Below are 72,089 nucleotides of genomic sequence, written 5' to 3'. Positions count from 1 at the left end.
ACACCATGCACCTGGCAACCTTGGTTAGCGTGCACTGCGCCCAGCCCGCCACAGGAGTTGCTGGTGCACGATATCCCTACCGGCCAACCCCTCCCTAACCCGGGCGACGCTAGGCCAATTGTGCGTCGCCTCACGGACCTCCCGGTCGAGGCTGGTTACGACAGAGCCTGGGCACGAACCTAGAGTCTCTGGTGGCACAGCTGGCGCTGCAGTACAGCGCCCTTAACCACTGCGCCACCCGTGAGGCCCTCAGTGACACATTCTGTTAAGATCTGAGTACAGTGTGACACATTCTGTTAAGATCTGAGTACAGTGACACATTCTGTTAAGATCTGAGTACAGAGTAACACATTCTGTTAAGATCTGAGTACAGTGACACATTCTGTTAAGATCTGAGTACAGAGTAACACATTCTGTTAAGATCTGAGTACAGTGACACATTCTGTTAAGATCTGAGTACAGAGTAACACATTCTGTTAAGATCTGAGTACAGTGACACATTCTGTTAAGATCTGAGTACAGAGTAACACATTCTGTTAAGATCTGAGTACAGTGACACATTCTGTTAAGATCTGAGTACAGAGTGACATTCTGTTAAGATCTGAGTATAGTGACACATTCTGTTAAGATCAGAGTACAGTGACACATTCTGTTAAGATCTGAGTACAGAGTGACACATTCTGTTAAGATCTGAGTACAGTGACACATTCTGTTAAGATCTGAGTACAGAGTGACACATTCTGTTAAGATCTGAGTACAGTGACACATTCTGTTAAGATCTGAGTACAGAGTGACATTCTGTTAAGATCTGAGTATAGTGACACATTCTGTTAAGATCAGAGTACAGTGACACATTCTGTTGAGATCTGAGTACAGCGTGACACATTCTTTTGAGATCTGAGTACAGTGTGACCTACTCTTGCAATTTCAGATTTAGATATGACAATTTTTCACAAAGTAGTTTGTATGTAGTGAACTACTTTTTCAAAGTAACTTTAGTTAAATAAACTATTTTTCTTAACAGTAGCTTTAGTGTAACTTAACTTCCAGTGTGAAGTAATTGGTAGCTTGGTAAACTATCTTTTTTTTCAGCATTGCCCCCACAAACAGACTCAACATGTATTACAAACACACGCATTCATACACACTAACCGGAACACATAGGCATGTAACAAAATAACACACATACATACATTTTATTTCAAAATAAAAGTATATTGTATAATGGAGACGATGTATTTTTGTTGTCAACGTACCCAACCCTATGACACACCAATCACAGAACAGGCTTGGAGCAGAACGAGGTCAGCATTGCTCTTGTAGTAGTTTAGGGTCAAAGTGGCTTTACTCATGGTCACTAAGGCAGTAGGAAATAGCCCCTGAAATGTGATGTGGGTGTGGTTAAACTTGTCTGAGACCTAAAGATTTGTGTAAGCTCCCTGTCTACGCTTAAGCTTAGCTTGGCCTGCAGGAACAGCCAAAATAAAGGGAACATTAGGAATCTGGTGGCTCTGTTATGGTATTGGGTGAATTTTCTTGGCATGGTTTAGGTCCACCCAATCCCATAGAGGGCAATGTAAACACCAATAAATACACAAGCATTCTGAGTGATCACCTTCTACCTATGGTGAAGCATTTCTATCCTGATGGGAGTGGTCTCATCCAAGATGACAATGCCCCCATCCACAGGGCAAGAGTGGTCACTGAATGGTTTGATGAGCATGCAAACGATGTAAACCATATTGCCATCTCAGTCACCAGATCTCACCCAAATGAACACTTATGGGAGATTCTGAAGCTGCGCCTGAGACAGCGTTTTCCACCACCATCAACCAAACACCAAATTATGGAATTCCTGGTGGAAGAATGGTATCGCATCCCTCCAATAGAGTTCCAGACACTTGTATAATTTATGCGGAGGTGCATTTAAGCTGTTCTGGCTGCACCCTAATAAGACACTTTATGTTGTGGTTTCCTTTATTTTGGCAGTTACCTGTAGGTTAAAAACCAGTTTGTCCCATTGGTGCGGTGACCTGGATAGGTATCTGTGAGGAGGTGAAATGGGTGGTGGAGTGTCACATAGGTGGTTCTGTAAGCCACGCTTGGGTGTTCAGAAACCTTTTTTGATACCTAAAGAGGTTAAAGTGGCAGGACAGTAACTGGATGGTTGCCGGTTTTAATTCCATTGTTGTCAGGGAAATATCTGGCTGGTGTGAGCCAGACAGTTGCTGGTGTTATCGACTTAGTTCAAACCTGGGTGACCTATAACCTTGCTGAACTATGGGGCACATGTAACCTAGATGGTAGAGGGGCAGGCCAACAACCGGAGAGTTGCTGGTATCTAATCCTAGATGCCATATCCTGTTGTTGTGCCCTCGAGCAAGGCACAACCACAAAACGGTTCCAAGGTGTAATGTTCTTCTTTATTTCAGGGGAGCTAAAAAAAAGTCTTCAGGTCTCACACAAGGTTACTTAACATGCAAGTTTGGTTCTAGACCCATCTGGGCAAAGACTAGATTCTAACCAAGGTCTCTATAACCCAGTCTACCACAAGGTCTCAAGCAAGGTTCCTCATCATGTAATCTACCTTAGCATGCGTAGAAAGGAGCCTGAGCGGAGTTCCCATCATTTCCCAGGCGAAACGGAAGTTAGGTTGAAAATACTGTATCCCTGAAAACGAGATGCTACAACACTTCCTGTTGTGTGTATGGTGTGTCAGGGGTTAGGTACTGCAAAAAGGGGTTAGGTACTGCAAAAAGGGGTTAGGTACTGCAAAAATTACAAGATCCAGTTGAACAGAAATTGGGACGGTGACATCTGCAGTGTTTTGCTTTGAGTGCGATCTTCACGGACAACAGTGCCTTTAAACGCTACATAACCGAAAAGAAGGAGATCGGTTTGAATCCGGGCCTGAGTAAAGATGTTTTATGTCTTTATGTGTGAGTATTCCTGTATGATGTGCATGAGTTTGTTTGTGTTGTAATTGTCAGTCAGTGGTGGCGTGTGCATCAAATTGAGGGGAGTTGAACATAAAAACGTAGATTTTGGTATGTTATTACATGATTGGTTGAAGTTATTCAATTATTAATACAAAAAGTTGTTACTTACCGGTTCATGTAATAACTACCAGTTAATGTAATAACTTATTACATTTAGCGGAAAAAGTTAACCGTTCAACATTTTATTACGTTACCCTGCAAGTTATTACACTAACCGGTTTTATTTAATCAAATAAAAAAAAACACGATTACATTTAGAAAAGTTATTACATTAACCAGTGTTATTACACTGACCAGTGTTATTACATTAACCATTGTTACAAGGTCCTAGACCAGCACTTTCTCTTTTCCACACACACATTTCTCTTCCTGCAAAGCTTTTGTGCTACTGTATATGAATCTCTTTCACAGTGTGTGAGAGAAGAAATGTTTCAGCAGACCCATTCCCTTCTGTAAATTCTCAATTTTCTTTATAGCCCTTTCCAACTACCTCTCCGGGCTGCTGGAAAGCCTTCTCCTCTCCACCACTATTGACGGTGCCTGTAAAACAGTGATGGTCTGGAATGTTTGCCGTTGATTGTTGAGCACTAGGTCAGTCACCTGTCTGATGGATGTGTTCTTTTGACAGCTGAAAACTCCCAAAAGAACACACGGTGAATACTCCCTCAAAACCTGGCCCGAGAGAGCTAAGAGGGAGAGTTTGGACGAGGATACACTGGGAGGTGACATGGTGGAGGGTGAAGGATGGGGATTCCACGGCTCTCCGTAGACAATGGCAGCAAGCTTTTCTCCCAATTTGTCATGCACATTATTGACAGGCCAACGTTTGGAAATGTTCTCCATTGACGGTTGGGACCAAGGCACCTTGCCATTTTCTTATGGACTTTAATCACATTACCGAAACAATGAAAGAGTTCAAAGCCTAACATTTAACAGTACTGGCAATATTTTCACTTCTAAATAGAAGCTTGAAAACACAAAGGAAGCACATCCTTAACTAAAGCAGCCTATCGAAGTAACTGCAATCTGCTAACAGGGTTTAACAAAATACTAATCAACACGGTTTGTTGTGTATCAAAAAAGGATGAGTCAAACATTTCAATCCGTTTTTTTTAAATGTTTCCTATGTCAGGGGTTGGCTGCTAGCAGACTTGCAATGTTGTTGTCCAAAATGAACTGATAAGGGCCTTTATATTTTGTTCAGTCCCCACACTGGCTGCTGCGCCAACTGATAAGACTGTCGCATACCACCTGTATTAATGATTGGTCAAGACCGCCTTTTACTCCAGCAGTTACCAGAGAACACGTCAGATTAGAAAAACAGTTGAACCCCTCTGTAATATCGTAATATTTGAACAACTACAAACAAAACAACTTGAATAGAACTCAACAATCACAAACAGCAACACCTGTCTTTCCTTCTGTTCTTTCAGACGATCCAACCAAACCCAACATCAAAAGGAGTTCAACCCAAACCCCTCAGAGTAGCTGCACTGGAGCCATAGCCTATGTTTAAAAGGGATCTTTTAACAGGACAGCGCACTCCAGCTCACAGTTACTCAGTCAGTATTTGTTTGAAATGTAAAATTCCCACCTAATTATTAGGCCTCCCTCTCATGTTTCACTTGCTAACCTATGTATCATCCATCCTCCCTCCTCAGATTACCCTATTTGTCATATTTCATTGGAAAGGGGTTCCAGGCAGGACCGGCTCACTTCTACACCATGTTCCCTGTGTCTCAGTTTCGCCCCCGGTCCTGGCATTTGCACTAGGCGCTGACCCAGGGGCCGTCAGTCTGTGGTGGATAAAATAAAGTCCTAGTTAATGAGTAGCCCGTGGCGCTGTGGCCTGCTGCTACAGGTGTAGGGGCCAAGGACAGTGACAGATAAGGCCAGCCCAGCAGAAATGGCCAGGGAGAAGAGGGAGGGGACCAACTGCAAAGGAGCTTGTGTTGGTGAAATTGGAAGCCACCTATTGGAAGGTATAGCTTTTATCCTAATCATCCAACCATGTGAATCCTTATTCCATCTAGAGCTAATAGTTATTATTCCTGACTGTTGAGATATACTGTATTATAAGGGCCAGCGTGTGTGAGGTATCCATTACTACTGAGGTCTGTGACCTCTGAACTCTCACCCAGTTGATCCAATTCGGTCTACTTCCTGTTATTTCCTCATTTTTAAAGTACAGTATATAATATAATCACTGTGAATTTACACAACAACAAAAAGTGAACAACTAACCGCCAATTCTCGGTTTGGCAAAAAACACAGAATCCCAAAACTCTCAAAAAGCTTTGCTGGCGTAGGTGTTATTATAAAGCTTTATGCAACAGAAACAGGCACTTCACACTAAACCCTTGTAAGTCAAAAGGGTATCCTTTGTAATTTTCTATAAAGATGCTTACGCAAACACCTTTTGTCCAGAAAAATAACTGCCCGGAAAGCTTGGAGCAACATCTATTGGGGCTTTGCATTAATTTGGATCGATATTTCAGATAGTCCTCTTTCACCACCTCTTCCCGCTCACCGTCCTTGTTCGACCAGATTGGCTAATGAGTTACCTTGGATTTCTGCCCCATCCCACTCACCCCTTTCTCCTCCCCTACCTCTCTCACCCCACCAGCTCCCAGTCACTCTACTCATCCCGTCCATCCCTCCCATCCTCCTCTCTGACCCCCACACCCCCATACCTTAGTCCATTATCTGCCAGCCTTCACCCGGGTGAACAAACTGTTCTATGATCCGCTCTCGTTACCCTGTCCCTTATACACGTCTCCAGGTCACCAGGTCCAAAAAAGAGAGGGCCAACAGAAAGTTAACCCTTTCCAGTGCAGGCTGCCAACCAGGTTATCTCTAGGGCCAAAGACTACTGTCCTCTTAGAGATAGATTGCTCTACCCTATTCTCAAGCATAGGAATTTAACTTTGTTCTGGACTTTTGGATGTCACTTTGACTATAACTGGCAATTGACAGTTATAAAACATTAGTGTTGGGTTGCTGAAAAACTGGTACCTATATATCCAAAATAAAGGATGAAAATAATATTGCATATAATTTACGCTGCAGTTGTGCAAGTTTTCATCCAAGAGCATCATTGTTATGGCCAGAGCATAAGACTAGGTGGGCCCAGAGCTTGTGTTTGAATAGGCGTGCCACCCAGTTTCACACTCTACCAAGCTACAGGATTAGATCTGCACCGTTTCTGCTCCAAATCCTTACAGCTTACAGCGTGCAAAGGGCTTTCTCAAGATCCGGGTAGCAGTAAATGTGTGTGTGTGTGTGTGTGTGTGTGTGTGTGTGTGTGTGTGTGTGTGTGTGTGTGTGTGTGTGTGTGTGTGTGTGTGTGTGTGTGTGTGTGTGTGTTAGAGAGAGAGAGAGAGAGTCAGGGTGAGTTGTTTCTAAAAGTCTCCCTTACATTGCCCTGTTGAACATATGTGTGCACACCTTCAGAAAGAAATATTAATGTACACGGAGAGCTAACATGAATAATATGCACATCAATCTCTCCTGGCTCAAAGTAGAGGAGAGATTGGCTTTATCACTACTTACAGTATTTGTGAGAAGTATTGTGAGAAGTATTGACATATTGAATTTACCGAGCTGTCTGTTTAAACTACTAGCACATAGCTCAAACACATAGCTTAGACACACCCACCCACAGGGACAGGCACAGACACACACACATAATAACATGTGCACTATACACACACGTACACATGTATTTTGTCTTGTAGATATGTGGTAGTGGAGTAGTGGCCTGTGGGCACAAACTTCATGTATTGTGAAATCTGTTGTGAAATGTAATGAAATTATTTTAATTGTATATAACTTGTTTTGTACCTTAATTTTGCTTTGGCAGCAGCTAATGGGGATCCATAATACACAGAAATACAAATGTTGAGTTTGAAAGGAGGCCAAAACAGAGAGGTCTTTTTAACATCACACGTCACCATAGTGTGTGTGTGTGTGTGTGTGTGTGTGCGCGCGTGTGCACGTGTGCGTGTGCGTGTGTGTGTGTGTGTGTGTGAGAGAGAGAGAGATCCTAATGATGATAAGAAAATATACCAGGTTGATGAAAAATAACAAATGAGTCAGTCGGTGTGAGTTGTTTCTGAAGTCTCCCCTACATTGTCCTGTAGAAAATATTGTATGTGTTATCAAAAAATGTATTGAGACAAACGATTACAGCTATGTTTGACTTGAATACATCCAGCAAAGTGTCCTAAATTACATCAACTACAACTTCAGGCACTGTCTGTACTCATTAACCAAAACAGGAACACTCACCAAAGGTATGAGTACCACAGCGAGTCTCTGGTCAGGTGGTCACTGTGAGTCTGACATGATCTGCTGCATCGCAGGCTAGCTAGGCAGTTCAAAACAGAGCCAGGTGTTTGGCACAGATAAAAACATAATAAGTTAAACAGGTAGTATATGACTTATTTATAATGATGTTTCATTATTATATTATATGACATATATATAATGATGTTTCATTATTACAGCATGGGAAGTGAGAGAGAGAGCGAGAGCGAAAAAGAGAGAGAGATGGGGGCAGAAAGAGGGAGAGAGATAGGGCCCCGGGCGAGAGAGAGGTTGCATCAACAGCAACCTTGGGGAAATCCTCTGCATTATCATTAACAGCAGACTCGTACATTTCCTAAGTGAAATCAATGTACTGAGCAAATGTCAAATTGGCATTTTACCAAATTACCGTACGACAGACCACATATTCACCCTGTGAACCCTAATTGACAAAGAAACAAACCAGAACAAAGGAAAAGTCTTCTCATGCTTTGTTGATTTCAAAAAAGCTTTTGACTCAATTTGGCATGAGGGTCTGCTATGCAAATGGATGGAAAGTGGTGTTGGGGAAAAACATACAACATTATAAAATGCATGTACACAAACAACAAGTGAGGGAAGCAGCTTAAGCACCACCCTCTTCAACATATATATCAACGAATTGGCAAGGGCATTAGAACAGACTGCAGCACCCGGCCTCACCCTACTAGAATCTGAAGTCAAATGTCTACTGTTTGCTGATGATCTGGTGCTTCTGTCCCCAACCAAGTAGGGCCTACAGCAGCACCTAGATCTCCTGCACAGATTCTGTCAGACCTGGGCCCTGACAGTAAATCTCAGTAAGACATAAATAATGGTGTTCCAAAAAAAGTACAAATACCAATTAGGATCTGGCTAAAAATACTTTAATCAGTTATAGAACCCATTGCCCGTTATGGTTGTGAGGTCTGGGGTCCGCTCACCAACCAAGAATTCACAAAATGGGACAAACACCAAATTGAGACTCTGCATGCAGAATTCTGCAAAAATATACTCTGTGTGCCTCCCGAGTGGCACAGTGGTCTAAGGCACTGCATCGCAGTGCTAGCTGTGCCACTAGAGATCCTGGTTCGTGTCCAGGCTCTGTCGCAGCCGGCCGCGACCGGGAGACCCACCAGGCGGTATACAATTGGCCAGGTGTCGTCCGGGTTAGAGGAGGGTTTGGCCGGCAGGGATGTTCTCGCTCTAGCAACTCCTGTGGCGGGCCGGGCGCAATGCACGCTGACACGGTCACCAGATGTACAGTGTTTCCTCCAACACATTGGTGCGGCTAGCTTCCGGGTTAAGCAGGCAATGTGTCAAGAAGCCGTGCAGCTTGGCTGGGTTATATTTCGGAGGATGCACAGCTCTCGACATTCGCCTCTCCCGAGTCCGTATGGGAGTTGCAGTGATGAGACAAGACTGTAACTACCAATTGAATACAACAAAATTGGGGAGAAAAAGGTGGTATAAAGTCTAAATAAATAAAATAAATAAAAAAATATAAAATATCCTCCGTGTACATCGTAAAACCTCAAATAATGCATTCAGAGCAGAATTAGGCCGATTATCAAAATCCAGAAAAGAGACGTTAAATTCTACAACCACCTGAAAGGAAGAGATTCCCAAACCTTCCATATCAAAGCCATCACCTACAGACAGATGAACCTGGAGAAGTGTCCCCTAAGCAAGCTGGTCCTGGGGATCTGTTCACAAACACAAACAGACCCCACAGAGCCCAGAACAGCAACACAATTAGACTCAACCAAATCATGAGAAAACTAAAAGATAATTACTTGACACATTGGAAAGAATCAACAAAAAATCTAAGCAAACTAGAATATTATTTGGTCCTACACAAAGAGTACACAGTGGCAGAATACCTGACGATTGTGACTGACCCAAACTTAAGGAAAGCTTTGACTATGTACATACCCATAGCCTTCCTATTGTGAAAGGCCGCCGTAGGCAGACCTGCCTCTCAAGAGAAAACAGGCCATGTGCACACTGCCCACAAAACGAGGTGAAAACTGAGCTGCACTTCCTAACCTCCTGTCAAATGTTGCCCTTTACCTCAGATTATACAGACCCACAAAGAAATCGAAAACAAACCAAATTTTGATTAACTCCCATATCTATTGGGTGAAATACCATATCGTGCCATCACAGCAGCACAATTTGTGCCACAAGAAAAGGGCAACCAATGAAGAACAAACACCATTGTAAATACAACCCATATTTATGTTTCCCTTTTGTACTTTAACTATTTGTGCATAATATGACATTTGAAATGTCTTCATTCTTTTGGAACTTTTGTGATTGTAATGTTTACAGTTTTTTTTATTGTTTATTTCACTTTTGTTAATTATCTACTTCATTTGCTTTCGCAATGTAAACATGTGTTTCCCATGCCAATAAAGCCCTTAAATTGAATAGAAATTGAATTGAGAGAAAGAGGTAGGGAGGGAGAGTGAGAAGTAAAGGGAGAGAGGGGATGAAGGTGAGGGAGGGGCGAGAGAGAGGGGCGAAAAGGTATAGGTTCCCTCGGTCAGGTCACATACCGGGAAAGGACTTGAGTACAGCTCCACTGAGGGGAAATGCGTCAGTGGGTTCTGACTCACCCTGTCTGCGATAAGGGAAGTCTCCATGGTAATGCCGCCCCCACCCCCCCTGCCCCCTGCCCCCTCACCAACCCGCCACATTCACCTGTGCCTCTCACATGAATTTATTATCACTCTGTCTGGTGATATCACCTCTGATATTCTTGGTATTTGATGTCTGGTTTTGCCTGCCCTCTAATTTTCAAACTACATTTGACGCAACGGTTTGGAAATAAACATGAATGAGACCTTGAATCTACACCTCAAGGGCCACAGATTGACAGTCATTCTCCTCCTACGATTATTTTTTGTTGTTTCTCTTTTGCACCCCAGTATCTCTATTTGCACATCGTCATCTGCACATCTATCACGCCAGTGTTAATGCTAAATTGTAATTATTTTGCCACTATGGCCTATTTATTGCCATACCTCCATAACCTTACTACATTTGCACACACTGTACATAGATATTTCTATTGTGTTTTTGACTGTACGTTTGTTTATCCCATGTGTAACTCTGTGTTGTTGTTTTTGTCGCACTGCTTTGCTTTATCTTGTCCAGGTTGCAGTTGTAAATGAGAACTTGTTCTCAACTGGCCTACCTGGTTAAATAAAGGTGAAATAAAAAATGAAATAAAAAAAATGCTCTGGATAGAGAGAAAAAGTCAAGCCAAAAAGGCAAAGGTGAGGACTTTTCCACTGCTGATAGGTGCAACAATAGCTGCCCGGCCACCAATCCTAGACTTTTAATCACACTATGTCAACATTGACTCAAGAGTGTACTCGGTATGCTTTTCATTTGGCCTAAACAGTTATACTGGTCCCACGAACCAGCATGCTAATTGAGCTAGCATGTGCAAAGAGCCTATTGTGAAGGTGTACACTTTGCAGAGGCCACCTACATAAACCAGGTTACATTTATCACTATGGAACCACCAAAAGGCAAACATTTGACAGGTTTTTTCTCTCCTGTGGTCGGTCAGAGATTTGTTTGAAGCAGCTTTCCAAAGAAGGGTTTATTTGCCTGCAAAGATAGTTTAATAAAGTGTCCTTTCCTCTGTCAGGATATTGCATCAGCTTTGGGGGGGAGTTTTACAGTGGAGATGTCTCTTTTTAACTACACTGTTCTTGAGGAAGGTAGACTGTATGAGCCTAATGATTGAGTTTTAGTCTTCAGCCTCAAGTAGATTACAGACATTTCACATTGTGAGAGGGCATCCATCAAGTGAACCTAACCTTATCAACTGGATAACCATCCCTTGCAGAGAGGAACTAGTAAGTTTCAGCAAATTCACCATCTCCATCCCTCCTCTTTCAGACTTTCTGGCACCCATGTGGTTACAGTAGGTAGGCCTATTGTGGAAAGCAAAAACATATTTAGGGTCAAATTAAGGAGTCCCACAGGGCTCTGTTCTGGGGCCACTCCTGTTCTCTACATATGGTACATGCTGCCACTTGATATATTAATCAGAGGATTTGGACTACACATTTGTATGCTGACGACGCACACATACACTACGCTGGTTGAGAGAATGCCAAGAGTGTGCCAAAAGTGTGCCAAGAGTGTGCAAAGCTGTCATCAAGGCAAACGGTGGCTATTTGAAGAATCTCAAATCTCAAATATATTTTGATTTGTTTAACACTTTTTTTGGTTACTACATGATTCCATATTAGTTATTTCATAGTTTTGATGTATTCACTATTATTCTACAATGTAGAAAATAGTAAAAATAAAGAAGAAACCTTGAATAAGTAGGTGTTCTAAAACTTTTGACAAGTAGTGTATATGTCAGGACAAAAGGGGACACTGAAACGTTAACAACCAAACTGACAGACTGTCTAGATGCAATCAAGAGATGGATGCAGTTGAACTTCCTAAAATTGAATTGCAACAAAACAGAGCTTGTGCTTATTGGCTCTAAGGGTGCACGGAGAAAGATGAGCACATTCTAACTACCTCTGGATGACATCAAACCGCAAGTAAGCAAAACTCAAGCCCCTCATTTGAAGCACACATCAGCAGCATCAAGAAAGTTTCATTTTTCCACCTGCATAACATCGCTCAAATCAGGTCATTCTTGCCCACTGCGGATGCTGAGAAACTTGTACGTGCCCTAGTAACATCTATGCTTGACTACTGTAATGCACTGCTGACAGGAATCACAGTCAGGCTCCTGTCTCAACTTCAGATGATCCAGACACAGCTGCCAGGATCCTCTCACAAACTACACAAAGAAAAACACATCACCCGTTTTATTCAACCTTCATTGGCTTCCTGTTCAATACAGGGTTAAATGTAAGATTCTGCTGCTCACCTTTAAGGCCCTCAAGGGTGATGCACCTAAATACATATGCCAACTTCTAGCAAACTATTCCCCAGTACGCACACAATGATTATCAGACTCAAACAGCCTGGTCACACCAGCAACAAACCAGTACATGTCAAAGAGGCCTCTTCAATTTCCTTGTTTAAAACACAACTGAAGACCTACCTATTCAAGCTAGCTTTTAATGTTTGACCGCTTAATCTGCAATGTGAACCCAACCAAATTCACATAGAAATCTGTTATAGATCTGCCATTCTACCATTCTAATTGAAGGCAAGTCTCATAAGCGGGTAATCTGGTCTATAGGTGCTTTTTCTATGCTTTTAATTCTTAAGTTTAGTTTTTTTTCTTACTTTGTGTTTTGTACACCAGCTTCAAACAGCTGAAAATCAAATTTTTTGGGTTATTGAAAATATATTTCCCAACGGTTTAGATGGTACAATGATTCTCTACACTATTCATTGCTTGTTTTGTCAGATAAACTGAAATTAGGGAAACTATTCGAATTTTTGCAACCAGGAAATGGCAGAGTGATTTCGGCATATTAGCCATTAAAGTCTGTATTTTGTTTTAGTAGGTAATGGTATGATGGTGCTTGCTTTTCAATGTATGGTTGACAAATTTTGTCTGCGTTTTGTTTTCTACCTTATGCGCGTTGAGCGTCGGAAATGCAGTTTACAAATTTAAAAGTATTATTATTATTAGTAAATTGATTGGAAACTATACACCTCAGGATTAATTTTGATACGTCATTGTTCTGATTTGTAGGCTAAAATGTGATCTCTGAAAATAAACATCCCTCTGATCATAATAGACCTTCACTTGCGCAAACTGTGTTATTCTGTCATGGTCCTGAATAACTGTACTAACGGCCTACGAAATACCTTCCTGCATCAAGAAGGAATCAGATGGGTAGGCTAAGCAGGTGAAACTCCTTTTACAATAGCAGGTGTTCGATCTGGGTTAGGCTAGGCCCTAGTCAGTCTTCTAACCTGGAGTGTGTCTGGTTTGCCGTTGGCTAAACAAATGTCAGGTCAACCCTCGAGGGCATGAACGGGAAGTTATATCAGAATAGGTATGCATCGTCTTTGACTCTCAGGTGGGATAATTGTCGGGGGAGGGGGGTTCACCGGGTTCACATGAAAGGACCCGCAGACACCGTCCAAATAGTAGGCAAACATTTTGGTCTTGCCTGGTCTCTGGGCTGTCATAAAAAAAAAACACCCTAAATATTTGAATGTATGACTTTTCACATAATTTGGCCTAATAAAAATGTTAGATCTATTCTAAACGAATTATTTAAAACATTTCCATTAATACGTGTGCCTTGCAGTCGGCCTAAGAGAAGCAAAACAAGAAACAATAGTCTACATTATCCAACGTCACTTCCCTCACATGCAAGTGATCATTATTTACTTATGTTTATTTATAAATATATATATATATATATATATATATATATATATATATATATATATATATATATATATATATATATATATATGTACTTTTTCATCACACCATTTAGAACTGGTCAGAGCACCATCGAGTATATGGACAATGTCCATACCTACAGAATAATTCATAGAGAAAGTATCGTTACTTGGTATGACGCGAGGAGTTATACACCTTATCGTATCCTGGATGAGCGGCAGTTTCAGAGTTATTCACCGGATCGTATCCTGGATGAGCAACAGTTCCCGAGGGCCTCGCCCTTCCACCGCTGTCCCCTCCCCGGGGACGTTGTTACCGCTTCGTTTTCCCGCACCTTGCCTCAATGCACTGAAAGACGCAGCCAATTACGCAACACTTTATGATCAAATAAACCATGTGTGTGTGTGTGTGTGTGTGTGTGTGTGTGTGTGTGTGTGTGCGTGTGTGATGATGTATAGATGATTGTTCTTTTTTGCTATTATAAGCATATATTTGCCTATTGTTTATGATCAACATTAATCTGAACAGAGTTGGGGTCTTTAGCGGCGCCATTATTGAGTTTGTGACATAACACCTTTGTTGGAGAGTACACACTACAAAAGGGACTTCTCCATTTGGCCTACGCATTACCTGCTTTTGGTATCAGTCACAGTAGTTGTGGATTGTTGCCATAATCAGTATAATCAGATAAAATGGGCCATCATAATAGGTACTGTATATACCTACTGCCTCCCTTAGAGAGGGTTAGACATAAAGCCCCTTTAGGCCTAGGCTACATTGGAGTAGAACATATGTTGAAAATGTGTAAATACATTTAGCAAAAGTTATAGGTGTATCATGAGCATAGGCTACATGGCCATGATGAATAAGTGGGCCAATATTTAGATTATTAGACCTGATACAATTCATTATTCCACAGTCAAGGGTTAGCCTAATCGTATTGCTGCTCTTCTTTTGACAGATAATCCAATAATGTTTCTATGGCACTGCCAAGAATAAACCCAATAGGATTTGCTCTGATCTTACAGCGCCCTCATTCGGTTTTCAAAGTACATCGCGAGTGCAGTGAGGAGCTTTTGGTGTGATGTAGCCAGAGTAGGATAGAGGCCTCCAGTGGTCAAAAAGTTATTTTAGCATGGGCAGCGCCATTGAGGTCTTCCACCATTTTAATGTAGTCAACTAGGTGGGACTTCCAACTTCATTGGCTGATCCCTCCTGGTGACCCTGTTGGTATCATGTCCAACTGGGTCATCAGAAGGGATCATCATGAAGGATAAAATACTACTTCCAAATGGAGATTGCCTCAATGGCGCCGGCCATCCTGTCACAGACACTATAATGCCACAGATGAGTCATCTATGTATCTCTATGGATATAGCCTCTGTCTAGCCTGCAGAGTCCCCGACGACGGGATCTTCTGGTTTTCGGGGGCAGTGGAAAAAGAGCCTGTGACGCGACATCCGCTTTTGGCGTTAACAAGGCGACAGACTATTTTAACCACTCCGCCACATTTACCGGATTGGCTGAACCGGGCCGAAGATAACATACCCGGTAGTTTTGTTCTTGTCAATATCAGTATGTAGGGGAACTAGTTTCAGACTGCGATGCCTCACATATGACGTTGGGTTGGATTTTCATTGGTTGTTTAGACTTGTTCACATGACCACAAGCTCGAGACGATGTAGCCTATTTGGAACTGTTTTGCTCTGGTCGTTTCTCATTCTGGCATTGCATTTTGTTTATCCACATGTAACCGGTAAATAACATTAACGATACTTTACTCCATGAAAGATTTCACACGGACTGGCCACATGATTTCAGGTATGGATATGAGGGCCCTTTGTTGTTGTTTTACTCGCTTATATAGCCTTTGATCATCTAGGCACGTTCCAAACAATGTTATCGCTGTAACCTTTTGATGAAGGTATATTCATTATCAACGGGTACAATACTCATGCAATATGATATCTACATGACTGGCAAGTTCAGCAAATAAAAACAGGCAAATGGCACAGGTCTACACTGGGTATTCCACCCAGATCACTTTTCAATGTGCATAGGCAATTCATTCGTGGTACGGCACTCCAATTTACTGGCAAGGGAGAAAGAGGAACGTAAACATAACATCTGAAACGATATGTCTTATCAGTCTTTATTTCATTATACCATGGATGTGGGAACAACGCATAACTGTGTTTGTCCATGACTTATTGCCAATTACCATGGGTCAAATTCCAAAAGTAATCTTATCTTCCCTAATGACATGGTAGTTGAAGATAATGACATGGTGTAGTTGAAGAACCATTTCAAGGGTGAAGCTTGAAAGAAACAGTATTTTCTCTAACGCTGACTCACCCCATAAGCATTCTTCCTCGTATTTCCCTGCAAATTTAGATTCGTACGAAGAGAGAAACAGACAAGGCCAACCACAACATACATGTTTTGTGCGAGGCTCCCTGTTGAATTTAGCACCAACACTATGTCATTTGTTAGACTAAAAGCACTTGTTATTGTTGTGTGTTAACCAAAATGGTCAACGTGATTCTGTTCATGTTCTGCCCTTTTAAGTTTTGTAGCTTGACAGCGTATTCATAGTCGCTAGAGCCCTGCCCTCAGTTGAGACGTGACTTGCAGCCCGGAGACAGCTAATTTAACTTCTCCTCAGAAACGGATGTTTCAGCATATCTAAAATGCTTCTGCTTTTCTGGAACATTTTGTCCAGAAAACGCATATTTTCCTATTGGAGTCATGAGCATGTGAAGTACGTTCTACAAATTAAACGTTGAGCCATAAAATGTGCTCTGAAGGATCTCTCCTACTGTTTGTCAAATTATATCTATAGTGTGCACCATATAGGCCTGTGCATTATCGTGAACACCTGCCTGCAAATACTCCTGGCCTGTAGCTTTGACATCAGTCATTCTTCTTCTATATTGTTAATGACGCCCAGAACTTTCCTATTATGAATAGGTCTTGACACGCTCCCATAGAATTGGAGGGGCAGAGGCAGTGTGGAGACAATGGTGTGTCGTGGCTGGAATAACATTACTGACATAGTACTGTACTCCGCCATTCATTGTGATATAGGGGCACAGTGAGTAAGGTCACTCATCAGGCACCATAGAGATACAGCTCAACAATGTTCCTGTCACTTCAACATCAAACAGAAAGGCACTTATCCCTAATTCCTGCTGTAAGTTGCTCTGGATAAGAGAGTCTGCTAAATGACTAAAATGTAAAAATATAGCTTGGTCTTACATGATTTGATGTCATTTTCTTCTGTTTCGTTTAGAGCCTTTTCTGAGCTACATTTTCTGATCAGAATCCTGAAGAACTTTGTCCAAAGAGAATACTCTGTAACAATGATTTCTGATATTCCATACGAGAAGGTGAGGTTTTTGTCAGTACTGTTGTCGTAAGTTTTGGTAGAATTTTGTCTAAGTTTTCTAACTTGTTATTATCTTCTTCTGGTGCAGATGTGTGATGTGGAGTCCAGGAGAGAAGAGTCCTGCAGGAAAGGACCGATGGTATCAAACGTTAATGATATTTACCAAGTAACCTAATGAAAATGGTGTCAAAATATGATTCAAACCTACAGTCAGACACAAACTTTAGTCAATGGCCAAGGATGTGAGTCAAACCCTAAATCAATTTTCACGTGTATTTCTAGTCAATCCACCGTGCATTCAGTCTGGAAATATCATCATTTAGCATATGGTTGCATCATAAGCTATCAAAAAGTTGCATGTGAGACTTTGCACTTCCGCCCTGCTCTTCTGTGCCAGTGATTGTCAGAAAGCAGCACGCGCTGGTGTAACAGTATAGCTTCCGTCCCTCTCCTCGCCCCGAACCAGGGACCCTCTGCACACATCAACAACTGACACCCACGAAGCATCGTTACCCATCGCGCCACAAAAGCCGCGGCCCTTACAGAGCAAGGGGAACAACTACTTCAAGGTCTCAGAGCCAGTGACGTCACTGATTGAAACGCTATTAGCGCGCACCACCGCTAACTAGATAGCCGTTTCACATCGGTTACACTGGCTAACTTCACCTCTTGCGCTGTTCAACTGATGTTGGGCGCGTAATTCAAGTGATCTTCTGTGACCAATGTTTTCTAGAGCCCTGCCTGAGCCCTACCCATGCCAGCGACATTCAGGCCCTACCCAGGCCAGATTGCTTTTGCCCAAAACCCGAAATAACTTCCTCCATTAGCTATTCCTCTCTGGGTGTCACCTGCACCCTGCTCGCTCTGCATGCGCTCTGCTTATCTTGGCTCTGCCTGTGTCTGTGAATAGCCATAGTAATGGCTCTGCTTGGGCTGCTTAATGACGAGACTTGAGAGGGCACAGAGCATGGCTGTTAGCTACTTTTCTTCACTCTAAACTCAGACAACTCGAGGAACCAGCCAGTTAGAGAGAGGGGAATCTTGGGAGTTGTAGGAATTGACTCAAACTGGCAATTGGGAACATCAGGACTGATCAGGACATTCAACGCTAAATATCTACTCGGGCATTGTTTTGAAATGCAATTTGTTGTGTGAATGTGTCTCCTATGGACTACTGAAAACAACAACCACTGAATTACAGAGGCAAAATAGTCCTTTACCCAAACAGATTCTCACAGGACTCATGGGGATTATATACAACCTCTGTTCCATAACCGTTATCTCATTCCTCTTTGGTCAGGGTCACCTCTACATGACTGTGCTCCTGATCCAGCCACCTCTGTGTGTAGTATTATAGGTGTCTGCTGGGTCTCACTGGAGTGGCCACTCTGCTATTGGCTGCCCTGTTCCTCCAGACCCTGCTGCTTCCCGTGGTTAACTCCTCCCCAAACAAGCCCGGCTTCAAGCTCCCACTTCCTCTCGCTGACACCTGCACCGACCCCTGCAAGTGAGTGGGACACTGTAAACATCTTATTCTGCTCGTTCATACTCTATTATTCTGCAGCTTTAACTCATTTGTGGTTGCGTGTTTAACCACCATGGTCATTTTTTGCAGAACAGGTCCTATCATTAACTGTTCAAGGTTGTAGTAAAACGCTGACGCTTCCTTTCTCTATTCCAGAATCGTTCTGTTGGAGAGCATCCCAGAGGGGTTAGAGTTCAACTCTAGTGTCACCAACCCATCCATCTACCAGGCTTGGCTCAACCTGATTAGTGAGGCTCGCAGTAGCGTGGACATTGCGTCTTTTTATTGGACGCTCACCAACAAAGATACAGGCACTCACGAGCCAACAGCGAATCAGGTGAGTGTGTTCTGTGATTGGCAGCCAATGCAATGTCAGATCTAACCTGTGGGTAGATGTGGGTTATTTTAGTCTAAACAGTTATGTTTTATCAATAGGGTGAGGATGTCCTGAATAGGCTAGTTCAGGTGTCTCGGAAGCTCTCTGTCCGCATCGCTGTAAATACACCAACAGAGTCCCAACCTCAGGAAGACATCAATCTCTTAAAAAGTTCTGGTAAGGGTTTCTCTGACTGCATTTATGTTTTCAATTCCATTGAATTTGCAAAAGTTAAATTGACACCAATCAAGCTGCGACCTACAGTAAGGAAGTATTATTCCATTTGCTTTTTGTTGTGATAATGGTAGCTCATTTTTATCAGGTGCTGATGTAAGAGCCGTGAACATGCGGGATTTGACCACTGGAGTACTTCACACAAAGTTCTGGGTGGTAGACAACAAGCACATTTATATTGGCAGTGCCAACATGGACTGGAGGTCCCTTACCCAGGTGAGTCTTCTCTGTGCCTCACCCCCATAATTTCAGTTTAGTTTTTATTTGTAAATAAAAACATCCATTGTTCAAAATGAGTTCCTTAAACTGTTTGAAGAGTTATGCTTGTGGTTTTTGGAGGAAGTAATTACATGTCCTTGTTCTTTTCTAGTGTAAACATATCACAAGTTTGTAGTGTTGGGGTATTGTCTAAAATTAGCACATCAAGTGGAGGGAAGGTAGCTTTGGTTTAATCTGTGAAACTTGTCCTCTGTTGCTGTCCTGTTTAGGTGAAGGAGCTGGGGGCTGTGGTGTACAACTGCAGCTGCTTGGCTGCAGACCTGGAGAAGATCTTCGAGGCCTACTGGTACCTTGGGCAAAAAGACACACCCATCCCGTCTCCTTGGCCCAGCAGTTTCAACACTCCTTACAATAAGGACACGCCCCTGCAGCTGCCACTCAACGGCACAGCCTCCAGCGTGTATCTGTCGGTAAGAATTGACTGAAGGTGCACATTTTCAGAGAAAGTAATCCAATAATTGGATCATATAATACAAATTGGACTGGTTTGTGAAGTCTGGTTATGAAATTCTCCATATTCATTTTCTCTGGTCCTTTGTTCAGCATACTACTATATTTCATTTGACTGTGCTGTACCCTCAGAGCTCTCCACCATCTTTCTGTGCTGCCGGGAGAACCAGAGACCTGCAGTCTATTCTCAGTGTGATGGAGGACGCACGGGAGTTTGTCTACATCGCTGTCATGAACTACTTGCCCACCATGGAGTTTACACAACCCAAACGGTAAGCCTTCTATTTTAATGTATTAACCTCACCAAAGTTTGCGATTTTTATGTATTCAGTGTATAATTAATAAAGCACACAAGGCCTAACCTTCTGTGTGGCGCCCACTGCAGTTACTGGGCAGAAATTGACACTCAGATCAGACGTGTGGCATACGAGAAGCGGGTGAAGGTGCGCCTGCTCATCAGCTGTTGGGCGAGCACTTCGCCTGTCATGATCCCCTTCCTGAAAGCCTTGGATTCAATGCAGGAACCCAAGGCCAAGCTGGATGTCCAGGTGGTGAGTAGGACCTCTCGCTACTCATGCACTTTACTTATCATCCTTAGTATGTCAAGCTCCTCCAGAAGAGCAATTGTTGGATAATAAACTCTTCACTGTTTTACAGAAACTCTTTATTGTGCCAGCCAATCCAAAGCAGAAAGAAATCCCCTTTGCCAGAGTCAACCACAACAAGTACATGGTGACAGACAGGGTTGCCTACATAGGTAATTCTCTCTCCTAGATAGCATATGCACCAGTCATGCTTCTGTATCATTCCAATCAACAATTTCTCATGTTAAAACCAGAGGTAACTTCTCAGAATTTCTGCACATACCAGATCCTATGCACTACAAAATGCAACTCTATTGTGATTCCCATTGATCACCAGGTACCTCTAACTGGTCTGGAGACTATTTTGTGAACACTGCTGGATCGGCTTTGGTGGTGAACCAAACGGCTGCCCAGTCAGTGGAGCCTACGGTCCAGGCACAACTACAGGCCGTGTTCGAAAGGGACTGGGACTCCGCCTACAGCACCCCAATCCACCAGCACGCCAACCTCAAAATGGTGTGTTAGATACAATACTACACTCTAGACCAGTGGTTCCCAACTCCTCGAGTACCCCCAATAGCACACGTTTTTGTTGTATCCCCTTCAAAAAAAACGACTGATTCAACTCATTGAGGGCCTGATGATTAGTTGACAAGTTGAATCAGGTGTGCTTGTCTGGGGCTACAATAAAAATGTGTACTGTTGGAGGTACTTGAGGACTGGAGTTGGGAACCGCCGCTCTAGACTGTTGCAGGGCCTGTGTCCTCCAAGCCAGCATGGGGAGGAATTGGATGTAAGCAGGCCAATATAGCATGTCGAAACTGGATTCGAAGCCCAATTCGTTTTTTTTGTTGTTGCCAAGTATGCACATTTCTTCTCTCTGTCCCTGTACACTAGTTCTAATCAGCAGCAGTTTCTGGGACGATTTCTTAAATTGCAGCACTATTTTTTATTTGTATATAATTGCAGGAGTGGCAGTAGATATGTACTGTACCAGAAGATGGGTAAAACTATGCTGCCCTCTGCAGCGTCAGTGTGTCTTATCACCTCAACGATCAAAACACAAGCCTGTGTGTTTTTAATGAACTTTGGGTAACTCTTTGGGAATACATCCCAGTGAATCTCAGGGAAATTGCTATGTTATGTGTTGAATGTTTGGACTGATGTTTCTAGGCATGCTGGTTTGATCCTTTTTATTATATTTCATGTATGATTGGTGTGTTGTGCCTTGTTTTTCTATGTAGCCTAGACTAGTTTAAAAATATATATATATATTCAATCATTCTGAATCCTTCTTCCTTTCAAACTAGTAGGTTTGCCATAGAATTGTGCAGTAACTGATTTCATATGTGTGCGTTAAAGTCCAGAAAACGTTGTATTTTTCTGGAATTTGCACTGCGTGGAGCGTGTCTTATGTGAGCAGTGCAGTGGAAAATGTTGTCAATGCAACTCAAAATAAGTGTTTAAAAGCACTGCACTGCGTATTATTTGGCAAGCACTAATATTGTACGATATTGATTGCATTTTGTACACACTACTTCCTTTTATGCGGCAATGTCCTAATAAATTGAATTTAAACAGTTGTCTATCATTTCATTTTTAGCAGTTGTATGCACAAGTGTTTAGAATAACTAAGTCTATCCTCCCTCTCTTATTTCATTAGCATGAGTAATGCATGCAGTCTTGCAAATTATACATTTATCCATTGTGCAGTCAATCAATATGAAACTCATTACGACAACATTCTCAGAGGACTGTTTTAAAAAGTGGGTTTACTTGTATATTCAGGCCTGCTTTGCATTGGCAGAGTGTCTGATTTGTGTATTGAGGAGATCACATTGGATAAGAAGAGCTGTTAGAAGCCCTCAGTGCGGTACTTGGTACGGTACTGGCACATGTATCTGCTGAGCCCCTCGCCAGGAGACTCCGCAGTGGAGGTAGTGCTGCTACATGGCTACAGCAGGCTGGGGGGCCATAGCCCTGGTAGGAGGCCACCTCTGGATCCGAGGTCCATGCCAGCCACCATTGGCCACAATGACAGGAGTAGCCTTCAGGTTCAAAATGGAGAAACTGGATCTCCTGTGGGAGAGGGATACCAAAATGACAAACTGTTCCAGAATTGTAATCCCCACAGCATTTTATACAGTATTATGGTCCTAATCTCTACTGAACATGATTTTGTATCTCCAAAATGACATGCTCTAACCTCCAGGCCATAATCACAGGCTGCCTCATTTGCCACTGCCTGTTCCCTGGGCCCTGCAAGGTCCTGTTGGGTGGTAGAGTCCCTAAAAAAGAGACTGGAGCCTTTGGGCTCACCTGTTTTGTCCACCTGGGGCCCAGAGGTGTAGCTCAACCGATGGGTAAGATCGGACTGTGGCGACCTGGCCGCTGACTGCCTCAGGCGCTGGCTCTCACACAGCCTGTTGAAATAGGACAGCATGGGTCCACTCTGCTGGTGGAGCCTCAGTGAGTCTCCTGGAAGGCACCGCTTTCACTTGTCTGGAGGCCGGCTTGGAGACCTGAGGGTTTCACAGAGCTGGACTGATGGGAGGCACACTGGGCGTCCTCCTCCGCCCATACCCCTATGGTGGCCTCGTCCACAATGCACAGGCTCTCCATCGGGTCTTCATTCAGTGCTGAGGACTGAGGCTCACTGGGGACTGGGGTCTTCTGGGAGAGAACCCCATTGTTACCTTGGAAGCCCTCTGAGGATGGTGGGTAGCTCTCCCTGTGGTCATGGGGATTTTGACCTAGGGGACATGACTGGTGGGCCCCCTTCTCCCTGGGGTACAGGAACCGCTGGCCCCCCTCTGCATTCAGATGGTGAGACCTACAGCTCTGGAGCAGTATCCTGAATCAGGGCCTCAGGAATAGCCTGAGCGGACTTCTCATAGTAGCGGTTGTAGTCTGGGTACATGCGTACGTGGTGCATGCTAATGAAAGGATGGTGTAAGGCTGCATTGGGTAGGATCCTCTGGTGGGCGTCCAAGGTTAACATCTGCTTGAGGAGCTGCACCATGCTCCGGCGGTTCACAACTTCTGCTGTCACGTCTTCATTGCGGAGCTCTGGGTCGTGCTCTGTGAACTCCATGGTCTCCATTTGGTCCAGGGAGGAGAGGATGTACTTCCTCCGATCCGTCGACCCCTGCTGCTTCCCCAGGGTACGGCCTTCTGTGCCTGAGGGGGGGGACGCTTCTTGTTAGGCTTGAGCTGCCATTTATTCTCTCCTCAACTGTTGGCAGTGAGCTTGAAGAAATTGTGAACCTTGCTGGCCATGTTGAGCAGACGGGCTTGCGGTAGTCCTTGCGTCTTGCAGATGTACGTCACTTGATCAAACTATGAATAGCCGGGATACAGAGGCCATCCAAGGAACAACTCTGACATTACACAACCCAGAGACCACATGTCCACTTTCTCACAGAATGGAAGGCCGAGGAGGATTTCAGGAGACCTATAGAACCTGTGAGTTATTTCAAAACCAGGGTAAGACCAAATTTAAGTTGTTTTTTTCTTTCCCAAAATTATTGTTTGTGGAAGTAGTCAGTTTGGGTTCACACAGACACCCTGAATTTGTTTTAATGATCACATTCATAAATACAAGATATCACAAAGCTTGTGGTGCAACATACAGTGCCTTGCGAAAGTATTCGGCCCCCTTGAACTTTTCGACCTTTTGACATATTTCAGGCTTCAAACATAGAGATATAAAACTGTATTTTTTTGTGAAGAATCAACAACAAGTGGGACACAATCATGAAGTGGAACAACATTTATTGGATATTTCAAACTTTTTTAACAAATCAAAAACTGAAAAATTGGGCGTGCAAAATTATTCAGCCCCTTTACTTTCAGTGCAGCAAACTCTCTCCAGAAGTTCAGTGAGGATCTCTGAATGATCCAATGTTGACCTAAATGACTAATGATGATAAATACAATCCACCTGTGTGTAATCAAGTCTCCGTATAAATGCACCTGCACTGTGATAGTCTCAGAGGTCCGTTAAAAGCGCAGAGAGCATCATGAAGAACAAGGAACACACCAGGCAGGTCCGAGATACTGTTGTGAAGAAGTTTAAAGCCGGATTTGGATACAAAAAGATTTCCCAAGCTTTAAACGTCCCAAGGAGCACTGTGCAAGCGATAATATTGAAATGGAAGGAGTATCAGACCATTGCAAATCTACCAAGACCTGGCCGTCCCTCTAAACTTTCAGCTCATACAAGGAGAAGACTGATCAGAGATGCAGCCAAGAGGCCCATGATCACTCTGGATGAACTGCAGAGATCTACAGCTGAGGTGGGAGACTCTGTCCATAGGACAACAATATTGCACAAATCTGGCCTTTATGGAAGAGTGGCAAGAAGAAAGCCATTTCTTAAAGATATCCATAAAAAGTGTTGTTTAAAGTTTGCCATAAGCCACCTGGGAGACACACCAAACACGTGGAAGAAGGTGCTCTGGTCAGATGAAACCAAAATTGAACTTTTTGGCAACAATGCAAAACGTTATGTTTGGCGTAAAAGCAACACAGCTCATCACCCTGAACACACCATCCCCACTGTCAAACATGGTGGTGGCAGCATCATGGTTTGGGCCTGCTTTTCTTCAGCAGGGACAGGGAAGATGGTTAAAATTGATGGGAAGATGGATGGAGCCAAATATAGGACCATTCTGGAAGAAAACCTGATGGAGTCTGCAAAAGACCTGAGACTGGGACGGAGATTTGTCTTCCAACAAGACAATGATCCAAAACATAAAGCAAAATCTACAATGGAATGGTTCAAAAATAAACATATCCAGGTGTTAGAATGGCCAAGTCAAAGTCCAGACCTGAATCCAATCAAGAATCTGTGGAAAGAACTGAAAACTGCTGTTCACAAATGCTCTCCATCCAACCTCACTGAGCTCGAGCTGTTTTGCAAGGAGGAATGGGAAAAAATGTCAGTCTCTCGATGTGCAAAACTAATAGAGACATACCCCAAGCGACTTACAGCTGTAATCGCAGCAAAAGGTGGCGCTACAAAGTATTAACTTAAGGGGGCTGCATAATTTTGCACGCCCAATTTTTCAGTTTTTGATTTGTTAAAAAAGTTTGAAATATCCAATAAATGTTGTTCCACTTCATGATTGTGTCCCACTTGTTGTTGATTCTTCACAAAAAAATACAGTTTTATATCTTTATGTTTGAAGCCTGAAATGTGGCAAAAGGTCGCAAAGTTCAAGGGGGCCGAATACTTTCGCAAGGCACTGTAGGTTCTACCTGGATTGGATGTATGGCTCCTTAACAAAATGCACCTCACTGAAAATACTTGCAGAACCAAAATCAATCAACTTTATGCTGAAGGGATGGCGACAATGATCCACGACCATTATATTTTCAGGTTTCAAATCAGCATTAATGATGGTGAGTTCCTTCAGCTTTGCTAGTACTTTTATCATCTGACACGTGATGGTACAGATGTTGCTTACCGCCTTTGACTTCAAACCATTCTCTTTCTGAAACTGATACAGGTTCCTCTCCAATAGTTAAAAAAACATGTAATAATTAGTTTGGTCTCGACATGCCTCGTGAAATTGAACTATGTGGCTTGTCTTCAAATTATTCGGGGAAAGAGCACCTATACGTTTTAATTCATTTTCTATTTCGGTGTATATCAATTTTCATAATTTTTACCGCCACTACTTCTCCATCACCCCAACATTTTGACACTTTTCCGAAGATGCCCTTTCCCACTATATCCAAAGTGTGGTAGACTTCAGTTTCAGAATAGAAAACTCTCATTCTCAGCTTGCTTCCTTCTCTTTGTAGTGATTTTATTTATTTAAATTCTTAATTCAAAATTCGTATTGTTTATTATTGTTTATTTTTTTAAACGAAAAAAACGGGAAAAAATGTAGTGATTTTAATTTCAATTATAAACATTTTGTCAATAGTTCTAAATCCATGGAACGTTACCTGGGCGATCTAACAATTCTAAGCATTCTATTTCGAAAGTTTCATCAGCATTAAACTATTTGCATAAATTACAATACCTTCACTTGTTAAATGACCGATTTAAAAAAAATCATCATCATCCTCAATCATCATCGATTATATTAGTTGGTCAATACCGATAAGACAACAAATTAGGCGTTTATGATGATGATGATGATGATGATACATGATTAAAAATGTATGAATACAGTATTATTATTACATTTTTGTATTATTGTTATTATTATTACAATAGTACATAGGCTAAATAAATAAATACATTTGTTCACTGTTTTTATTGCAGAAAAAAATGACAAGGCCTAGCGAATGCCTACATACAGTAAGTAGCCTATGTTTGTCTATATGCATAATCCTTGAGACTACAATATAATTCCGATGTCCATGGCCTCCATCTATCCAACCCTTTCCACATCATCAGACGAAGGAGGGGCATATGTTATGTCACCAATTAGTTTGTGACCGGGTAAAAATGACGGTATATAGGCCCATATCAAACACAATACATTTTGCCCTACAGTTTGTAGTTAATTATGGCAGTCGTTTATTGTTTTTCATTTTTTAAGAGTGGGTGGTAGGCTATAGAATTGTGCAGCTCATGCTCTATCCACGACAATTGTCCCGTTATCTAATGATGCTGGGTTAGGCTTCCAAAGTTTTTACAGATTGAATTTCGAGCGTCTAAGTCATCCACCATAAAGATGAGGTAAAAATACAAGTATTTCTGTTACAATTCATATTTTATTGGTGATTTGGTAGCCTACGTTTGTCACTATCCTTTTTGATCTCACACACAGTTCTCAATGCAAACCACTGGTAATTAAAGTTTCATAACGCGATAATAAGCTTTCATATAAATTGATGAAAAAAAAGGAATTTATACATACATTTGAGTCTAACACAGGCAAAGGATGTGTGTGGTTTGCCTTGACTTCATTGTAGACTCCGTATAAAGGTATCAGTAATGACCCTCTAAGGTGACTTTGGGGTAGCCTAACATTGGTGGACAAAACATTCGCAGAACCAGTGTTGGGGAATAGTGAACTACATGTAGTTCAACTAGTAATTTAACTACATTTTGCAATAGGTAGTAGTTGAACTAAATTCAAATCCAGAGTGTTTGCTTTTTTGTCATGTAGCAGTTTATCTAACTACTGGAACTACACACTACTTTCTTGTAGAAACAAAATAAAATATAGTTGAAGTAGGCAATCATTTCCTTTCTTGCCTAATTCTCTCTTTTTTTGTGTTGACAGTTTTTGTTTTTGTGTTTTTTGTGTGTTTTTGTGTAGGCTAAAGTTCATATTCTGTTAACATATGACCCCAAATTGATCTGACTTGCAATATGTAGTCTATGACATTTCACAAAGTAGTTTGGATGTAGTGAACAACTTTTTCAAAGTAACTTTTGTTAACTAAACAACATTTTTCTTAAGGGTAGGGTAACTTTAGTGTATCTTAACCAGTGGTGTAAAGTACTGAAGTAAAAATACTTTAAAGTACTACTTAAGTAGTGTTTTGGGGCATCTGTACTATACTTTACTATTTATTTACTACTTTACTTTACTATTTACTTTACAACTTTTACTTTTACTTCAGTACATTCCTGAAGAAATGTATGTACTTTTTACTCCATACATTTTCCCTAAGACCCAAAAGTACTCGTTACATTTTGAATGCTTAGCAGGATATGAAAATGGTCCAAAGTCACACACTTATCAAGAGAGCATCCCTGGTCATCCCTACTACCTCTGATCTGGCAGACTCACTAAACACAAATACTTTGTTTGTAAATTATCTCTGAGTGTTGGAGTGTGCCCTGGAGTGTGCTTAATATAAGGACCTAAAAATGATTTACACTTTTATTTTTTACCTTTAAGTATATTTTAGTAATTACATTCACTTTTGATACTTAAGTATAATTAAAACGAAATACTTTTAGACTTTTACACAGATAGTATTTTACAGGGTCACTTTCACTTTTTCTTGAGTCATTTTCTATTAAGGTATCTTTACTTTTACTCAAGTCTGATATTGGATACTTTTTCTAACACTGATCTTAACTTCTTCCAGTGTGAAATAATTGGTAGCTTGGTAAACTATATTTTCAGAGTAGCTCCCCCAACACTGCCCAGAATAATAAGATTGCTAAGATTATTTGTGATCATTAATATTTGAAGATTATTGAACAATACCCAGAACACCAGAGTATAATATTTGTCACACTTTGAACCATTTAGGACCCCAAACAAAATGATAATAGATAAGGGCTGCATTCAATCTTATCATAGAAGTATCATTATTGCTAGCTCGATTGACATTTAATGGCAATGTTTGCTGAGACTGCATTCATGGTAAACACATACTATATGTCGGAAATCACCTTTAAATTTGAACCAGGAGCTTCAGCCAGGGGCGCAACTTTCATTCGGGACGGGGGATATGTCCCCAGTTTTATAATTGGAATGTGATACAAGGTGTGCTTTAGGACCATGAGGAAAGTGGGCTGTTTGGAGTGTTTAAACGACTGGATAAAATAAATATAAACTCAGCAAAAAAATAAATGCCCCTTTTTCAGGACCCTGTCTCTCAAAGATAATTTGTAAAAAAATGAAATAACTTCACAGATCTTCATTGTAAAGGGTTTAAACAATGTTTCCCATGCTTGTTCAATGAAACATAAACAATTAATGAACATGCACCTGTGGAACGATCGTTAAGACACTAATAGCTTACAGACGGTAGGCAATTAAGGTCACAGTTCTGAAAACTTAGGACACCAAAGAGGCCTTTCTACTGACTCTGAAAAACACCAAAAGAAAGATGCCCAGGGTCCCTGCTCATCTGTGTGAATGTGCCTTAGGCATGCTGCAAGGAGGCATGAGGACTGCAGATGTGGCCAGGGCAATGAATTGCACTGTCGTACTGTGAGACGCCTAAGACAGCTCTACAGGGAGACAGGTCAGACAGCTGATCGTCCTCGCAGTGGCAGACCACGTGTAACAACACCTGCACAGGATCGGTACATCCAAACATCACACCTGCGGGACAGGTACAGGATGGCAACAACAACTGCCCGAGTTACACAAGGAATGCACAATCCCTCCATCAGTGCTCAGACTGTCCGCAATATGCTGAGAGATGCTAGACTGAGGGTTTGTAGGCCTGTTGTAAGGCAGGTCCTCACCAGACACCACCGGCAACAACGTTCTCTTCACTGACGAGTCGCGGTTTTGTCTCACCAGGGGTGATGGTCGAATTACCTCAAAGGAATGAGCGTTACACCGAGGCCTGTACTCTGGAGCGGGATCGATTTGGAGGTGGAGGGTCCGTCATGGTCTGGGGCGGTGTGTCACAGCATCATCGGACTGAGTATGTTGTCATTGCAGTCAATCTCAATGCTGTGAGTTACAGGGAAGACATCCTCCTCCCTCATGTGGTACCCTTCCTGCAGGCTCATCCTGACATGACCCTCCAGCATGACAATGCCACCAGCCATACTGCTCGTTCTGTGCGTGATTTCCTGCAAGACAGGAATGTCAGTGTTCTGCCATGGCCAGCGAAGAGCCCGGGTCTCAATCCCATTGAGCATGTCTGGGACCTGTTAGATCGGAGGGTGAGGGCTAGGGCCATTCCCCCCAGAAATGTCCGGGAACTTGCAGGTGCCTTGGTGGAAGAGTGGGGTAACATCTCACAGCAAGAACTGGCACATCTGGTGCAGTCCATGAGGAAGAGATGCACTGCAGTACTTAATGCAGTTGGTGGCCACACCAGATACTCTTTTTTTCAGGAGCACATTATTCCATTTCTGTTAGTCACATGTCTATGTCTCAGTTGTGGCATCTTGTTATGTTCATACAAATATTTACACATGTTAAGTTTGCTGAAAATAAACGCAGTTGACAGTGAGAGGACATATCTTTTTTTGCTGAGTTTATATATATAAAATAAACATGTCCCCCCCCACTTCTAAAACTAAAGTTGCACCCCTGTCTTCAGCAATACGGATTGAATCCAGCCCTTACCAGCCTTTACACTATAAAGGTGGCACTCTCCTAGCCACACTAACCTCCCCCTCATGTGGGTGCTAACAAGCTATCAAGCAGCTAGCCAGTGCTACATATCAACAGGCATTGTCAGCCAATCCAGTAGGGGTTTGAAGCTATGGTGAGCTTCGATTGGTCACTCACATTGCGATATCGCGGAGGATTTGAATAAAATTCAGCTTTCCCCAACTTTACTTCCGCCCTGTTCAGCTCCCTCGCCCATGCTCGCATCGCTTAATGGTCCCCCGCCCACTCTGTTTCTCTTGCTTTCCTTCCATTGTGAATGGCTTCGATGTTTCACCGCGCAATGCCGCTTCCTGGTGTAAACTCACCGTTAGTGTCACTTCTTATATATCATTAATGGCTAATCCCTTTTAATCTCTGGAAATGCTTTCCTTGCTGGTCCAGTTTAAACACTAAAATACGTCCTCATATATTTCAGTGGAGCAGTCAATGAGGATCTTAATAGATACTAAATACTCCCAGAATTAAAGCTACGAGGTTGTCTTTTTTCTCCCTGCATTTATCACTTTCATTATGTTAAACCTTCTCAAGGTCAAAAGAAGTCATACTTTATTTACAAATTTATTTAGGTTAACATGAACCATTTCATCATTCAGGTTCCTGCCTTGGATGACTGCTCCCAGTACCAACAGTAGATCAATGCCAATTATGGGCAGCTATTGTGTGCTGGGCATTTCAGACGCCCAGAAAGAAAATATGCATGTTTTTTTCTTTGCTAGTTTGGTCAGTTACCTGATTGGCCGTTCAGTATTTATTGATTCAGATACATTTGAATGTTAAACATTAGTTTTAGTCTGATTAGTAGAGTATATTGCCACATTGTAGTAGCAGCGTTTGAGCACTGGTAGGCAGCATTGATGCAGTTTCCATAGCTGTGGTGAGGTCAGATGGCGTGCAGTACTGCTTTGCGTTCTCATCATTAGCTCTAAGATAACATTTTTGACAAGACCATTTCTTTCATGTGTTAATAACCACGTCATGGCTGAATAACAGCCATTATCAATGCTTTGTGGATTGTCAGGGAAGGCTCTCTGTAAATGTAGCAATTTGAGGGTCTATGTGGAACTGTTCTACAATCCACCCAACCTAATCTCAGAGGCCTATCAGTCAGAATAAGGTATGCACTGGACCATGATAAGGTACAGTCTGCACTGGACCATGATAAGGTACAGTCTGCACTGGACCATGATAAGGTACAGTCTACACTGGACCATGATAAGGTAAAGTATGCACTGGACCATGATAAGGTACAGTCTGCACTGGACCATGATAAGGTACAGTCTACACTGGACCATGATAAGGTACAGTCTGCACTGGACCATGATAAGGTACAGTCTGCACTGGACCATGATAAGGTACAGTCTGCACTGGACCATGATAAGGTACAGTCTGCACTGGACCATGATAAGGTACAGTCTGCACTGGACCATGATAAGGTACAGTATGCACTGGACCATGATAAGGTACAGTCTGCACTGGACCATGATAAGGTACAGTCTACACTGGACCATGATAAGGTACAGTCTGCACTGGACCATGATAAGGTACAGTCTGCACTGGTCCATGATAAGGTACAGTCTGCACTGGACCCATGATAAGGTACAGTCTGCACTGGACCATGATAAGGTACAGTCTGCACTGGACCATGATATGGTACAGTCTACACTGGACCATGATAAGGTACAGTCTGCACTGGACCATGATAAGGTACAGTCTGCACTGGACCATGATAAGGTACAGTCTGCACTGGACCATGATAAGGTACAGTCTGCACTGGACCATGATAAGGTACAGTCTGCACTGGACCATGATAAGGTACAGTCTGCACTGGACCATGATAAGGTACAGTCTGCACTGGACCATGATCAGGTACAGTCTGCACTGGACCATGATAAGGTACAGTCTGCACTGGACCATGATAAGGTACAGTCTGCACTGGACTTCCTAGTGAACACAGATGTACACCAGATCTCAGAACAATTTCTGTAATGCCATGTCGTCAGGTAGAGAAGTATGCAAAGCAGAGACCAGAGTTTATTTTAATTTCCCTGTGCCAGTGCCTTCACCCAGTGGGGAAGAGGAGGGAGTGGTACGTGCCTACTGCCTACAGCCATGGTGGTCGATTGGCCGTGCAGTCCTCTATCAGGACACGATGCCTCTCTCTGAATGTCCTGTGTTTACAGTGGAGCCGCCGCTCTGAGCACCACCCTGGAACAGCCGCCCGCCAGCCCACCCTCCTCACCCCTAATCACTCAGACTACCCCCTACTTGCCTGCTTCCTGCCCCTTAGAGGGAGTCAACGCTGCATTCTCCAACTTTCCCACCGAATTTGATATTGATTCTGTAGGGCTAACAATTTGGTCTGAATGATGAACATGTCATATGGCCTTTCCCACACAGATGCTGGTGTTACTGGACTCCTTAATGGAACAGAAAGACCCCGAAGATGACCTTACATACCAGTAAGGAGGAAGGATCTTGGTTTGTGTGTAGGTACAGTAGCCAAATGGTGTTTTCCTTTGATAGAAATGTTCCTACTAAAAGAACAAATGCACTTTAATTACCATCCTGTCGTGCCAGTGGGCAGGTGTGGTGACGAGGGTGCATACAGTAGTCATCACCCTCCTCCCTGCCTGGCGCTCCCCATGCCGGGCCCAGGGCTTTTGGAATTCCCCTACAACCCAATGAGTGGCCCACCCATCTGGGTGGTTCTATTCACCCAGGGGAGTATGGGCAAGGGGTGGGTTTGGGATGTACTCTTTCCAAATGGCCTGGAATGAGATCTCTATCTTAATTGATATCTAGCCATGTAATCTAACATAGCATTCAGAACCCAAGCCTGATCTCACCTTTTGTCGCTCTCTATGAAAGTGTAGTTACTGGGCTGTAGTTTTTCACCCCCTCTGTCTCTATTATTTTAGCTCTCATTTTCTACCCCTATGATCCTCTCCAGTCCTCTGCCTTTCCAGATTCTTTAGGCTGGACCAGATGCAGACGAGGGGCATGCCTTTGCCGTGCTGGTGCCACAGGGGACTGTCTGTAATGTCTCCATCAGTGGTGTCTGGCTCCACCGTGGGCAGCAGATGACTTTGAGATTGGGTTTCTCTTCCACTGCGAGTTGGCTTCCCTCTATCCCAGCCTATAGCCCAGGAACCACATTTCTCTTCCAGTTACATCAATTAGTTCCATTTACACAGTTTCCAATCCACACACTTAGACATGGTGGGCTGCATTTGGTCCCGGAGGATTTGGTTTGTAGCCACAATGGTTTCTTTCATTACGGATGATGATTTTATTCATTCAACTATTGTCATGGTTTGCTGCTCGCTGATGTTCCCTACCCCTTTTCATGTTTTCCTTAGTTGTGTATTCTGCTTTGTGACTCTAATGTCTGTTATCGCGTAACTGTAGGACCAGTGGCTGGAGGATCTGCAAGCAAGTGATGGCAGCTGGAAGGACCATCTAAGCAAAGGATTGAAAAGGCATTGCGGAGGACCAGAGGATCAAAGCCCTGGTCTATTGACCAATCCTTTTTTCTTTTTAGAATTTTACCCCTTTTCTCCCCAATTTCGTGGTATTCAATTGTTAGTAGTTACTATCTTGTCTCATTGCTACAACTCCCGTACGGGCTGGGGAGAGACAAAGGTCGAAAGCCATGAGTCCTCCAAAACACAACCCAACCAAGCCTCACTGCTTCTTAACACAGCTCCCATCCAACCCGGAAGCAAGCAGCACCAATGTGTCGGCGGAAACACCGTGCACCTGGCGACCTGGTTAGCGTGCAATGCGCCCGGCCCGCCACAGGAGTCGCTAGTGCGTGATGAGACAAGGATATCCCTACCGGCCAAACCCTCCCTAACCCGGACAACTCTAGGCCAATTAAGCATCACCCCATGGACCTCCGACCGCGGCCGGCTGCGACAGAGCCTTGGCTCGAACCCAGAGTCTCTGGTGGCACAGCTAGCACTGCGATGCAGTGCCCTAGACCAATCCTTTCTAACACGATGTCCAGCACAAATCTATTATTGAGATGAGTAGCTCAGCCCAAAAAAGTAAAATCACTATTAACAATTTGTCCTGTTCATAGCAGTGAAAATGTTTACATTACTTGTTATAAACAGATTGTTTTGATGCAATTCTGTCACGTACACTATTAGTCATGTTTATGGAAATGCATTTGGCGACACCCTGGACCCAAACTGTTACAGACCTATATCCATCCTGCCCTGCCTATCTAAGGTCTTCGAAAGCCAAGTCAACAAACAGGTCACTGACCATCTTGAATCCCACCGTACCTTCTCCGCTGTGCAATCTGGTTTCCGAGCCGGTCACGGGTGTACCTCAGCCACGCTCAAGGTACTAAACGATATCATAACCGCCATCGATAAAAGACAGTACTGTGCAGCCGTCTTCATAGACCTTGCCAAGGCTTTCGACTCTGTCAATCACCGTATTCTTATCGGCAGACTCAGTAGCCTCGGTTTTTCGGATGACTGCCTTGCCTGGTTCACCAATTACTTTGCAGACAGAGTTCAGTGTGTCAAATCGGAGGGCATGCTGTCCGGTCCTCTGGCAGTATCTATGGGGGTGCCACAGGGTTCAATTCTCAGGCCGACTCTTTTCTCTGTATATATCAATGATGTTTCTCATGCTGCGGGCGATTCCCTGATCCACCTCTACGCAGACGACACCATTCTATATACTTCCGGCCCGTCCTTGGACACTGTGCTATCTAACCTCCAAACGAGCTTCAATGCCATACAGCACTCCTTCCGTGGCCTCCAACTGCTCTTAAACGCTAGTAAAACCAAATGCATGCTTTTCAACCGTTCGCTGCCTGCACCCGCACGCCTGACCAGCATCACCACCCTGAATGGTTCCGACCTTGAATATGTGGACATCTATAAGTACCTAGGTGTCTGGCTAGACTCTAAACTCTCCTTCCAGACCCATATCAAACATCTCCAATCGAAAATCAAATCAAGAGTCGGCTTTCTATTCCGCAACAAAGCCTTCTTCACTCACGCCGCCAAACTTACCCTAGTAAAACTGACTATCCTACCGATCCTCGACTTCGGCGATGTCATCTACAAAATTGCTTCCAACACTCTACTCAGCAAACTGGATGCAGTTTATCACAGTGCCATCCGTTTTGTCACTAAAGCACCTTATACCACCCACCACTGCGACTTGTATGCTCTAGTCGGCTGGCCCTCGCTACATATTCGTCGCCAGACCCACTGGCTCCAGGTCATCTACAAGTCCATGCTAGGTAAAGCTCCGCCTTATCTCAGTTCACTGGTTACGATGGCAACACCCATCCGTAGCACGCGCTCCAGCAGGTGTATCTCACTGATCATCCCTAAAGCCAACACCTCATTTGGCCGCCTTTCGTTCCAGTTCTCTGCTGCCTGTGACTGGAACGAATTGCAAAAATCGCTGAAGTTGGAGACTTTTATCTCCCTCACCAACTTCAAACATCTGCTATCTGAGCAGCTAACCGATCGCTGCAGCTGTACATAGTCTATTGGTAAATAGCCCACCCATTTTCACCTACCTCATCCCCATACTGTTTTTATTTATTTATTTTTCTGCTCTTTTGCACACCAATATCTCTACCTGTACATAACCATCTGATCATTTATCACTCCAGTGTTAATCTGCATAATTGTAATTATTTGCCTACCTTCTCATGCCTTTTGCACACAATGTATATATAGACTCCCCTTTTTTCTACTGTGTTATTGACTTGTTAATTGTTTACTCCATGTGTAACTCTGTGTTGTCTGTTCACACTGCTATGCCTTATCTTGGCCAGGTCGCAGTTGCAAATGAGAACTTGTTCTCAACTAGCCTACCTGGTTAAATAAAGGTGAAATAAAATAAAATAAAAAAGTCACCTGGAATGCATTTCAATTACATGTGTGCCTTGTTAAAAGTTATTTTGTGGAAATTATTTCCTTAATGCGTTTGAGCCAATCAGTTGTGTTGTGACAAGGTACAGTAGGGGTGGTATACAGAAAATAGCCATATTTGGTAAAAGACCAAGTCCATATTATGTCAAGAACAGCTCAAATAAGCAAAGTGAAACAACAGTACTTCATTACTTTAAGACATGATTAGTCAATACGGAACATTTCAAGAAGTTTGAACGTTTTTTTCAGTGCAGTCGCAAAAACCATCAAGCGTTATGATGAAACTGGCTTTCATGAGGACCGCCACAGGACCGCCACATGTGAAATGTCAGAATAATAGTAGAGAGAATTATTTATTTAAGCTGTTATTTCTTTCATCACATTCCCAGTGGGTCAGAAGTTTACATACACTCAATTAGTATTTGGTAGCATTGCCTTTAAATAGTTTAACTTGGGTCAAATGTTTTGGGTAGCCTTCCACAAGCTTCCCACAATAAGTTGAGTGAATTTTGGCCCATTCCTCCTGACAGAGCTGGTGTAACTGAGTCAGGTTTGTAGGCCTCCTTGCTCGCACATGCTTTTTCAGTTCTGCCCACAAATATTCCATAGGATTGAGGTCAGGGCTTTGTGATGGCCACTCCAATACCTTGACTTTGTTGTCCTTAAGTCATTTTGCCACAACTTTGGAAGTATGCTTGGGGTCATTGTCCATTTGGAAGACCCATTTACAACCAAGCTTTAACTTCCTGACTGATGTCTTGAGATGTTGGTTCAATATATCCACATAATCTTCCTACCTCATGATGCCATCTATTTTGTGAAGTGCACCAGTCCCTCCTGCAGAAAAGCACACCCACAACATAATGCTGCCACCCCTGTGCTTCACGGTTGGCATGGTGTTCTTCGGGCTTGCAAGCGTCCCCCTTTTTCCTCCGAACATAACGATGGTCATTATGGCCAAACAGTTCTATTTTTGTTTCATCAGACCAGAGGCCATTTTCCCAAAAAGTACAATCTTAGTTCCCATGTGCAGTTGCAAACCGTAGTCTGGATTTTTTATGGCGGTTGTGGAGCAGTGGCTTCTTCCTTGCTGAGCGGCATTTCATGTTATGTCAATGTAGGACTCGTTTTACAGTGGATATAGATACTTTGTGCCTGTTTCCTCAAGCATCTTCACAAGGTCCTTTGCTTTTGTTCTGGGATTGATTTGGACTTTTCGCACCAAAGTATGTTCATCTCTAGGAGACAGAACGTGTCTCCTCTCAAGCGGTATGATGGCTGTGTGGTTCCATGGTGTTTATACTTGTGTACTATTGTTTGTACAGATGAACGTGGTACCTTCAGGCTTTTGGAAATTGCTCCCAAGGATGAACCAGACTTGTGGAGGTCTACAATTTCTTTCTGAGGTCTTGGCTGATTTCTTTAGATTTTCCCATGATGTCAAGCGTTTGAAGGTAAGCTCAAATGATGTCAATTAGCCTACCACAAGCTTCTAAAGCCATGACCAAATTTTCTGGAATTTTACAAGCTGTTTAAAGGCACAGTCAACTTAGTGTATGTAAACTTCTGACTCACTGGAATTGTGATACAGTGAATTATAAGTGAAATAATCTGTCTGTAAACAATTGTTGGAAAAATGACTTATGTCATGCACAAAGTAGATGTCCTAACCGACTTGCCAAAACTATAATTTGTTAACAAGAAATGTGTGGAGTGGTTGAAAAAAAGTTTTAATGACTCCAACCTAATTATATGTCAACTTCTGACTTCAACTGTATATATCATTAAGTTAAAGTCGCATACAAACATGGTATATTTTTTGTTTATATTTAAAACGTCGGCTATTGGACATAAACGTTCCACAAAAAGTTGGAAATTGCAAATTCTACAATGAGTGGTTTGGGAGGAATCAGTGTGGATAATTGCAAGCACTGCAATGCAATCCTTAGCCTGCTATTCAGTGGAGTAGCTGTGTGGTCCCAAGTCTAAGATTAAGGGTCTGTTTTCGGCCTCCCGGGTGGCGCAGTGGTTAAGGGCGCTGTGCCATCAGAGTCCCTGGGTTCGTGCCCAGGCTCTGTCGTAACCAGTCGCGACCGGGAGGCCCGTGGGGCGACGCACAGGGAGGGATTGGTCAGTAAACTAAACATGGCGGTGTTCACCTTAGCAATCTCACTAGGATAAAGACCACCTCCATTCCTGTCATTATTGAAAGAGATCATGATACCTCACATCTCAAAATAGGGCTACTTAATGTTAGATCCCTTACTTCAAAGGCAATTATAGTCAATGAACTAATCACTGATCATAATCTTGATGTGATTGGCCTGACTGAAACATGGCTTAAGCCTGATGAATTTACTGTGTTAAATGAGGCCTCACCTCCTGGCTACACTAGTGACCATATCCCCCGTGCATCCCGCAAAGGCGGAGGTGTTGCTAACATTTACGATAGCAAATTTCAATTTACAAAAAAAAAATTGACGTTTTCGTCTTTTGAGCTTCTAGTCATGAAATCTATGCAGCCTACTCAATCACTTTTTATAGCTACTGTTTACAGGCCTCCTGGGCCATATACAGCGTTCCTCACTGAGTTCCCTGAATTCCTATCGGACCTTGTAGTCATAGCGGATAATATTCTAATCTTTGGTGACTTTAATATTCACATGGAAAAGTCCACAGACCCACTCCAAAAGGCTTTCGGAGCCATCATCGACTCAGTGGGTTTTGTCCAACATGTCTCTGGACCCACTCACTGTCACAGTCATACGCTGGACCTAGTTTTGTCCCATGGAATAAATGTTGTGGATCTTAATGTTTTTCCTCATAATCCTGGACTATCGGACCACCATTTTATTACGTTTGCAATTGCAACAAATAATCTGCTCAAACCCCAACCAAGGATCATCAAAAGTCGTGCTATAAATTCACAGACAACACAAAGATTCCTTGATGTCCTTCCAGATTCCCTCTGTCTACCCAAGGACACCAGAGGACAAAAATCAGTTAACCACCTAACTGAGGAACTCAACTTAACCTTGCGCAATACCCTAGATGCAGTTGCACCCCTAAAAACTAAAAACATTTCTCATAAGAAACTAGCTCCCTGGTACACAGAAAATACCCGAGCTCTGAAGCAAGCTTCCAGAAAATTGGAACGGAAATGGCGCCACACCAAACTGGAAGTCTTCCGACTAGCTTGGAAAGACAGTACTGTGCAGTACCGAAGAGCCCTTACTGCTGCTCGATCATCCTATTTTTCTAACTTAATTGAGGAAAATAAGAACAATCCGAAATTCCTTTTTGATACTGTCGCAAAGCTAACTAAAAAGCAGCATTCCCCAAGAGAGGATGACTTTCACTTTAGCAGTGATAAATTCATGAACTTCTTTGAGGAAAAGATTATGATTATTAGAAAGCAAATTACGGACTCTTCCTTAAATCTGCGTATTCCTTCAAAGCTCAGTTGTCCTGAGTCTGCACAACTCTGCCAGGACCTAGGATCAAGAGAGACACTCAAGTGTTTTAGTACTATATCTCTTGACACAATGATGAAAATAATCATGGCCTCTAAACCTTCAAGCTGCATACTGGACCCTATTCCAACTAAACTACTGAAAGAGCTGCTTCCTGTGCTTGGCCCTCCTATGTTGAACATAATAAACGGCTCTCTATCCACCGGATGTGTACCAAACTCACTAAAAGTGGCAGTAATAAAGCCTCTCTTGAAAAAGCCAAACCTTGACCCAGAAAATATAAAAAACTATCGGCCTATATCGAATCTTCCATTCCTCTCAAAAAATTTAGAAAAGGCTGTTGCGCAACAACTCACTGCCTTCCTGAAGACAAACAATGTATACGAAATGCTTCAGTCTGGTTTTAGACCCCATCATAGCACTGAGACGGCACTTGTGAAGGTGGTAAATGACATTTTAATGGCATCGGACCGAGGCTCTGCATCTGTCCTCGTGCTCCTAGACCTTAGTGCTGCTTTTGATACCATCGATCACCACATTCTTTTGGAGAGATTGGAAACCCAAATTGGTCTACACGGACAAGTTATGGCCTGGTTTAGATCTTATCTGTCGGAAAGATATCAGTTTGTCTCTGTGAATGGTCTGTCCTCTGACAAATCAACTGTAAATTTCGGTGTTCCTCAAGGTTCCGTTTTAGGACCACTATTGTTTTCACTATATATTTTACCTCTTGGGGATGTTATTCGAAAACATAATGTTAACTTTCACTGCTATGCGGATGACACACAGCTGTACATTTCAATTAAACATGGTGAAGCCCCAAAATTGCCCTTGCTAGAAGAATGTGTTTCAGACATAAGGAAGTGGATGGCTGCAAACTTTCTACTTTTAAACTCGGACAAAACAGAGATGCTTGTTCTAGGTCCCAAGAAACAAAGAGATCTTCTGTTGAATCTGACAATTAATCTTAATGGTTGTACAGTCGTCTCAAATAAAACTGTGAAGGACCTCGGCGTTACTCTGGACCCTGATCTCTCTTTTGAAGAACATATCAAGACCATTTCAAGGACAGCTTTTTTCCATCTACGTAACATTGCAAAAATCAGGAACTTTCTGTCCAAAAATGATGCAGAAAAATTAATCCATGCTTTTGTCACTTCCAGGTTAGACTACTGCAATGCTCTACTTTCCGGCTACCCGGATAAAGCACTAACTAAACTTCAGTTAGTGCTAAATACGGCTGCTAGAATCCTGACTAGAACCAAAAAAATGGATCATATTACTCCAGTGCTAGCCTCTCTACACTGGCTTCCTGTCAAAGCAAGGGCTGATTTCAAGGTTTTACTGCTAACCTACAAAGCATTACATGGGCTTGCTCCTATCTATCTCTCTGATTTGGTCCTGCCGTACATACCTACACGTACGCTACGGTCACAAGACGCAGGCCTCCTAATTGTCCCTAGAATTTTTAAGCAAACAGCTGGAGGCAGGGCTTTCTCCTATAGAGCTCCATTTTTATGGAACGGTCTGCCTACCCATGTCAGAGACGCAAACTCGGTCTCAACCTTTAAGTCTCTACTGAAGACTCATCTCTTCAGTGGGTCATATGATTGAGTGTAGTCTGGCCCAGGAGTGGGAGGGTGAACGGAAAGGCTCTGGAGCAACGAACCACCCTTGCTGTCTCTGCCTGGCCGGTTCCCCTCTTTCCACTGGGATTCTCTGCCTCTAACCCTATTACAGGGGCTGAGTCACTGGCTTTACTGGGGCTCTCTCATGCCGTCCCTGGAGGGGGTGCGTCACCTGAGTGGGTTGAGTCACTGATGTGGTCATCCTGTCTGGGTTGGCGCCCCCCCCCCCCCCCCCCCTTAAGTTGTGCCGTGGCGGAGGTCTTTGTGGGCTATACTCAGCCTTGTCTCAGGATGGTATGTTGGTGGTTGAAGATATCCCTCTAGTGGTGTGGGGGCTGTGCTTTGGCAAAGTGGGTGGGGTTATATCCTTCCTGTTTGGCCCTGTCCGGGGGTGTCCTCGGAGTGGGCCACAGTGTCTCCTGACCCCTCCTGTCTCAGCCTCCAGTATTTATGCTGCAGTAGTTTATGTGTCGGGGGGCTAGGGTCAGTTTGTTATATCTGGAGTACTTCTCCTGTCCTATTCGGTGTCCTGTGTGAATCTAAGTGTGCGTTCTGTAATTCTCTCCTTCTCTCTTTCTCTCTCTCGGAGGACCTGAGCCCTAGGACCATGCCCCAGGACTACCTGACATGATGACTCCTTGCTGTCCCCAGTCCACCTGGCTGTGCTGCTGCTCCAGTTTCAACTGTTCTGCCTTATTATTATTCGACCATGCTGATCATTTATGAACATTTGAACATCTTGGCCATGTTCTGTTATAATCTCCACCCGGCACAGCCAGAAGAGGACTGGCCATCCCACATATGCTCTCTCTAATTCTCTCTTTCTTTCTCTCTCTCGGAGGACCTGAGCCCTAGGACCATGCCCCAGGAATACCTGACATGATGACTCCTTGCTGTCCCCAGTCCACCTGACTGTGCTGCTGCTCCAGTTTCAACTATTCTGCCTTATTATTATTCGACCATGCTGGTCATTTATGAACATTTGAACATCTTGACCATGTTTTGTTATAATCTCCACCCGGCACAGCCAGAAGAGGACTGGCCACCCCACATAGCCTGGTTCCTCTCTAGGTTTCTTCCTAGGTTTTGGCCTTTCTAGGGAGTTTTTCCTAGCCACCGTGCTTCTTCACCTGCATTGCTTGCTGTTTGGGGTTTTAGGCTGGGTTTCTGTACAGCACTTTGAGATATCAGCTGATGTACGAAGGGCTATATAAAATAAATTTGATTGATTGATTGAGTAGGGATCTCCTTGTCTCATTGCGCACCAGCGACTCCTGTGGCGACTCCTGTGGCGGGCCGGGCGCAGTGCGCGCTAGCCAAGGTTGCACGGTGTAGCCTCCGACACATTGGTGTGGCTGGCTTCCGGGTTGGATGCGTGCTGTGTTAAGAAGCAATTTCTTTCTGAGGTCTTGGATGATTTCTTTAGATTTTCCCATGATGTCAAGCAAAGAGGCACTGCATTTGAAGGTAAGCTCAAATGATGTCAATTGGCCCTGGTTGAGGACGCATGACATTCAGCCTTCGTCTTTCCCGAGCCCGTACGGGAGTTGTAGCCACGAAATTGGGGAGAAAAAGGGGTAAAATTAAAAAAAATTAAAAAAAGGGTCTCTTTTCCTAGTTTAAAATGATTAACATAATTCAACATGAAGTATTATTTGTGCTGCGGTCAAAACAGCTGTTAACTTGGAACTACAACATCTTTCTTTAGTGAGTTCAAGACAACTGGGAACTCAGGAAAAACTTTTATCCAACTCAGAATTGTAAATTCAGAAATTGGGCTTTTTTCTAGAGCTACGACCTGAAGATCATCATCATGATTAAAAAAAAATAAGATTTTGAGTTCCCAGTTGTCTTGAAAACACCATAAATCCAGAGAATGTCAGACTTTGATGACAAGGTTTGATGACAAAATTTGTCTGAGAAAAAATGTATTGTATGCTGCTGCATAAATTATGTAATATGCCAGGGAGAAATGTATACTGTAGCTAAGAAAGTAATACTAAGTGTACGTTGTGTAGTAAGCTGTTAGTAGCCCTTGTGCCTCACTCTAATAATTTGGTCTATTTTCACCTCTTAATTTTGCTTACTGTTCTGACTTGGTGGTGCACACGTAGCCTATAACCTGTTTTTGAGAAATGTCATAATCTAATATTGTAAGAACTTTCATTGTCTGCTTATATGCCCCCTTTACTTATCCTACTGTTCTGACTTGGTGTACAGGGAGAACACTGTAAGAACGGCCCATGTTCTGAATTCTGTTGCTGTACATTTCAAAAGTGCTGAACAAATAGTTATATTAACTACGTCCGTCCTAGCCCGCTCATTAATGTCTTAATCAAAAATACGGATGGCCTCTTATGCGCTTGTCGTCCCCTTGGGCCATAGTTTGTACATCTCAGTTGTCAGTAGAAACCACATTTGTTTAAGCAAGTCAGCCATATCCGCTATGTTTTTTTAAGAGGCAGTAAATGTTGCTGAATGAACTGTTTCACTGCCAGACAAGGCTTTTGTAACGGTTTTCTTTGTGAGAAGGAGAGTCGGACCAAAATGCAGCGTGTAGATTGCGATCCATGTTTTAATGAACAAACATAAAACACGAATCAATACAAACACTACAAAATAAAGAACGTGATGAACGTAACAAAAACCTAAACAGCCCTATCTGGTGAAAACACAGACAGGAACAATCACCCACAAACACACAGTGAAACCCAGGCTACCTAAATATGGTTCCCAATCAGAGACAATGACGAACACCTGCCTCTGACTGAGAACCATATCAGGCTGAACATAGAAATAGACAAACAAGACATGAAACATAGAATGCCCACTCAGATCACACCCTGACCAATCAAAACATAGAAAATACAAAGTAAACTATGGTCAGGGCGTGACAGTACCCCCCCCCCCCCAAGGTGCGGACTCCGGCCGCAAAACCTGAACCTATAGGGGAGGGTCTGGGTGGGCATCTGTCCGCGGTGGCGGCTCTGGCGCTGGACGTGGACCCCACTCCATTACAGTTTTAATCCCCCTCCTAAACGTCCCTAAATAGGTTACCCACCACAATGATAACATGGGACAGAGGGACAGCTCGGGACAGAGGTAACTCGGGACAGATGGGTAGCTCAGCACTGAGAGGAAGCTCAGCACTGAGAGGAAGCCCAGGCAGGTAGTAGAAACTACCAGAACCTGGCTGGCTGGCGGTTTCAGCAGATCCTGGTCGACTAGCAGATCTGGAAGAATCTGGTCGACTGGCGGATCTGGGAGAATCTGGTCGACTGGCGGATCTGGGAGAATCTGGTCGACTGGCGGATCTGGGAGAATCTGGTCGACTGGCAGATCTGGAAGAGTCTGGACGACTGGCAGATCTGGAAGAGTCTGGTCGACTGGCAGATCTGGAAGAGTCTGGTCGACTGGCAGATCTGGAAGAGTCTGGTCGACTGGCAGATCTGGAAGAGTCTGGTCGACTGGCAGATCTGGAAGAGTCTGGTCGACTGGCAGATCTGGAAGAGTCTGGTCGACTGGCAGATCTGGAAGAGTCTGGTCGACTGGCAGATCTGGAAGAGTCTGGTCGACTGGCAGATCTGGAAGAGTCTGGTCGACTGGCAGATCTGGGAGAGTCTGGTCGACTGGCAGCTCTGGCTGCTCCATGCTGACTGGCTGCTCCATGATGACTGGCAGCTCTGGCTGCTCCATGCTGACTGGCTGCTCCATGCTGACTGGCAGCTCTGGCTGCTCCATGCTGACTGGCTGCTCCATGCTGACTGGCAGCTCTGGCTGCTCCATGCTGACTGGCTGCTCCATGCTGACTGGCTGCTCTGGCTGCTCCATGCTGACTGGCTGCTCCATGCTGACTGGCTGCTCTGGCTGCTCCATGCTGACTGGCTGCTCCATGCTGACTGGCGGCCCTGGCTGCTCCATGCTGACTGGCGGCCCTGGCTGCTCCATGCTGACTGGCGGCTCTGGCTGCTCCATGCTAACTGGCAGCTCTGGCGGCTCCTTGCAGACTGGCAGCTCTGGCGGCTCCTTGCAGACTGGCAGCTCTGGCGGCTCCTTGCAGACTGGCAGCTTTGGCGGCATCCTGCAGAAAGGCAGCTCTGGCGGCTCTATGCAGACTGGCAGCTCCTTGCAGACTGGCAGCTCCTTGCAGACTGGCAGCTCCTTGCAGACTGGCAGCTCCTTGCAGACTGGCAGCTCCTTGCAGACTGGCAGCTCCATGCAGACTGGCAGCTCCTTACAGACTGGCAGCTCCTTGCAGACTGGCAGCTCCTTGCAGACTGGCAGCTCCTTGCAAACTGGCAGCTCCTTGCAAACTGGCAGCTCCTTGCAAACTGGCAGTTCCGAACAGGCGGGAGACTCCGGCAGCGCTGTAGAGGCGGAAAGCTCTGACAGCGCTAAACAGGCGGGAGACTCCGACAGCGCTGAAGAGGAGGGAGGCTCTGGCAGCGCTGGACAGGCGAGGCGCACTGTAGGCCTGATGCGTGGTGCTGGCACTGGTGGTACTGGGCCGAGGACACGCACAGGAAGCCTGGTGCGGGGAGCTGCTACCGGAGGGCTGGGGTGTGGAGGTGGTACTGGAAAAACCGGACCGTGCAGGTGCACTGGAGCTCTTGAGCACCGAGCCTGCCCAACCTTACCTGGTTGAATGTTCACGGTCGCCCTGCCAGTGCGGCGAGGTGGAATAGCCCGCACTGGGCTATGCAGGCGAACCGGAGACACCGAGCGCAAGGCTGGTGCCATGTAAGCCGGCCCAAGGAGACGCACTGGGGACCAGCTGCGTAGAGCCGGCTTCATGGCATTAGGCTCGACGCTCAATCTAGCCCGGCAGACACGCGGAGCTGGAATATACCGCACCGGGCTATGCACCCGCACTGGAGACACCGTGCGCACCACTGCATAACACGGTGCCTGTCCGGTCTCTCTAGCCCCCCGGTAAGCACAGGGAGTCTGCCCAGGTCTCCTACCTGGCATAGCCATACTCCCTGTTAGCCCCCCCCCCAAGAAATTTTTGGGGCTGCCTCTCAGGCTTCCATCCGCGTCGCCGTGCTGCCTTCTCATACCAGCGCCTCTCTGCTTTCACCGCCTCCATTCTACGGTAACCTTCCTCGCACTGCTCCAGCGAATCCCAGGCGGGCTCCGGCACTCTCCCTGGGTCGGCCGCCCACCTGTCGATCTCCTCCCAAGTAGTATACTCCATACTGTACTCCTCCTTGGGCTGTTCCTGTTGTTTCTTCTCCCGCTGCACCTTAGTGCGGCTACACTCCCCTGGTTTAGCCCAGGGTCCTCTCCCATCGAGGATTTCCTCCCATGTCCAGAAATCCTTATTGCGCTTCTCCTCGCGCTGCTCCTGCCTGTTGACACGCTGCTTGGTCCGTTGGTGGTGGGTGATTCTGTAACGGTTTTCTTCGTGAGAAGGAGAGTCGGACCAAAATGCAGCGTGTAGATTGCGATCCATGTTTTAATGAACAAACATAAAACACGAATCAATACAAACACTACAAAATAAAGAACGTGATGAACGTAACAAAAACCTAAACAGCCCTATCTGGTGAAAACACATAGACAGGAACAATCACCCACAAACACACAGTGAAACCCAGGCTACCTAAATATGGTTCCCAATCAGAGACAATGACGAACACCTGCCTCTGACTGAGAACCATATCAGGCTGAACATAGAAATAGACAAACAAGACATGAAACATAGAATGCCCACTCAGATCACACCCTGACCAATCAAAACATAGAAAATACAAAGTAAACTATGGTCAGGGCGTGACAGCTTTGCTGATAGCAAGGTGTAGCAGTGGTAAGGTGTTGGGACTGCTGTTGGGACTCTGCTGTTGGGACAGCTTTAAGGAGGCCCTAACAGTTTGTGGGCATCGTTTGTCACTGTTATAGTCCAATTAATGTATTATTCAATGTTGTGTTGTGTAGTAGCTTTGCTGGCATGCATCCCACTTGTTTTTTTGCCCCACCAAGACTTACATGCTAAAATCGCCACTGGGCATGCTTCAGATGCCTTACATGATCAACAATATGCTCTGGTAGTACTTCACTGCATTGACTCAGCTCTCAGTCCCTCTGAAGTGATTACACTATTTGGAATCAAGCTTGAAAAACGATCGTTGAACCCTTTCCCCAAGTTCTCACATTGTCCCTCCAGCCTCATGGCTCAGAGCTAGTAGTGGTACTAGTGTGTGACTGACTGTACAGTATGATCATCTTACTAGGCTGCCTGTTGGCCTGTTTACCACAGGATAGGCAGGGGGAATGTGTTTTTCTTTTGATTATATTGTGGCTTATTTTGAGCTCTGTCTGACATGGTGTCCATTGGCCAGTTAACACTAAGCCTGCTTGGGCTGGGGCTAAAGCCGCCCCGCCACCGAACAAAAGAGCAGGGCTTTACCAGGGGGACACCCAAACTGCTGACTCTCAACTTGAGCTAATGCGGCCCCATTCTGTCCCGTCTCGCTCCTGTCGGGCTCTCTCTCTCTCTCCATCCATCCATCCATCTATCCCTCCCTCTCTATCTATCCCTCTTGCTCTCTTTTTCCCCAGCCTGGGACACTCTTTTTACACGCTAGCCCAGCAACGGCCAGGTCTTCCACCAGCCTACTGACAGACAGAGTGCTAACCTTCAGATAATTATCTGTCCATCCAATTGCACCCATCTCTCTTTTTGTTGTTGTTAGTTTCTCAGTGTGTCAAGTGTGTTTGTGTGTGTGTGCTCTGTGGGTTTGCGTCTCTTCGTACCATGTGTGAGTGTCTACGTGGGATATTCAGAGTCACCTGGACACCCTCTTCCAATGCAGGTCAGTAGGGATGGGGGACGAGTGATGGGGGATCTGCTATTCATTAGCCCCGTTGTGATAGACATTGCTTTGTTGAGTTGCATTCAATAGATGAGTCTCTGGTGACACAATATTGATGAGTAACAACATTGACTTATTCTGTCTTGAATCAAATCTATTGGTTAATCCAATGTATTTTTATTTGGAAGAAATGTGTGTTCCAAAGTGGCTTTTATTTCACATGAACTGTTTTTTTTATGAAGAGATGCAACTCAAATCAATACTTGGTTTTAACCATCCACTTGCTTCAATGTCGTGCTGTGTGGTAGCACTAGCAACTCCTACCACTCCAGTTGACCTCCCTTCTGAAACATATCACAGACAAATTCCATCTCTTGCTCTTGTTATTTATGTTAAAGGGTGGTTCCCCACCAAGTCTCTTGACTATAAATACACCTAGACGGAGGGCCTTGTCATGGTGAAATGAGAAGAGGATATGAGCATTGTTTAGCTGACAGTTGTGTTAAGATAGTATAACCTTATCTGGCAGACATTCCTGGTGTTATATGACGTCTGTGCTGGCTTATCTACTGAGATCTGTTTCCTCCTTGTGTCTTTTTAAATGCTTGGATTTTGTCCTGGTCTGAGACAGGGATCCATAGCTGGAGGGGATGCTTAGCAGATATATGTTTTCTGGTTGCCATGTTTGTACATTTCATATTAGCTTTACCATATCAAATGTCTGAGTTTCTGTCCTCACATAGTGCAGTCATATTAGCTAGCTTGAAGAAATGCTTTTCTTCCCATCATCTATAGATGTTGGGCTTGTGTCTGCTCGGTCTATGTTTTTGTCAGTACACACGTGCACGTACACATACACGCACACACACACACACACACACACACACACACACACACACACACACACACACACACACACACACACACACACACACACACACACACACACACACACACACACACACACACACACACACACACACACACACGGTTAAAGACCAGACAGATCATGTGACCATATGTGACCAACCTCTGGAGTCAGTCAACACTATAGGCTGCAGCTGTCCCCAGAGCAGAGCCCATCCCAGATCCCAGTGGGGTTGTTTTCCCCTGTAGCCCCCCACAGCCAGCCAGCTCCGGTTTCCCTGGCCCTGGCACACTGAACTGCTGACACGAAGGGATTGCTGTGCCGCTGGGACAATCTGTCCCGTGCCAAGCCAGCTGCCCGCCTCACCTCACCCCCCAATGTTCCTCACCCCCCTGTCTAAATCCTGGTTTTGTGTTAGCGGCGTAATGCAACAATGATATCCTTAGGACAATGCAAGCGGCCTGATCCCCCTGGCAGCCTTCAGCAGTGGGCTTTGGGTCCCTGGCCAGGGTCTGGTCTCACTGGGACCACCTGTGTGGCTCACCTGGGGGTCCAGCTGGCAGAATGGAGGCTATTACTCCATGTCTATGCAGGCACAGTGGTTACTAACCTTAGCTCTGAGCGCAGGGCAGTTTATAACAGGCCATGAAACGCACAGCACACTCAGTGTTAAGCTCACAACAACAGCTGCTCTCCCCAGAGGAGTCACACTTTCTCTAAATGAAGACCCCAGGCCTGTTCTTATTTGGAGCTCTGGGGATAAAATAAAATAGCCCAACAACATCATCTCCAGTACCCCAGATCTGAAGACAATTCCTTTTGTTATTCCATCACTTTGTTTGACTCCTCAGGGAATTTAAACCGTGTCACCAGCAGCCAGCCAGTCAGGCAATTTACATGTCGCTGAAAAAGAGTGGCCCCCTGCCCTTTTCTCAAATCTGCAGCAGGAGAAAGCTCATGCAACTCTGACTGAGTCCTGTCAAAGTTTTTGGCCCCTTCCTCCTCCTCCTCCTATCTTGATAGTCCTGCCCCTCACCTTCCTAATATGGGGGCATCCCTTTGCCCTCGTCCAATCAGTGCTCTCGTTGCGTCCCACCTAGAGATTTCCCCACTGAGGTTTCAGTGAAGGGACAGGCTGACTGGTAACAGGGTGATCAGGAGTTAGTGAGTGAGAGTTTGACAGAGAACAGTGTGTGATTTCAGCTCATCAGCCTGGTGAATCTCTCCCCTCTACCCAGGGAGGAAGCACACTGAGACAGTGGTATCAACCAGGTAGGATGAGTCTCAATCTCGCTACAGTGGAATTGTCTGACATCTGACTCCTTATGACTTCTTAGATCTGAGAATTTGTGGACAGTTCATGTGGAAGAGGTGGATTGTTGCAGTGGGTAGGTGCCTGTGGTGCATGTATCTCAGGTTAGGATAGTGGCAGGGCTTTTTTAACCTCTGTGTTATGGCTGTTCAAATGTTTGTACATAGTGCAGAATGGAATCAAGATCACTGGTGGTTATATACCTAAGTATTGTTCATGTCATATCTTTTCATCTAGTTATCTGCATCGTTGTTTGAGAATGTTCTTTCCCCCCTTATTTTATAGAAAAGTTTGTCCAACTGTGCTAAGGGTTGTGCAGGATAGACCGCAGTCTGGAGACTGCACACCCTTAGGTATTGAGAACATAGCTATTGTTTGTTGGATAAGTGCACAGGCCATTTAGAAGGACAAATGCCACTTGTATTGTTGATAACATAGGGCTATGTCACCACACAATACGCTCAGCATGGTTGCTGCTGCCTGCTGCTGTTCCCGCGTGCATACTGATAGGTAGCAGCAGCGCAATTGTTTCAAACACTTCGTCTTACTTTTACACAAGGGCAACAGCTGCTACCTGCCGGTCACAGGATCTGAGTGTTGCTCCCCAGCCCAACGGCTTGGGATGCCACGGCAAGGTGGGTAGAATGGCAAACCCACTATTGAGGGCAAGACCCACCCAGGGTTAAGGCTAGGTTGGAATGACGATAACAGACATATAAGTATTGTGTAAAAGTATAAGCTGGCCTCACAAGTGGCGCAGAGGTCTAAGGCACTGCATCGCAGTGCTGAAGACGTCATTACAGACCCGGGTTTGATCCTGGGCTGTGTCGCAGCCGGCCGCAACCGGGAGACCCGGAGACAATTGGCCCAGCGTCGTCTGGGTTAGGGGAGGGTTTGGCCGGCTGGGATGTTATTGTCCCATCGCGCTCTAGCGACTCCTTGTGGCGGGCCGGGCACAGTGCATGCTGACTCCGGCCGCCAGCTGTACGGCATTTCCTCCGACACATTGGTGCAGCTGGCTTACGGATTAAGCGAGCACTGTGTCAAGAAGCAGTGCGGCTTGGTGGGGTCGTGTTCCCAAAGCCCTCTCCTCCCTTTGATGGCATGTGCTGAATGTCTGTGTGTGTGATCCCCCTGCCATTCCTCTGAGGGGGGGGGGGGGTCAAATGTGTTAATGGGACACCAGCACCATCCATGGGGGTGGGAGGTACAGTCTGCTCTGGAGTTAACGTCACTGCACGGACCTGTTATGAATGTTGTCGATATACTATGGTTAGATGTTTATACTACTGCATAGCGGAGGCTAATGCAGGCAGCTAACCCTCCCAAAATCACGTCTGAAATAGTTTGATAGTTTGTGGACAGTTCATGTGGAAGAGGTGGATTGTTGCGGTGGGTAGGTGCCTGTGGTGCATGTATCTCAGGTTAGGATAGTGGCAGGGCTTTTGGGACTGTATGGGACCCTCTACAATGCTGTGGATTCAGCCAAGCCAGAGGGTTATAGATAAATCATAAGATTTTAATGGAAATATGAACGTTTATGGGAGTTCTTATTTACTGGGAAAGTGTAGGTATAAGTGAAGGTATAAGTGTAGGTATAATATCACAGGAATCCTATCCTGTTTGCGCTGTAGGAGAGAGTTAGTATGAACTAATGTGTGTAGGACAGTTTCCTAGCGACAGGTTTCTTGAGCAGTGGGCGGGTCGGTAGTAGATGAGGAAGTAGTAGGGTCAAGAGGCGGTTGGGCGATTTGGAGGAAGCTGGGGAAACTCACAAGGAAACACAGTTTGACACAGGGAAACTGCTATCAAAATACACAGATAAAAGCTAGATTTAAGATGTATGCCAGTGCTTTGAATACATTATTCATCACCCAACAGTGCTATATTTGACATTATAAACTGGGTGGTTCGAGCCGTAAATGCTGATTGGCTGACAGCCGTGGTATATCAAAGCGTATACCACGGCTGTGACGAAACATTTATTTTTACTGTAAACTCTAATTACGTTGGTAACCAGTTTACAATAGCAAAAATGCACCTCAGAGGTTTGCGTTGTGCCTAAAAAACAGCCCTTAGCCGTGTTATATTGGCCATATGCCACACCCCCTTGGCCCTTATTGCTTAATTATCATGGGAGAAGGAAGGTTGTTTGTGTCTTGCCCTCCTTGTTGAGTATTTATCTCACAAAATATCCCAGTTTCCTGTTTACAAAGATATATTTCCTGTCCGCTCCAGGGTGTGGCTGATTTTTCCATCTGAGCTTTCAAAGGACAATAAGATCCTCTCTATGTCTGAACTTCAGTTCCCATGGTTCTCTTTCAAAGACATCTCTGGCTAAGACAATCACATTTTCAGTTCCCTGCTACAAGTTAGTTTATTCAGGTTGTGCTTTACCTGACTACAGACTCTGCTAATACTCTAATGTCTGACTGATGTTCAGGGTGCACATGATGCTTTAAGAATCCACACTGGGTACTACTATGCCATACCTCTCACCAGAGTCATAGGACTGATTACCTCTATGTTTAGACCAGACATGTATGTTTGTATGCATGTATTCACAAGTCACACTGACACTGAAACCGTATTTTGTCCTCATACTGATTTATTAACAGTCCAAGGCAACTGCTAGTGAAGAATAGAATATACCACGATAAGTGACAGATGTCTCCTGTTTCATAAAGTTCCGTTTTTAAATAGGATATTGTATCTGAGATATATGTACAGCGGTAAGAGAAAGTATGTGAACCCTTTGGAATGATCTGGATTTCTGCATAAATTGGTCATCAAATTAGATCTGATCTTCGTCTAAGTCACAACAACAGACAAACAACAGACACACAAATTATTGTATTTTTCTTGTCTATATTGAATACATCGTTTAAACATTCACAGTGTAGGTTGGAAAAAGAACCCCTAGGCTAATGACTGCCCTATAAAAAACACTTACAATATGTGAGCTTGCTATTCACAAGAAGCATTGCCTGATGTGAACTATGCCTCGAACGAAAGAGATCTCAGAAGACCTAAGATTAAGAATTGTTGCCTTGCGTAAAGCTGGAAAGGGTTACAAAAGTATCTCTAAAAGCCTTGATGTTCATCAGTCCACGGTAAGATAAATTGTTCAGCACTGTTGCTATTCTCCCTAGGTGTGGCCATCCTGCACAGTGCAAAATGCTAAATGAGGTTAATTAAGAAGAATCCTAGTGTCAGTTAAAGACTTACAGAAAATCTCTGGAACATGCTAACATCTCTGTTGATGTGTCTACGATATGTAAAACACTAAACGAGAATGGTGTTCATGGGAGGACACCACTGAAGAAGCCACTGCTGTCCAAAAAAAAAAACATTGCTGCACGTCTGATGTTTGCAAAAGCGCACCTGGATGTTCCACAGCGCTACTGGCAAAATATTCTGTGGACAGATGAAACTACAGTTGAGTTGTTTGGAAGAAACACACAACACTATGTGGAGAAAAAAAGGCACAGCACACCAACATCAAAACCTCATTTAAACTGTAAAGTATGGTGGAGGGAGCATCATGGTTTGGAGCTGTTTTGCTCCCCCAGGGCCTGGACAGCTTGCTATCATTGACGTAAAAAATTATTTCCAAGTGTATCAAGACATTTAGCAGGAGAATGTAAGGCTATCTGTCCACCAATTGAAGCTCAACAGAAGTTGGGTGATGCAACTGGACAACGACCCAAAACACAGAAGTAAATCAACAACAGAATGGCTTCAACAGAAGAAAATACGACTTCAGTAATTCCTCCTGACCGTTGTGCAGCTCTGATCCGCAACTACAGGAAAATGTTTGGTTGAGGTTATTGCTGTCTTTTGTTTGTGTTACCTGTTTACTGATGCTGTTCCTGACTCGTTCCATGTCCGTTATTTATTCAATGTTTCACTCCCCGTACCTGCTTCGTCTCTCCAGCATCATCTCACGTGACAGACATGAAAACGTATAATTGTTTGTGTGTTATTAGTTTAAGCGGACTGTGTTTGTCTATTGCTGTGACTTAAATGAAGATCAGATCACATTTTATGACCAATTTATATATAAGTCCAGGTAATTCCAAAGGGTTCACATACTTTTTCTTGCCACTGTGTGTACCTTATGGTATTACAGTAGCACAGTGTAGTCCAAATGAACAGTTTAAAGCAGGAGTAGGTAATAATTTTGTCTCGAGGGCAACATTTCAAAATTCAGCGGAGGGCCGCACAGATTTATTTCTTCACCGATGTGTTCGTCAAAGCAATTTGCGGGCCAGAAAAAGCGCAGTTATTTGAAAACGCATAGTTTCCTTATAATTTCTACATATTTTCTGTTTCGTTTTTTAACCAAGAATAATCTGTATGGTCTAAAGTCTCAAACATTTCTGGGAATGCCAGCTATGCAGAGTAGGGCTTCCCCTTCATTGGCCTGATAAACAGGGAATTGACAACATCCAGAAGTTAACGTCGTGGAGTTTAACGTGGGTTTGTTTTGGACACAGTTGGGGGAATACATTTTTTTTTGAATTTTTTTCATCACCACAACTCAAGTTGGCATAGGTCCCCTCTAGTGGAAGTAGTCCATCTTCATGGGAAAGTAGAGATCAATAACTGACGAAAACAGATGGGGGCATTTGGGAACACTTAAATCTATGTGTAGCAATTTTAGGAGGTCTCTTCATGAATCATACAGTGCCCCGGCATTGAACTGTTTGAATAAAATGTTCCTCCAAATCCAATAGCTTTAGACTAACTTTATCCCTGGTTGTACACACACTAACCACTTTTTCTGTAAATCGTGATGCTATTTGGTTGATACATTTGCACGTCAACTTATTACAGGAATAGTATTGATTAATAGCGTACACAAAGGGTCCTTCCTCTTCATCCTGGGTCTCATGACATTCATTGAAATAGCACCAATCAGGTTAGCTTTCTCCACACAGAAGGTCTGTAGCTGCTCTGTGTGTGTCTTAATACTACATACTATGGCTGTACATATGGGGTAACTGGTGGTAGACTGTCAATGTGATGGTTACTGTAGATGACTCTCCAATGTTTTCAGTCCAAGTGAAATTGATTTTCTTCACACTTTAGAGGACTCTCTTTTAGTTGCCTAGTTGCTAACCCAATTACTGTAACTTTCGAAATGATGGAGAAAAACAAACACAATTGATCCTCTGCAGAATTATATTAGTATTTGGACATGGTGTCTAGATGACTAGCCAAATCAGTGTCCAAAGTAACTGACCTGGAAGCCCCTAGGACTCAACTACTGCAAAATATACACAGAGCAAACGAGACACACAGCGCTTCCTATCAGAGCTATGTTTACTATATGTGGGGATATATAATATTCATTAGGTGAATATATTAGGCCCATTTCCTACTACATAGTACACGCACACTGTGTATTTGTTGGAACTCTGTGAGTGAAACAGTCTGGTCTCCACTGCTGAAAGCATCTCCCTGAGACCTCTCTAGATCTGCGCGTTCCCTTTGCTTGTAGTCCTTGAGCAATATTCTTCTTCAGAGAGACAATTCCAGTATCAAACACTATGATGGAAAAGGGTAGGTCTATGCTAAGAACTCAGTTGTGCAGGTATATTTTAAAGGGTATATTTATGAAAGCAATGCAGAGTACCATACTAAGGGCACAATACCAATATGGCAGAAACCTGACTTCATAACCACTCCACAGTAGAAACATATTTAAATTATAATTCGATTAGATGTTGCTCAATTGGAGATTAGATAGCTCATATCGCTTTCATTCCTCTGGCGTTGTTGTTGCACAATCCGCCGAAAACAAGGCCACACATCACAAGATCCCAGTCTTAACCCGTTCTTAACTAGTGTCCTGACTGATACCCTGCTGAGACTGGGATCAGGCTGCTTGATGTTGGGAGAATGCTAGTGAACTGTCCTGTCCTTTCCCATATCCTAGAAGCAAATAGCGTACCCCCAAGTCAAGGTCTGTTACTTCATTATCAAATCGGGGAGCCCCCCTCAATGCAACAAAAGTCAAACTTTGGGGCTGGGGGGGTCTCTAAATAATGCTACTTTAGCCATTCTCCTATTTGTTTAAAAATGAAATGTGTAGCCTACTGCTACAGTGGTAAATATTCAAGTGATAGCTTAATCCCGAATTAAACAAACACCCCCACCTCTGTGTCATGGTTTTAACAAATTATAATAATGTGGCTGCATTTGTCATCCCGGGACAGTCTTGTATTCAGCCCCGACTTTTCTTTCTACAAAAAAAAAGGTAATTTTGTCAGCAAAAGGCATCAATGAGTTCAGGCTACAAGAGTGTAAACCTAATGACAATCGCTGCATGTCATTACACTTGTTGGTGTTTTGTAACAGATGTCTCTTTCCATATGTCAAATGGGTGCACGGTGCAACTGTTTGGATGCTGAAATCATCTTAGAGTGGACGAACATGCGCAGGTAGCCTACTTTTTAAGTGATTTGTTTGACAATCAGGTGAAAACATCATGACTGGTTGTGTTCCTGTGTTCATGGCACATTAAGAGGTCATACATTTTTACCCGCTAAATGACATCTTTATGATTAGGCCCATCAAAAAAAATGTCAAGCTTGTGCACATAGAGACTAGGGGGGTCCCATGAAAAAAATATATAGAGACTTCCCCCCCCGAATGTCACGGTATAATTTGAACTCTGTTTAACCTGGGTATTATGGACACAAGCTCAAAGGTTTGTTTAATTTAGCTATTTCAAGAAGTTAGTCATTTAGCTATTTCTTGATGCTGGTATTAACGTTATATAGATCATAAAAGATCAGATGCGTAACACCCTTATTATTGAAATGTCCAGTACTCATGAAGCATACTATCCAAGGCGGGTGTTGCTGCTTTCACAACGTTTAGCCATCTTGTACAAGAGCACTCTGAATGTCTAATTTGTTCTTGTGACCGGCTGAGACACCCGACACTCTGACACCACACATAGAGGCGTGAGAAATATGCCGACACTGAATACTGGATCCCCCTTGACAAACACGCACACACGCATAAACACACACGCCAAAGCTGATCAAAAAGCCATCACATGAAACCAAAAGGGTGGGACGTGCATGACATTGCTGGGGACCAAACCGTATAGTGGGAAAAATGTCAAGTGCCTCCTACCTATAAGTAGAAGGGTATTGAGGGGCTAGGGTGGTGCAGGGATATGCAAAACCGTGGAAATAATTCCAAGAGTGCCATAGCAATGCAACGCAGTCTGAGAGGCCGGTCACTAAACCAAATGGTTGGAAATCATCGAGCATGCCGCAAGCTAAAACATATCTAATAGAGAACGTATCATCTTGAATCCATGTGGGGTATCCATGTATCCATGACATTATGTCATGCCAATGTAGAAGTGGGTTCAAAGCAGACAAAGTAAAGCCACTGATGTCTACAAAGTGATGTAGTCTGGTTGAGATCTCTGATCTGTCCCCTGTCAGTGCCTCACATGCCAACATTGACCCAATCTCCTTCTGTCTGCAGACTCTGACAGAGAATTGGAAGAAAGTCATGTATTTACGCAGGCCAGAGAACCAGCCGTGAGTAGCCACTATCTGGCTTTCACTTGTTCCGGAGATGCTATGTACCATATATGAAGTGTTGTCCTGCAGTGCTGCTTACTGACCTGTTGAACTTGGTATCTCCTCTACTGAGCCAGGTGAAGGACAAAAGGTGGTCTCCCCCTTCGGACAGGCCTCCCACCGCCCCCCACGCCAACCCTCACCACAGTGCCTCCCCAGAGGACCAGGAGAGCCCAGAGAGAGTGGTGAGTGGAAACTGTTTGGATACCCTAACACACTCAAGCCAGGGAAGGATAGGAAATGGTGAACTTTAATGTCCCCGAGGGGAAATCTGTCTCAGACACACAGTTCTGATGTATACACAAAATAGTCACTGTACATTACACACTCAACATAATAGATGCATTGGATGTTACCCCTGTCATGCACATTGTACACTTCACATATAGCCACATACATAATACATATTGCACATTTCCCTTACATTCTGTCAGTGGCATACTAATCCGGCTCACTTTATGATAGACATGGGAATGGAGGAGAGCTTAGACCTGTTCAGCTTACATGTAGGACCCTATAGCGTCTGAGGGGAGGAGCTGACACTCGGAATTAAGTACATGGGAGGGGTCTAAATGTAAATTAGGAATGCAAACAATACACTGTGTGTTTATGGACATGCACTCGCTGGCGTATAATATTTTCACATCACTCGTATATCCTTTTTTTTTTTTATTTGAAAGGTTGAAGCATTTCAGAATTGACAACGGTATTATGCATTATAATAATGTTTATGACATATCCTCTAGTCCCCAACACCTGGTGTGCTAACACAAGATGTCAATTGTTGTTGCCACTGTGCCCTGCCACCTACTGTGTGGAAACAGTGGGATCTCTGCAGAGCTGGGCCAAATGAATGGTTGTTTAGGTTGAGAGAAGCGACCGGGAGAGAGAATGACTCAGCAGGTTTTGACTGTGTCATTGTACTTCAGTCAGTGAGGTTGGGGTCAGCGCTGCAGCTAACACAAAGCTTATAGAGTATGTCCAAGCCCATGTGATCAGAGAAATAATGTCTCTAATCTCAGAATGAGTGTGGCTATAATGAAGGTATTCAGTCAATCCCCAATATGTATTTTCTCTCCATATCCCATAGTATTCATAGGCTAATTTAATTGGTACACACACACACACACACACACACACACACACACACACACACACATCAAGCTCATTGGGGTTCAATCCCCTATGCTTAAGGTAATTTACCTGCCAAATACTTTAATCCAAAGGACTTACAGTTAACACACTATACCCTATATTGTGTTTATTTTATTTATTTTACCTTTATTTAACTAGGCAAGTAAGAACAATAAGAACACATTTTTATTTTCAATGACGGCCTAGGAACAGTGGGTTAACTGCCTGTTCAGGGGCAAAACGACATATTTGTACCTTGTCAGCTCGGGGGTTTGAACTTGCAACCTTGCGGTTACTAGTCCAACGATCTAACCACTAGGCTACCCTGCAGTGTGTGGCCCATGCTGGATTTGAACCCATGACGGAACTATTATCATTACTATCACGGTCCAATCAACTGAGCCATCAACACAGATACAATGCTTCCTTCCTTTTAGGTTCAGAAAGAGAAACTGCATGCAGAGCTGAAGCAGGTGCTGAGTCTGAAGAGAAGCCACATGAAAGAGACGTCTCATTTGGCCCAAACAGAGATGGATTCTTCAGCAGACACCCAAGCAGTGGTATAGAGCCAAGAAACAACTAGTACACATGAAACAGTAACCACGTTGTTTGGTGATATCGCTGTCGATATTTACACATGCCTAGAAAACACTCAGAATCGCGTGCCATTCTACAGTTTACGTTTGAAGACAAGAGAATTGTGAGGAAACCCTCTCCTCTGGTGTGTCTTTACAGGAGGAAACTGCATCTGAGGTGGTGGAGGTTGTGCTGGAGACAGAGGCTGAGGCTGGAGCCAGCGGCTACAGTGTCACAGGTGGAGGGGAGCGAGGCCTCTTCATTAAGGACGTCCTTAAAGACTCCACTGCAGCAAAGCATCTTAGCCTCCAGCAAGGTAACTGGACGGGGAGATTAGAGTTGCATGAATATAAATCTATGAGACACAGCTGAGGTAAATTAGTTGTGGACTAGTTTAATAGAAAGAAATAGAAATGAGAAGGTCAAACAGTGAGCTATTAAAACATATAATTAATTCCATACTAGAAAGAACTGAAAATGATGAAACCATCTTGTTTCTCCCCATCAGCATCCCTTTCGTGTGTCACTTCCATTAAGTGTATTGTGTAATTTATTGTAAGTAATGTCATTGATCAATCACCTTGTTTTGACGTGCAAACGGTACATTATCTTGTGCAAATTAAACGGAAACATCCAAAAATGCCATGCCCTTTCATATCCTCCCTTTGATTGTCAAAAGCAAACCACAACTATGAGACTTCAATATTTACCCCAGTTCCCTTTATCTCATATTCACTTTTGTCTGGTTGATTGGTGTCCTTGCAGGAGATCAGTTGCTCAGTGCAAGAGTCTACTTTGACAATGTGAAGTATGAGGATGCCCTGAAGATCTTGCAGTGTGCAGAGCCTTATAAAGTCTCCTTTTTCCTGAAGAGGACCATCACCGGCGCTGATGTCACCTTGCACCCTGGCACCAGCAGCTTGGAACTGAAAGGACCCAAAACCAAGATGCAGAAAATGGTACGGCTATGATCGTATTTGTAATTGCCATTTTGACAACTGGGTATTCCAGATTCATCAGCTTCATGTCCCCCTAACTGATACTTGCATCTCTGTTGCAGAGTGTCAAGAGCATCAAACCTTTCAAAGCGAAGAAAAAGAAGGGAGGACGTTTTGGATTGAAAAGGCTGAAGGAAAACAAGAAAGGGAGCACTGGAGCAGAGTTAGAGATGGAGGGATCCCCTTCCAAGGTGGAGCTCAACCCCATTGACGTGGAGTTTGCCTTCCCCAAGTTCAAGCTGGGGAAGGATGGGAAGGCAGAGGGAGCTGAGCAGCATGGAGGAGTGGTCGCCACTGGCAGGAAGCAGAGGACGATAAGGTGTCCCAGGATGAAAGCAAATGGTGCTGAGGCGGCTACAGGAGAAGTTGACATGACGCGACCAGAGGGACAGGCTGACGTCTCCCTGCCAGATGTGCCTGGAGCTAAGGTCAAAGTCAAAGGAAAGGGACACAGGTTCGGAATTCATTTCCCTAAAACAAAAAAGACTAAATCGGACACTGCCTTGTCTGGAGGGTCCCTGGACCTGAAACCTCCTGGTGTCAAATTCACACCACCCTCAGTGGAATTCAGTTTGCCATCTGGAAACAAGGACGTTGACCTACAGAAACGAGAAGTGAAAGTCAAGGAGGGGTCAAAATTGATGCACAGAGAGGTAGAGCTTTCATTAGGACTCCCCTCAGCCTGTCACTCTGATGAAATTGATGGTGAGATAAAAGCTAAAGGTTTAGCTGAAGGAGTTGAAGGGTCAACAGCCCTATCTGGCATTAAAATGCCAGTTATTGACATCTCTGCACCCAACATAGATCTGCAGCTGGACACCCGGCATACAGTGCCAGACGAGATAGAGGGACCCTTTTTTAAAGGGCCAAATATATCCATGCCCAAAACTGACATCTCATTACCAAAGATTGGATCATCTAACATGGATATTGAAGGTCCAGAAAAGGGTGGAAAAATTTGCCTGCCAATTGTTGACATTTCACTGCCAAAGATGACACCAGCAGAAGCAAACGTTGATGTGGAAGGACACATTGGAAAAGGAGGCAAGTTCAAAACGCCAACTTTCGATGTTTCACTTCCAAAATTCAAGTCTCCAGAGGAGCATACGAATATAGAGGGGCCTGAAGTCAAAGGGGAGTTCAACATGCCAAAAGTTAACCTCTTACGCCCAAAAGGTAAAGCAGAGGGAGAGGTGGACATTGAAGGATACTTAGGAAAAGGAGGTCAATTTCAGATGCCCACATTTGACATTTCTCTACCAAAAATGAAGTCATCAGAGAGAGAAAGGAATGTAGAAGGACCTGAAGTGAAGGGTGGCAAAATGAAAATGCCCTCTATTGACATATCTCTCCCTGAAGGAAAAACAGAGGGGAATATTAACATTGAGGGACATTCTGGAAAAGGAGGCAAGTTCAAAATGCCCTCATGTGACATTTCTCCTCCTAAAATGAAGGGTGATGCCAGTTTAGAGGGACCTGAATTGAAAGGGGGAAAGTTTGAAATGCCCACACTTGATATTTCCCTTGCCAAAGGAAAAACAGAGGGTGGAGTCAACATTGATGCAAATGTAGGAAAAGAAGGAAAGTTCTCTCTTCCAAAAATAAAGTTACCAAAGGGTGACATGAAAATAGAAGGATCTGATGTGAAAGGCATCACATGTCATATGCCCACTATAGATTGTTCACTTCCAACAGGAAAAACAGAAGGTGACATGAGCGTTGAAGGAGATGCATCTAAAGGTGGAAAGTCTCACATGCCTTCATTTGATATTTCTGCTCCAAGAGTAAAGTTACCAGAGGGTAAAGCCAAAGTAGAAGGACCTGAAATTAAAGGTGGAAAGGTTGAGATGCCAAAAATGGATGTTTCCCTTCCAAAAGGCAAAACAGCGGGAGAAGTTAACATTGAAGGCCATGTCAGTAAAGGGGGCAAGTTTAAGATGCCCACATTCGGCATTTCTTTTCCGAAATTGAAGTCACCAGAGGGTAAGGTCAACACAGAGGGACCTGAAGTCAAAGGAGGGAAGTTTAAAATGCCTACAATTGGCATTTCACTACCAAAAGGAAAATCGGAAGGTGACATCAATGTTGAAGGAGATTCTGAAGCAGGAGGCAAATTTCATATGCCCACATGTGACATTTCTCTTCCAAAAATGAAGTCACCAGATGCAGATATCAGTTTAGAAGGACCAGAAGTCAAAGGAGGGAAGTGTCACATACCAACAATTGACCTTTCCCTTCCCAAGGGAAAGGGAGCAATTGACACTGAAGGACATTCTGGAAAAGGAGGCAAGTTCCAAATGCCAGCATTCGATATATCACTTCCAAAAATGAAGACACCAGATGGTGAAGTCAGCCTAGAAGTCCCTGAAGTCAAAGGGGGGAACATTAATATGCCAACGATGAACATTTCTCTTCCAAAAGGAAAAATGGAAGGTGAAGCTAAGGGACATGCAAGCAAAGGGGGAAAACTTCACATGCCCTCAGTTGACATTTCCCTTCCAAAAATGAAGTTGCCTGAAGGCGAAGTCAATGTAGAAGGACCCAAAGCCAGAGGGGGAAAGATTGAAATGCCATCGATTGATATTTCACTTCCTAAAGGAAAGATGGAGGGGGAAATTGACATTGAAGGACATTCTGGAAAAGGAGGAAGATTTCAAATGCCTACATTTGATGTTTCCCTTCCAAAAATGAAGTCACTAGAACCAGATGTCAGTTTAGCAGGACCGGACGCCAAAGGAGGGAAGTTTCATATGCCAACAATGGACTTTTCCCTTCCCAAGGAAAAGGGTGAGATTGACACTCAAGGACATTCTGGAAAAGGAGGCAAGTTCCAAATGCCAGCATTGGATATATCACATCCAAAAATGAAGACACCAGAAGGAGAAGTCAGCCTAGAAGGCCCTGAAGTGAAAGGTGGAAAGTTTAAAATGCCAATGATTGATATTTCACTTCCAAAAGGAAAAACAGAAGGGGGAATAGACATTGAAGGACATTTGGGGGGAAAAGGAAACTTTCACATGCCCACATGCAACATGTCCTTGCCAAAAAGGAAGTCAAATGATGGTGACATGAAATTAGAGGGGCCAGAAGTGAAAGGCAGTAAAATACATATGCCTAAAATTGACAATTCTCTTCCAAAGGGGAAGGCAGAACGTGATATTCAGGTTGACGGGCATGGTGGTAAAGGCGGAGAGTTCCACATGCCCTCAATTGACATTTCTCTTCCAAAAATAAAGTTGGCTGAGGGTGAAGTCAAAGTAGAAGGCCTTGAAGCCAAAGATGGAAAGTTTGAAATTCCAACAATTGATATTTCACTTCAAAAAGGAAAAGCAGAGGGAGAAATTGACATGGAAGGACATTCTGGAAAAGGAGGAAAGTTTCATATGCCAAAGTTTGATGTATCGCTCCCAAAAATGAAGCTCCCAGAGGGTGACATCAAACTAGAGGGACCGGAAGGGAAAGGCAACAAAATACAGTTACCTAACATTGACATTTCTCTTCCTGAAGGGAAAACTGAAGGAGATATTGAGGTTGAGGGGCATGGTGGCAAAGGGGGCAAGTTTCACATGCCCTTAATTGACATTTCCCTTCCAAAAATGAAGTTGCCTGAAGGTGAAGTCAAAGTAGAAGGCCCCGAAGCCAAAGGTGGAAACATTGAAATGCCATCGACTGATATTTCACTTCCCAAAGGAAAGATGGAGTCGGAAATTGACATTGAAGTTCATTCTGGAAAAGGAGGAAGATTTCATATGCCTACATTTGACGTTTCCCTTCCAAAAATGAAGTCACTAGAACCAGATGTCAGTTTAGAAGGACCGGACGTCAAAGGAGGGAAGTTTGAAATGCCAAAGATTGATATTTTACTCCCAAAAGGAAAAACAGAGGGAGAAACTGACATTGAAGAACATTCTGGAAACGGAGGAAAGTTTCATATGACCTCATTTGATGTGTCACTACCAAAGATGAAGCACCCAGTGGGTGATGTCAAAGAAGGCCTTGAAGTCAAAGGGGGGAAGTTTAAAATGCCCAAAATTGAAGCAGAGGGTAGGAGTGGAGTCAAGTTACCAACTGTTAAACTGCCAACAGTAGACGTATCTGCACCAAAGGTTGACTTCGACTCTGGGCTGTCAAAATCTGATGGAGATAATAGGGAAGAGCTACAAAAAGCAGAGGGTGAAAGGCCATCCTCTGGGTCAAGTTTTGACATGCCAGATATCTCTCTCAAAATGCCAAGATTTTCTCTCCCTAAATTTGGTGGAAAGTCTAGTGGAGATGTAAACCTAGAAGGATATGGCACAGAGGACGATATTGATATTAGCCCCCAGCGAGCGGATGGTGAGGGCAGACCAGCATCAGCAGAAATACGCGGAGAGGGAAAAATAGAAGGTAAACTAAAGAAGCCCAAAATGAAAATGCCAATGTTTGGAATGTCTAAGAAAGATGTATCAATAGCCAGCCCTGATGTGGAAATCAAGACAGAAAAAGAGAAAGTGGACATTCCAAAGCCAATTATCAGTGTAGAACATCCAGAGGACAAAGCAAATAGAAAATATAGACTAAAATTCCCAAAGTTTAAGAAGTCGTCTCCTAAAGGTAAACTACCAGAGGGAGAAATAGATGTCTCAATGGATAGTGGAATGGAAGGGAAAGGTGGCATTCATGCACCCGATGATACAATCAAAATGCCAAAGTTCTCCATGCCAGAGTTTGGCTCACAGGAGATAGACTTTGACAGTAGTGGACCCAGTGCTGAACTAGATGTCACAGGAAAGGTAAAAATACCATCAGTGGAGATATCCCTGCCAGCTGCCAAGAAATCTGAGCAAGAAGTGTTACTCCCAAAGGCTGAGGTGGATGTGTCTGAGGCTGACATCAGAGGTTATGAAGGAAACCTGAAAATCCCTAAAATGCCAACTATTGATGTATCAGCACCCAAAATTGACCTTGATGTAACTCTGCCTAAAATCAAGCATGAAACAAAAATTGAGGGGGAGGGAGGCAAATTTAAGATGCCAAACATCAAAATGCCTGATATAGATTTATCACTTCCTAAAGAAAAAACTGGGAACATTGATGCATCCAAGGTTGAAATTGAGGGAAGGGGTGGAAAATTCAAGATGCCTGTCATTAAAATGCCAAAGGTTGACATATCACTTCCAATAGGAAGACATAGAGCAATGGATGTATCCACAGTGGAAATTGAAGGAGAAGGTGTAAAATTCAAGATGCCACATATGGAAATGCCAAATGTTGATATATCACTTACCAAAGGAACAAGTGGAGGGATTGAAGGGCCAGAGATGGAAATTGAAGGAGGGGGCGGAAATTTCAAAATGCCACATATGAAAATGCCTGTGGTAGACTTATCACTTCCAAAGGGAAAGTATGGAGACATAAGTGCACCAGAAATGGAAATGGAAGGAGAAGGAGGAACATTCAAGATGCCACATATAAAAATGACAAATATTGATTTATCACTTCCCAAGGGAAAAAGTGGAGAGATTGAAGGACCAGAGGTGGAAATTGAAGGAGAGGGTGGAAAATTCAAGACGCCACATATGAAAATGCCAAATATTGATGTATCAATTCCAAAAGGAAAAAGTGGAGATGTTAATGTACCTGCATTCGAAATTGAGGGAGATGGAGGAAAATCCAAGATGCCACATGTGAAAATGCCAAATATTGCCATATCACTTCCCAAAGGAAAAAGTGGAGAGATTGAAGGACCAGACATGGTAATTCAGGGAGATGGAGGAAAATTGAAGATGCCACATATGAAAATACCAAAGGTAGACTTATCACTTCCGAAGGGAAAAAGTGGAGAGATTGAAGGACCAGAGGTGGAAATTGAAGGAGAGGGTGGAAAATTCAAGATGCCACATATGAAAATGCCAAATATTGATGTATCAATTCCAAAAGGAAAAAGTGGAGAGATTGAAGGACCAGAGGTGGAAATTGAAGGAGAGGGTGGAAAATTCAAGATGCCACATATGAAAATGCCAAATATTCATATATCCCTTCCAAAAGGAAAAAGTGGAGACATCAGTACACCAGAAATGGAAATGGAAGGAGGGGGAAAATGTAAGATGCCACATATGAAAATGCCAAATTTTGATATATCACTTCCAAAAGGAAAAAGTGGAGATGTTAATGTACCTGCATTCGAAATTGAGGGAGATGGAGGAAAATCCAAGATGCCACATATGAAAATGCCAAATATTGCCATATCACTTCCCAAAGGAAAAGGTGGAGAAACTGAAGAACCAGTGATGGAAATTGAAGGAGGGGGCAGAAAATTGAAGATGCCACATATGAAAATGCCAAATGTTGATATATCACATCCAAGAGGAAAAACTGGAGAGATTGAAGCACCAGAGATGGAAATTCAGTCAGAGGGAGGAAAGTTCAAAATGCCAAAGGTAGATATATCACTTCCGAAAGGAAAGTACGGAGAAATTAGAGCACCAGAAATGGAAGTCAAAGGAGGAAATTTCAAGATGCCACATATGAAAATGCCAAATATTGCCATATCACTTCCAAAAGGAAAAAGTGGAGATGTTAATGCACCTGAATTGGAAATGGATGGTGAGGGTGGAAGATATAAGATGCCAGAAATCAAACTGTCAAATATAGATATTACAATGCCAAAGGGAGATTCTGGTGACATTGATGCTGAAATGAAACAGCCCAACGCTGAGGCAGAAGGAAAGATAGAAATGCCTTTGATTGGTTTACCAAAGTTTACAACTCCGGACCTTGATTTAGACATGAATGTTGAAAAACCCAACCATGGAGCTGAGGTTCATGGGAAAAGTTCAGACAAAACTGGTTCACATTGTGAGGGAGACCATAAGACGAAAATCAAAATGCCAACAATAGACATAGAGTGCCCAAAAGGAGATCTGGAGCTGGATATAGGTTTCCATAAAGCTGAGGGAAAGAAGGACAGAAAAATAATAGAGTTGCCTGACTTAGACCTTAAAACTTCTGGTACCAAAGGTAAGGGGCCAAAAGTCAAAAGCACCAAATTCAAAATTGGATTGCCAAAAATGAAGAACACTGGAGATCAAGCATTAGATGCAACCACAAAGAAGACTGGGAAAGAGAATGAAGGGGCCAGTGGTAGATTTATGATTAAGAAGACAAAGCTTGGCAAAGGTGCAGATGTGTCGGCAGATGCGAAGGCAGGTGGTTCTGTGTTGCCAAACATCTCCCTCCCAGATGTGGGCTTCTCAGTATCCAAAGGAGCCAGCCAAGAGAATGAAGGTCATGGTCCAGAGATGAGTGCTAAATTGCCAAAATTCAAACTCCCTAATGTGGAGATCTCAGGTCCTTCAATGACTGGCCAAGGAGGAGCACAAATCAACAGCGGACAACAAGAAAACAAAGATGGTATCAAGTTTCAAATGCCAAAGGTTACTTTACAGTCTGTGGGACTGAAGAGCAAACAAGGCTCTGCCGAGCCCACTGGCACAGATGCCGGCACAGAGAATGGATTCACATTACCTAATCTTGGAATCAAAGTCCCCAAAATACCAGATATAGACTTTGATATTGGAGAACCTCAAGAAGAGGACCAAGTACAAGTACAAGGACCAAGTACAAGACAAAAAATCAAAATACCCAAGTTTGGGGTGGCTTTACCTGCTATGTCTTCACCTGAAGCTAGAGTACATTTGAAGGACCCAGAGGTTGAGTATGAAGGACCTAAAATGCCCAAAGTTAAAAAAGCTGTATTTGTTTTGGTGAATCCCCAAACAGACCACTCCACTATGTCCACTATGTGTGAAGCAAGTGTCGAGTCTGGAGAGGCTAAAATCAGAATGCCAAAGATCAAAATGAAGCCATCATTTGGAAAGTCAGGACCCAAGGAAAAGAGTGTTGCTTTGAGCATTGAAGGAGACGTGGATAGAGACGACAAGTCAAAGGGAGCAAAGCAAAAGATTCCCAAAGTCACCTTCTCTCCAGGCAAAACAGGTTCATTTGATGTAACCCTAAAAGGTGAGGGGTCTAGTTCCAGCCTCAATGGTGAGAAGGTTTCAACATACCAGAACGGATCCAAGGAGGATAAAGCTAAGTTTGTGAAGCTCAAGCTTCCAAAGATAGAGTTCTCCTCACCATATTCAAAAATAGGCAGAGGAGAAGAGGACCTTGAAATGAGTGCTAAGCTTGTCAAGGAGTCCTCAGGAACTGACGGAGAAACCAAGAGGAAGAAAGTGAAATCAGGCAAAATGTCCTTCCCGGGATTTAAGAAGAAGACATCAAAAGGAGAGGAGGAAACTCAAGACAGTGTGGTGTCCTCATCGGCCAGGACAGAAATGCTAGATCAGGATAGTTCAGAATCAACAACACCCATGGTCTCCATTGGCTTTGTTCCAGGGAAGTCTAGGGGGCAGGCAGAGGCTGAGAGCAGCAAGAAGGAGCTGGAAGGAAAGCAGTCGACCTGGTTCAATTCTCCCAAATTCAACCTGAAACCCAACTCAACAGGAATCCTCCTCATTACACCAGAAGGTTCTCCCCAGGGTAGCAGATCCTCGCTCCAATGCCAGGGTGTAGATGAAACTGCAGGTACCTTCCGGCTCCAGATGCCAAGCACGGGGTTCTCCACGCAGGAGGTGTCTGAGGAGAATGTTACCACAACAAAGGAGGGAACCGTAACTGTGGTGACAAAGACGACAAAAAATATGGTAACAGAGTCCAGAACTGGTCAAACCCACACATCGCTATCCCATTGTAATCACTGAAGTCCGAAGAGATGTGAGAGTAATATATTTTCCCTCTGTCTTGATGTGACAACGTTTTTTTTGTAAATGTTCCTCCATGTTTTCTTTCTATTTTAGTCTTTATCAACTTTGATCATTTGAGTGGTTTAAATCTGAATGTCAATTCGTTATGTATTGTTGTTGATATCTTTTTTTTATGCAAAAATACCACACATTTTAATTTCCCAAAGGAAATGTCTATTTTCAATGCCTTCCCATTTGATATACCAACATTTACTTTGGCATGATTGTAGAATTAGACTGACAAAGAACACAAACCAATTTACCAAAAGCAATTTGTATGTAAATACATTGACATGTTGCCTGCTTACTTAATGAAATATGTAATTATTTTCATATTACCGATGATTGGAATAGTATTAAGGATAGTAGTGATTTGTGTTAATGTAACTGAGGCTTGAGGATGGTGTGAGATTTGTGGTTTAATCATTTACTTACTTCAGCTTGTTTTTTCTTTTTCATATATGAAGATTTTTTTGTAATTATACCATACATTGAAATGTAAGTTTTAAAGGCTTCTACAATGCAATCCATTTCAACACTCTCTATGAGAATCAAGCTAAGTAGACAAAACCTAAAAGAATAGGAAACTATCATCTGATATTAAGCCATGGTTTAAAGAAACAGATTGAAATATTTCAAAATGAATGCAAATCCTCTTGGACAAAACAATGTCTCAATGTCTCCATTTTCCTTTTCTTTTTTGGTGAGTTAGAAAGTAGGAATTCAATGTGTGTGCTCTACTGCATGGGAAGAGTCCCAGCAATCATCTGTCAAACAAGTTTACAACGTTTTCCTTAACCAGATTTAACGCCTGTTGGAGCTGAAAATTTGAAATAACCATCTAGAATGGTGCATGACAAGGAGAGAACATGTACATGACCAGATAACACAGTTTAACAGTGTTTATACGTATAGAGAGATTTTTTTTACAAATACCTTTGTGCTTGTGTTTTCAGTGCTTATGGCTTCACAATAAGCAGTTTTCAAAGCAAAGTGTTATCAAAGTGGCATTATCAATAATGTTGTTAAGAGATCATATTATTAATAAACCTAATATTCCTAAAAATAAAAAAAGTTGTATCGTCTTCCAAATGATTCTCTTTCTAGGCGAACAGCACCCTCTCCTGTCAAATACAGCAGACATTTCAAACATACTTCCTCGTCTTATCACAACATAGTCGTGGGCCTTTTATCAATTCCAATTGTCCTGCATCCTCTCTCTCCTGTCCCCGCCTCGCCTCCTTTTGAAAAAGGTCAAAGTTATTTGAGGAGAGTCGGCGAGGAGAGTAAACATGGATGGAAATGTGCTTGTGTGAAATTAGATGGTCTTTCTCCACCAGCCTGGTTTCAGACTAGACGTAACATAGTAGACGTAAATCCGGGACACTTAAATTAGTATGATATGTTACGTTTGATATGGTTACATAATACAGAAGGTGACTAAACAAGGGAGGGAGGGTGTATAACGCAAACTCCTAGCAAGTTATCATGAAGTATCATGGGCTCTTTGGTATTTAAGGGGCGTCGACCAAGACAGGTTTGGCATTTTACAACAACGTCCTCTATTTGTTTGCACATTCCAGGCTAAAACTAAATGTCCCGTGCTCTCTGTTTGCACTTTTGAATGCCCATGTGTCCAGCATGGATCTTCAACATCATCTCTTCTCTGAGAGTGTCAGGAATTATGATTTTCCCTCCCTTGAAAACAATTCCATTGATCTGTGACAGTTCATCACAATGGTTCCAAAACTCTGAGATGCTATGAGGGCATTTTCTCCTCTCAGGCCATCCATCCTGTATGACTTTCCTCAGCTGTGTGAGTTGTGTGTCCTTTTCTGTTTCTGCTCGGATCTCCTTCAGTTTTGTGTCACTAACAGGTAAGTTGATGTACACAGTGTGTACCTACATCTCTAATTTTTCCTTATGAAGCTTACCTGTAGTCCCCAGTCGCTTGGTGTTTGTTTACAAGCACACAACAATGAGAGACTAGAGCCTTGTGAGTGTTTAACAACTATTAAGTTAACTGTCTAAAATGTGCTAAATGCTCTGCAGTTGTGCATTTTGTTTGCTAATTTAGTAGCTAGTTAGCAATCTAGCTAAGTGGTTAGCTTCTTCCAAAATCAAGCTTTGCTTGGTAACAGCAGAGAATCCCCTCCTGGATCAAGAGCCTTGCTATCTAATATTTTTTTATGCGTGCAGCAAACTGTGAGTAGCATTCTTTAGTTACTGGGTTGTCTGTCCTGCAAATACATTTAGTTAGCATTCTCTATGGAATTTTGCATGTACTTGTTAGCACTGCTAATCTTCGGTTTACAGAGACTCAGTGGGGTTAGAAAATAGCTCCCCTTGTGTTCAGTGCCAGTATTACCGAATATCCTTGTATGA

At 43.5% G+C, this 72,089-nt stretch overlaps 2 protein-coding genes and 1 pseudogene across 8 annotated transcripts; 2 read left to right on the top strand and 1 right to left on the bottom strand.

Moving 5' to 3' along the window:
• The first annotated feature begins 14,798 nt into the window (after nt 1-14,798).
• LOC110503597 (5'-3' exonuclease PLD3) lies at nt 14,799-22,105 on the top strand. Of its 6 annotated transcripts, none has more exons than XM_036961551.2 (13): nt 14,799-15,237; nt 16,774-16,879; nt 16,979-17,075; nt 17,163-17,213; nt 18,424-18,581; nt 18,756-18,936; nt 19,035-19,152; nt 19,298-19,425; nt 19,698-19,898; nt 20,071-20,210; nt 20,324-20,489; nt 20,596-20,695; nt 20,860-22,105. In XM_036961551.2, the coding sequence occupies exons 3-13, from the start codon at nt 17,049-17,051 to the stop codon at nt 21,045-21,047; spliced, it is 1,458 nt and encodes a 485-aa protein (XP_036817446.2). In that variant the 5' UTR covers nt 14,799-15,237; nt 16,774-16,879; nt 16,979-17,048; the 3' UTR covers nt 21,048-22,105. The 6 variants fall into 6 exon arrangements, with proteins under 6 accessions (XP_036817446.2, XP_021437684.2, XP_021437685.2 ...); XM_021582009.3 differs by having other exon boundaries at nt 14,799-15,507; XM_090218169.1 differs by having other exon boundaries at nt 15,137-15,507; nt 18,375-18,581.
• Nucleotides 22,106-22,988: 883 nt separating this feature from the next.
• On the bottom strand, nt 22,989-26,306 carry LOC149972352 (homeodomain-interacting protein kinase 4-like; annotated as a pseudogene).
• Nucleotides 26,307-48,344: 22,038 nt separating this feature from the next.
• On the top strand, nt 48,345-70,778 carry LOC110503595 (uncharacterized). Of its 2 annotated transcripts, none has more exons than XM_090218168.1 (7): nt 48,345-48,417; nt 58,113-58,168; nt 58,288-58,395; nt 59,782-59,904; nt 60,080-60,236; nt 60,686-60,879; nt 60,981-70,778. In XM_090218168.1, exons 1-7 carry the CDS (start codon nt 48,360-48,362, stop codon nt 69,660-69,662), a joined length of 9,378 nt encoding a protein of 3,125 aa, XP_090074294.1. In that variant the 5' UTR covers nt 48,345-48,359; the 3' UTR covers nt 69,663-70,778. The 2 variants fall into 2 exon arrangements, with proteins under 2 accessions (XP_090074294.1, XP_021437682.3); XM_021582007.3 differs by lacking the exon at nt 48,345-48,417 and adding an exon at nt 50,361-50,557.
• Nucleotides 70,779-72,089: the final 1,311 nt, after the last annotated feature.

This window comes from Oncorhynchus mykiss, chromosome 24 (assembly GCF_057628025.1).
Source record: "Oncorhynchus mykiss isolate SJ-2025 chromosome 24, ASM5762802v1, whole genome shotgun sequence".
In the NCBI taxonomy this organism is placed as follows: Eukaryota; Metazoa; Chordata; class Actinopteri; order Salmoniformes; family Salmonidae; genus Oncorhynchus; species Oncorhynchus mykiss.
This window is presented reverse-complemented; position numbering and strand designations above follow the sequence as displayed.

Bases quoted from the DNA above. Each gene is read 5' to 3' on its own strand.
- LOC110503597 (XM_036961551.2), top strand. From the start codon at position 17,049: ATGATTTCTGATATTCCATACGAGAAG. The intron at 17,214-18,423 runs GTATCAAACGTT...CTCTGTGTGTAG, and splicing joins CCTGCAGGAAAGGACCGATG to TATTATAGGTGTCTGCTGGG. The intron at 20,696-20,859 runs GTAATTCTCTCT...ATTGATCACCAG, and splicing joins AGACAGGGTTGCCTACATAG to GTACCTCTAACTGGTCTGGA.
- LOC110503595 (XM_090218168.1), top strand. From the start codon at position 48,360: ATGTGTGAGTGTCTACGTGGGATATTCAGAGTCACCTGGACACCCTCT. The intron at 58,169-58,287 runs GTGAGTAGCCAC...CTACTGAGCCAG, and splicing joins CGCAGGCCAGAGAACCAGCC to GTGAAGGACAAAAGGTGGTC. The intron at 60,880-60,980 runs GTACGGCTATGA...TCTCTGTTGCAG, and splicing joins AAACCAAGATGCAGAAAATG to AGTGTCAAGAGCATCAAACC.